The sequence below is a fragment of the Ipomoea nil genome, unplaced genomic scaffold (assembly GCF_001879475.1).
Source record: "Ipomoea nil cultivar Tokyo-kokei standard unplaced genomic scaffold, Asagao_1.1 scaffold1096, whole genome shotgun sequence".
In the NCBI taxonomy this organism is placed as follows: Eukaryota; Viridiplantae; Streptophyta; class Magnoliopsida; order Solanales; family Convolvulaceae; genus Ipomoea; species Ipomoea nil.
The window spans coordinates 1,363,908-1,435,996 of record NW_017617524.1 but is presented as its reverse complement, the minus strand read 5'-3'; the positions used below and the strand labels follow the sequence as shown (position 1 = coordinate 1,435,996).

The window sequence follows — 72,089 nt, the reverse complement described above, 5'->3', positions numbered from 1 at the left end:
GTATCATGCACAATTAACAGATAGTCAAGCACATGCAACCCACATTAACACATAAGGAGGGGGAAATCATATATATAACTTATGTGTGGTCAACCACACTACTCGAGACACGCCTAAGGGTTCATGCACCTTCCTCCTAGGCCAATGGGATACCAATTCGACTAGCATGCAATACACAAGACTCTTTTATCCTACGAATGGTACCCGATATATCAAACTAGACTCAGGCACGACAAACGGGGTCTAATGGGACGCCACGGGACACGGGGAAACATCAAACGGGGAAAACCACCATGATCCACATCGGGATTCCAGCGGGTGGCCGGCGAGTGGAGGGCCACCCGCCGGCGACAAGCTACGAGGCAGCGGGTGCCCGGCGGGCAGTCGCCTCCTTGCCGGCTGCCCGCTGCCAGGCGGTCTCATGGGGCAGCGGGTAGGTGGTGGGTACCCCTGCCCCCACCTACCCCCACTGACTCTTATGTAATAACTCGGTCCCGGGATCCCTCGTGGAACACGAAACCATGTCCAGACACATTTAAACACAACAATGACACCACGTAATCAAGTAATGGATTAAAACCAAGAATCACATTAAATACATCCTAACACGACTCCTAAACATGCCAAGACTCAATACTCGATTATGCAAAATCCCACCAAAACATACCAAGAATACCACAATACGAAATCCACGTTTTAACCCTAGGGCTCTAGTCATAATTATAACATAAGATCATTTATATAATTTATCTTAGAATCAAGAATATCAAGATTATCACATAAGTATCAAGATCAACACATAAACATCAAGATCATCTCATAAACATCAAGATTATCTCATAATCATTATATCAATCTCAGGAAAAACCTTATCAAGACGCAAACACAGAATCACATATCAAAGGAGCCAAAGAAGGAGATTATAGCAAGGAAAATAGATTTTGTTGAGACATGGGTTACCTCTTAGCCTTAATTAGAATCCTTGGCTACTAAGATTCTTTTTCTAAGATCTCCTCTTCGTGATCTCTCCTACGTTTGTTGATAGGGGAATTCTTGGGAATTCTTGTGTGGTGGAATTTATTGTGGTGTGATTTCTAGGTGCCTCCTTGGTCCTTATATATACTTAAGAGTCCTAACTACGGTCTGAATGGTAAGGATTTACTTATCCTATTCCTTATAGGACTAAGGGTTTGGTTTAGGGATAAGGGTCCATGATCCATGGTGGACCCTTCTCAATTAATTAAGGGAATTCAATTCTCTTTTAATGGTAAGTAATTAAATAATTAGTCTGGGTTAGAGACGGTAACACGGGGTGTTACACCCTCCCCCCCTTACAAGAGGCTTTGTCCCCGAAGCCTGTGCATGGTTCCATTCTATCACCCCTTGAACGTCACGCACTTGGACTCCTGGTTTAGGAAATGCGGCTCCACGTGTCATTTTGTTGAGGGTAGAGCGGAGTTTGGTTAGGTTGACGGCAAGTAGTGTTTGGAAAGTTTGGGTCTACCTTGGTTTCCTGCTCCCAAGCTAGATGCCCCGCATGTGCCCAACATGGCCTCGATTGTCGCCACTCTCCGGTTTAATGAGTGTGTTGCGATAATTAGGGATGAGAACCCGTCATCCATAATCCGGTTCTGCCTGGTGAGTTGTGCGAGGATGCGCTCATTGACGGGTCTTTCATCTTGGCCCTCCGTGTTCCCTCTTTCTTGTGCGGGTGCAGGTGGGTTAGGCTCGCTGTCTTCCTCCTGTTCCTCTTGTTCCCCACATTCTTGCATTGCCCGTCTCAGCTTCTTGTTAGAGATCTCCAATTGGTCAACCAACTCTCATCGTTCTTCTGTGGGTTTTAGGCAAACCTCCTCGAGGGTGATGTACTGTCCCTCTCCGACATGGTAGATGTCGTTGCGGCGGAGGTTCTGGGCATTGAAAACCATCCCACTCACGGGTTTGGCTTCCGTGTGGCTTTGGTCCACCCCTTTTTTCTCCATGATCCAATTTAGGATCATCCCGTAGGGTAAGCTAAGTCGGTTGCTAGATTTGCAGAATTCCATGTGCTTCAACATAAGGGCGGGCAAATTGAACTTGACCTTATGCTTAAGGAAATAAGAAAAGGTGCATTCTAAGCTCCCAACGTCCTTGCTCTTGCTGTTAGTGGGTAACAAGATGTCAGACACAATCATAACTAACAACTTCTGTTCTGCGGTTAGCCACTTCCTATTTGGCCGGGTAGACGAAGTGAAGCCATCTTCCTTTACTAGTAAGTACCCGAGGTAATGCTTGTACCCTGTGCCTTGGGTACTGACCCATGCTTTCCGGTCATAGTCTGACACACCCGTGGTGGTCAATTTCAGGAGTTTGGCCAGGCGGCCCTCGGAGAACACTATTTCTTTGCCCCGGACCTTGGAGGTGACTTCCAACTTGCCCCCAGTTTGGTGGCTATCAAGTGGCAATAGAACTCCTTCACCAACTCGGGGTATGTATCTCCTTTAATCGTGAGATAGGTATCCAAAAGGCCTTGGAAATTAAGCATATCGACCAACTTCGGAGAGAATTGGTCGGGTTCGGGGGCTTTACCTCCAATCACCGCGTAGTTGGTATTGTTCCATTCCGGGGTTCGGGTACCAACAGGTTTTTTTTGGCATCGCTTTAGTGTGGTTGCTGTCCGGCGACTTTTCCGGCGAGACTCTGGCGACGCGGCTCGGTTCCGGTGGCGACCTGGGGTCGGTGGCGCGGGTTCGGCTGTCCTTGGGCGAGGCTGGAGGCGGTGTTGAATCAGTGAGGGATGTCCGGGAGGTCGACGGGAGGTGAATGGTGGCTGGGCGGCTCGTCGTGGGCAGCTCGCGGGGCGGCGACGGCAGGCGCGGCCTGGTGGCAGCAGGCGCGGGGTGGCGGCGCTGGCCGGGTGGTCGACGGGCGATCGTTGGTGGCGGGCTGCTGGCGGTGTGGGACTGGGGTGTTTCTCGTGGAGTCGCCGACGGTGTGGAGGGGGAAGAGAGGGGGAGAGAGGGAGTGTGTGGGGGAAAGAAGAAGAAGAAGAAGGGTTTTTGATTTGGGGGTTTTGTGGGTTTTAGGGATTTGGAGCGGTTTAAGAAGGGAGTGCTCTCTTGTGGTTTCAAGAAACACTCATAACTTAGTGGTTAAGGCTTTAGTCTTGAAAGTGAGAGGTTTAAGGTTCCATTTTTATTGGTAGCATTAATTCTTTTTGCTGTGCATCCCTCGGGTTTTTCTATCCTTTCTTTGACCCGATGTGGCAAGTGGCTTGACCGGATCCCCTTGTCGAACTTTTGCCTTCACCGTGTGTTGGGTTTGTGACTCGTGGATCCATGGAGGATGTTAGTCCTCCCCTTTACGTTGATTTAATTGACTTTATCTTTTATTTATAAAAATCTCCAAATAACTAAACTAAACAAGCGATTCTACTAAGAGGGTGGTTTACAGGGGTTCACAGATCAACCTAAGCAGAATTCTTCTCCCTGATTTTCCTCTGATTGATTAGCGGGATCTTCGTCTCCTGGGGCTACGTTTTCCATGTCGATGTTGTCCTCGTTTTCAAGATCAGCCTGGGTGTGGCTAATGACGAATACCTTTCCGGGGGTATCGTAACTCCCTTGGTTGTTTGCGTCTGCTGGTTGGCCCATTACCGTAGGGCGTGTGTTTGGGGGTTGAGTGCACTGGAAGGACTTGTGTCCTTCTCCCCCGCAGTTGAAGCACGGCCAGGGGTTCCCCAGGCAGTCCTTGCCTCTATGGTCCTTGTTGCATCTTCGGCAAAGGAATGGTCTTGTATTTGCTTCGTTGTTTCTCATGGGCGGCCCTTGGCCAGTTGGGTTGACAGTCCTTGTGTTAGAGTCGTTTCTAGTCCTTTTTACAGGTGGCGCCCCGCCTCCTGTGTTTCTTTTACGGATCTGTTCCTGAACTCCCAGTTGTAGTAGTTAGATTCGATAGAGGTCGGCGGCGATGATGTAGGCTTTGTTAAGGGTTCGGGGTCTGCTTACGATTAGGGCCTTTCGGGCTTTGAAGTTGAGGCCTGACACAAACTTCTCTATCTTGGTTGACTCTGTTGGAACTAATTCGGGCGCGAAACGAGCCAGCTCGAGGAATCGTTTGTGGTATTCCATGACAGTGGACATCCCTTATTTTAGGTGTAACAACCGTCAGCGAATAATGCTGGTAACCCACTCCAATGCGTTAAGTACAATATAGGTAGATATAGGAAAATCATTTTGAAACAGAAATACATATATAACCTATGAGACTCTAATTTAAATACAAGATCAAGACTCAAGACACGATAATAGACTCGACAATATAATCATAAAGACTAGCATGCGTCCTAAGAACACGATACAAAACATAATAGACAGATAAGCATATAAATAGCAAATAGAGACAAAAAAGGCATTCAAGACAATCAATTAGCAAGTAGTCATCAAAGCACACAATTCATCCTCCAACCTTATACCAAGTTCCAACCTTGTAGCTCCCCTCCGTCCTTATATAAGTTCCAACCTATACCTCCATGCCACACTTATACCACCACCCCTTATCCCTCCGGGCAACTACATGCCCCCACCGACAAACCACCTATCAACCACAAACATATCAAGATGGTGCCGCAGTGCCATTCACATGATCCGCACCTCTAGTGCCAATATCAAGGGTTTAGCGCATATAGCTCTAACATGACAACGCAACACTTATAACCTGACCCATGCTCAACAGCAAGCTAGTCGAAGGTGGGTGTGTGCCTTCAGCACAATCACCACTAGGGCCAGTACCTTTAGTACAATGACCGGGCACAAGTGGTGCCAACAATTCATTTCCACCAATCACAATCACATCATCATCATCATCATTCTTCAAATCGGCCATTGCGCAATGACCACGATACTCTTCATCATTCAATCAATTAACACATAATCAAATAACAATCAAGACACAACTACAACGACACGTATTACACATAAATTCCTAGAACGATACCCAAAACACCAAACAAAACTCATACACGACAAACGGGGTACAGCGGGACACGGGGAAACAACAAACAGGGAAAACGTCATGCCCAACACCAAGATTTCAGCGGGTGGGCGGCGGGTGGAGGACCACCCGCCGACGGCAATCCACAGTTCCAACGGGTTCCCGGTGGGCAATCGCCTGCCCGCCGCCTGCCCATTGGAAGGTGGGCAACGGGCAGCGGGTAAGTGGCGGGCACCCTGCCCCCACCTACTCCCAACTGACTCACAGGTAATATTTCAGTCCCGGGATCTCTCGTGAAACCTGAAACCATGTCCATACACATTCAAACACATAACAACAACACCACGTATTCAATTAACGCGATTAAACAAAGAATTACACCAAATACGTTCTAACACGATCCCTAAATATGTCAAGACTCAACATAAATCATATAACGGTTCAGGAACATCCGGAACCTCAAGAACATCAAGAAATCTATATGCAAAGTCCTAAATACAAGTCCTAGGCTAGACTCAACACCCGATCATGCATAAACCCACCCAAATATACCAACAACATCATAATACGAAATTCACGATATAAACCCTAGGGCTCTAGATATAAGTAACATACAAGTTCATACATGTAATCAATCACAATATCAAGAACATCAAGATTATCAATAAGCACAATATAAACCCTAAGCAAGGCTCTATCAAGATTCAATCACAGAATTACACATACGATTATCAAAGGAGCCAATGAATAAGATATAGCGAGAAAAATAGGTTTTGTTGAGACATGGGTTACCTCTTAGCCTTAATTAATCTTCCTTTGTCTATTAAGGTTCTTCTCTAAGATTTCCATCCGATTGATCTTCCTAGGTTTGGCAGTGGGGAATCTCTTGGGAATAATTTCGTGTAATATAACTGTGGGTGGTAAGGGTTCTAATTGCCTTCTAATCCCCTATTTATAGAGTTTGGAATCCCAATCAGAGTCTGAATAGTAAAGACCTACTTTCTATTCCTAACAGGTATATAGGTCTAGGATTTCTAATTAGAATCTGAGTAGTAAAAGTTCTACTCTCTTTATTCCTAATAGGCTTAAGACTCAAGTTTAGGCAAGGGTCCACGATCCATGGTGGACCACATTAATTAATTAAAGGGAATCGTAACCAAATTAAATCTTTTTTAATTATTATTAACGGAATTAATTAAATAATTAATTCGGGATTAAAGGCCGTAACACGGGGTGTTACATTAGGCGTCTTCGGGACATAAATACATTGTTTCTTGCCAAAATGGGTTGGCATCATATGAAAGATCCGACAACTCTTTTCGTAGGAACGCTATCTATGAAATACATGCATGTGGCGAATGTTAAACATGGCATTAGGAGCAGACACAATTCTTCAAACCTTTGGAGAGGCATGTGCATAGCTACTCAGACTCTTCATGATGGAATCAGAAAAGCAGTCAGGAATGGAAGTCACACCCTCTTCTGGACGGATAACTGGCTGGGTGAAGAAAATCACCTAGTTGTCTCCTGCAATGCAGAAGAGGATGTGGATTTGAATGCCACTGTAGCTGACTACTGGTGACGGAGCAAGGATGGGACTAGTAAAGGCTTAGATATCCTATTCCGGATACTGTGAGGGCAAAGCTTGAAACAATCAACCTGGATTATTGTGCTGAGGATAATGATGAAATCTATTGGGGAAAATGAGAACTTTAGTCTGCAATGCAGAACTTTCGTTTCTTCAGCTTACGATCTAAGAAGGAAAAAGAATGAGCCTCCTTCAAATGAAGGCTGGAGAACCTCTGGCCAATCTAATCACCCCAGAAAGTGTGTGTGTGTGTGTTTTTTATTTTTTATTTTTTATTTTTTATTTTTATTTTGCTGGCGAAGCACAAGCGCTTCATGATGAATGCTGAACGAAAGCGATGATGTTTTTCTATGGACTCGAGTGCAGCATTTGCTATACAGCGGATGAAAGCATTAATCACATGCTTCGTAAATGTAAACATGCAGAGAGAATTTGGCGTGCTCTCATAACGTTCAAGGAGGCTAGGTGCCTAGAAAGTCTTGACTATGATAAATGGATCACGGTAAATATCAAAAGGGATGTTCAGACTCAATATGGTAGTGATTGGAACATCATGTGTGTCCTCACAACCTGGTGGATTTGGTGTTGGAGAGGTTGTGAAGTCTTTAAAGGCGAGAGTTTGGAGCACTGGAGGAAGATTGATTGGCTGATAAACTACTTTGATGAGGTTAAAATGGCTTTCCAGAAGAGAGCGGCCTCTCTTAAACCCAGGGAAGAGAGCAGAAGATGGACAAGGCTCTTTATAGACATGAGCATTGGAATTTCTTGAATACAGATGCTTCCTTCACTAATGAGCATGAAGTGGTCGTGTTAGGAATAAAGTGTAATGGTTTTGATATGCCAAATTTGTATTTGTAGAACCCCCAATTTTATTTTTATAGGTCTAGTAGAGTCTTAGACCAGGATAGGAAAATTATTTAATTTGTAAAAGAGAAAAACAGAGGAAGATGCATGAAAATAGAAGAAGAAGATATCAAACCTAAAATCAAGAATTTGTCTGGTGAAAATGACAAATTGAAGAAGAAGAAGAATGCTATGAAATTCACGTCGATGCTACTAAAAAGGAATTCCCAGGAGAATTTTCATTGAAGAAAATTAAGATTGGAAGATTGCATTAATTTGACTTGGAGATCAAACATCTATGAAAAAAAAAAAAGTACATAAAAGAAGACTGAAAATGTAACCAATTGACCGTACGGACGAAGTGGAAGATGCCTGATGTATTATATGAAATGGCTCACAGAGAGATACTCCCAATTAGGAGCTTGAATTTGAATACTATACTAGTCACATTGAACACTCAGAGATACTCCCAATTTTGAATACTATACTAGTCACATTGAACACTCAGAGATACTCCCAATTGGGAGCTTGAATTTGAATACTAGTCACACTCAGAGATACTCCCGTAGGATACTCCCAATTGGGAGCTTGAATTTGAATACTATACTAGTCACATTGAACACTCAGAGATACTCCCAATTAGGAGCTTGAATTTGAATACTAGTCACACTCAGAGATGCTCCCAATTGGGAGCTTGAATTTGAATACTATACTAGTCACATTGAACACTCAGAGAGATACTCCCAATTGGGAGCTTGAATTTGAATACTATACTAGTCACATTGAACACTCAGAGATACTCCCAATTAGGAGCTTGAATATGAATACTAGTCACACTCAGAGATACTCCCGTAGGATGCTCCCAATTGGGAGCTTGAATTTGAATACTAGTCACACTCAGAGATACTCCCGTAGGATGCTCCCAATTGGGAGCTTGAATTTGAATACTATACTAGTCACATTGAACACTCAGAGATACTCCCAATTGGGAGCTTGAATTTGAATACTAGTCACATTGAACACTCAGAGATACTCCCAATTGGGAGCTTGAATTTGAATATTAGTCACACTGAAGCACTAAATTGGGAGCTTGAATTACTCCCAATTGGGAGCTTGAATTTGATTACTAGTCACATTGAAGCACTAAATTGGGAGCTTGAATTTGAATACTAGGTCACATTGGGGAGCTTGAATTTGAATACTAGTCTTTACTATTTGAGAATACGCGTCTTTAAAAGTAAAGACGCGTATGGCGCAGACACTGAAAGTTGGCAACTTTACGCGTCTTTACTTGGTAGTCGCGTAAAGTGGACTATACGCGTCTTTTCCTGGCAGGTAAAGACGCCCATACTGTAATATTTTTTTTAATATTTATTTTAATTCAATAGTATCCTGTACTAATCTTTGCTCCAACGGAAAATTCCACTACCAAACAACATTTATATGGTTCAAACCATTCAACACAATATATATAATCCAACATACATAATTGTCTAACACAATATAATCATCCAACATCATAATTGTCTAACGCAAAATAATAATCCAACATTAATATATCATAATATATACAATGTAATTCCATCTAGTGCACCTAATAAACATTTATATGCACTCATTTACAAAATAGTCTATCCATAACCTTCGTATCTCATCTATTTCATCCTTAGAATAAGCATTTGTGTCTTGATATGCCTACAAAATTTTGGATAATTAAAAAAAACAATGAGTATATATACTATAAAATATCTTTCAAAAAAAATATACTATAAAATATTATAATAATTAAAAATATTTAAATTGTATCACTTTGTACTCACCTCATCCAACGAAGTGTAGGCATATAATAATTACTTTGTAATTAACAAATTCAAATATTCAATAATTACACAACTAAAATATAATATAATTAATAATTCAAAACTTCACAAATAAATTATTAACAATAATTAATCTACGAACATAATATAATATAATTAATCCACAACCATAATATAAAATAAATAATTCTTAAATTTAATTTACAATTTAATACTATAATTTATAAATAAAAAAATAGTATTTTTACAAATAATAAATTATAATATTTATATAAAAATAAAAATTTAAAAAATATTAAGTGAACATACCTACACATACGAAGCAGCAGTAGCATTTAATGTTGAAGATCAGATTTACATCTACGAAGCAGAAGCAATACGCTGGAAGCTTTACGTACGCCGCCGAACTTACATCTTCACCCACCGCCAAACGTACATCGTCAGCCACCGCCGGAACTACATCGTCACCCACCGCCGAATGTATATCGTCACCCACCGCCGGAACTACATCGTCACCCAGCGCCAGAACTACATCGTCACCCACTGTCGGAGTTGCGGCTGCTTTTCTGAAGCTGCTACTGCTGCCTTCCCGGAGCTAGCTACGACGAACAAAATATCAAGATGTGGAGCTAACGAAGAAGCAAAAAATGAAGTGGTGGAGTTGCGCTGAAACCTTAAACTATTAGGCTTATCAGGCTTATCAATGTACACAATGAAGCTAAGGAAGCAAGAAGAAGAAGAAAGTAGTGAACGAAAGAGTGGAGCTGCGCTGTAGAAGGCTGTAGAAGTGAAAGATGTATGTGAAAACCTAAGTGTGAAAGTTAAAAAGTAAATGATGTAGATAAAAATAAATTATTTTTTAATGCCCAACTATACAAGTCTTGGCTTGATATATCAAGTAGTGTAAAATAATTGCAATTAAAAAAATAAAAAATCGGCACATTACGCGTCTTTACTAGGTAAGTATAGACGTGTAAAGTTGTCAACATATTTACAAAATTGCCACCGCGTTTTTTTTTTATTATTTTACTAGCCTTTAGTTACCTAGTAAAGACCTGTATTGTTACATTTTTTTTGGTCAATTCTCTACTAGTGTTGGGAGCTTGAATTTGAATATTGAAGCACTAAATTGTCACATTGAACACTCAGAGATCACATTGAAGCACTAAATTGAGCATTAAATTGTCACATTGAACACTCAGAGATCACATTGAAGCACTAAATTGGGAGCTTGAATTAATCCCAATTGGGAGCTTGAATTTGAATACTAGTCACATTGGGGAGCTTGAATTTGAATACTAGTCTATTGAAGCACTAAATTGGGAGCTTGAATTTGAATATTGAAGCACTAAATTGTCACATTGAACACTCAGAGATACTCCCAATTGGGAGCTTGAATTTGAATACTAGTCACATTGAAGCACTAAATTGGGAGCTTGAATTACTCTCAATTGGGAGCTTGAATTTGAATACTAATCACATTGGGGAGCTTGAATTTGAATACTAGTCACATTGAAGCACTAAATTGGGAGCTTGAATTTGAATACTAGTCACATTGGGGAGCTTGAATTTGAATACTAGTCACATTGAAGCACTAAATTGGGAGCTTGAATTTGAATACTAGTCACACTCAGAGATACTCCCGTAGGATACTCCCAATTGGGAGCTTGAATTTGAATACTAGTCACACTCAGAGATACTCCCGTAGGATACTCCCAATTGGGAGCTTGAATTTGAATACTAGTCACATTGAAACACTACATTGGGAACTTGAGTTTGAATACTAGTCACACTCAGAGATACTCCCGTAGGAAGGAAGCAGTAGCACTAAATTGGGAGCTTGGAAGAAAACTTGAATTACATTCAAAGAGAGACACTCAAAGATACTCCCGTAGGACACTAAATTGGGAGCTTGAATTTGAATACTAGTCACATTGAACACTCAGAGATACTCCTGTAGGAAGCAATATCACTAAATTGGGAGATTGAATTTGATACATTCAAAGAGAGAAAAACACTCAGAGATACTCCCGTAAATTGGGAGCTAGTTTCACAAGGGAATCAAGATGAATACTAGTCACATTGGAACAAAACTTGAATTTGATATATTCAAAGAGAGAAAAACACTCAGAGATACTCCCGTAAATTTGGAGCTAGTTTCACATGGGAATCAAGATGAATACCAGTCACATTGGAAGAAAACATGAATTTGATACATTCGAAGAGAGAAAAACACTCAGAGATACTCCCGTAGGAAGCAGCAACACTAAATTGGGAGCTTGAATTTGATACATTCAAGGAGAGAAAAACACTCAGGCAGCAGCACTAAATTGGGAGCTTGAATTTGATACATCCAAAGAGAGAAAAACACTCAGATATACTCCTGTGTAGGAAGCAGCAGCACTAAATTGGGAGCTAATTTCACATGGGAATCAAGATGAATACTAGTCACATTGGAAGAAAACATGAATTTGATACATTCAAAGAGAAAAAAACACTCAGAGATACTCCTGTAGGAAGCAGCAACACTAAATTGGGAGCTTGAATTTGATACATTCAAGGAGAGAAAAACACTCAGGCAGCAGCACTAAATTGGGAGCTTGAATTTGATACATTCAAAGAGAGAAAAACACTCAGATATACTCCCGTGTAGGAAGCAGCAGCACTAAATTGGGAGCTAGTTTCACATGGGAATCAAGATGAATACTAGTCACATTGGAAGAAAACTTGAATTTGATACATTCAAAGAGAGAAAAACACTCAGAGATATTCCCGTAGGAAGCAGCAGCACTAGATAACGGAAGAAGGAGCGTAGAAAGACGGGGGAAAGTAACGCTGAGTCGTGAAATCCTAGGTTTATCACGGAAGCCAGAGCGTTGAAAGACGGGGGGAAAGTAACGCGGAGTCGTGAAATCCTGGGTTTATCACTGGTTTATCACGGAAGCCGGAGCGTAGAAAGACGGGGGGGAAAGAAACGCGGAGTCGTGAAATCCTGGGAAGTGAAAACCCAATCCTTGGTTTATCACGGAGCGTAGAAAGACAAAGTAACGCGGAGTCGTGAAATCCTGGGTTTATCACGGAAGCCGGAGCGTAGAATGACGGGGGGAAAGTAACGCGGAGTCGTGAAATCCTGGGAAGTGAAACCCGAAGCAGCAGTTGGGAATCAAGATGAATACTAGTCACATTGGAAGAAAACTTGAATTTGATACATTCAAAGAGAGAAAAACACTCAGAGATACTCCCGTAGGAAGCAGCAGCACTAGATCAGGGAAGCCGGAGCGTAGAAAGATGGGGGGAAAGTAACGCGGAGTCGTGAAATCCTCGGAAGTGAAACCCGAAGCAGCAGTAGCCAGAGCGTAGAAAGACGTGGGGAAAATAACGCGGAGTCGTGAAATCCTGGGAAAGTAGCACGGCGACGTGAAACCCGAAGCAGCAGTGTGGTGTCACTGGGCGTGATTTCATTGTACCTTGGAACTAAGAAGCAGCAGTGTTGGAGACACTGGGCGTGATTAGTGCGGGCTCTGGATTGCCACACGGAGCTGTGAGATCCCAAGCAGCAGCACGGAGAGCATTTCTACCGGAGCGTAGAAAATAGGGGGAAAGTAATGCGGAGTCGTGAAATCCTGGGAAAGTAGCGCGGCGATCACACGGAGCTGTGAGATCCCAAGCAGCAGCACTTGATCACGGAAGAGTATTTCTACCGGAGCGTAGAAAACGCGGGGAAAGTAACGCGATCACATGGAGCTGTGAGATCCCAAGCAGCAGCACTAGATCACGGAAGAGCATTTCTACCGGAGCGTAGAAAACGGGGGGAAAGTAACGCGGAGTCGTGAAATCCTGGGAAAGTAGCGCGGCGACGTGAAACCAGAAGCAGCAGTGTGGTGTCACTGGGCGTGATTAGTGCGGGCTTGGTGATCAAAGCACTAGATCACGGAATTCATTGTACGTTGGAACCAAGAAGCAGCAGTGTTGGAGACACTGGGCGTGATTAGTGCGGGCTTTGTGATTAAAGCACTAGATCACGGAAGAGCACTTCTACCGGAGCGTAGAAGACGGGGGGAAATTAACGGGAGTTGTGAAATCCTGGGAAAGTAGCGCGGCGACGTGAAACTCGAAGCAGCATTGTGGTGTCACTGGGCGTGATTAGTGCGGGCTTGGTGATCAAAGCACTAGATCACGGAATTCATTGTATCTTGGAACCAAGAAGTGGTGGATATAGTGAATTGCTATTGGAGATAAGAGCAAGTGGAGTAGGAGGATTACACCACCTCCGAACCACTACAATTGTCTTGTGTTCTTTACCACTTTCTTTACTTACTGCTCTTTACTTGCTTCTCACGAGATATACTTGACACAATCTCACACACACTTATCTTTATTTATTTCCGCTGCGTACCGTACTCTAAAAATCTAGTTAAGAGTTTTGGTTTCTCTGTGCCTTAGCATTTGTTGTGCTGTGCGAAAAAGCTTGAAAGTCTATTCACCCCCCCCCCCCCCCCTAGACTTTCATCTTACCTCTTTTGGGACCAACAGGCTGGTTGTGGGGGTGTGCTGAGAAACAAAGAAGGCAGCTGGATTAGTGGTTTCAGTAGCATGGCAAAGGTGAGGAGTGCAGCTGAAGGGGAGGCTTGGGCTTTGTATCCTGGACTTAATTAAATGTGCCTGGAAAAATGGTGTACCAAAATTTGTGCCCGATGCGATTCAAAGGATGTGGTGAACTGGGTGAATAATGATACGATTTTACTTGGTTCGATCGGGGAGATTGTACATGAGTGCAAAAATTGGATGTCAATGAGCTGGGAGGTTATGGTCACCCATGTTCCGAGGGAAAACAACTGTGTTGTTGATTGGATCGCGAAGCTGGACTAGAGAAAACTTTGTGACTAGATTGAGAAGCTTGGGCCGCCTGAAGAGATTCTTGATGTGCAGTTGGCCCTCATGATAAGGAACCATGAGAGCTAGGTCTGTTCTTCCAGCTAGGGACCTTAATTTTTAATGGTTAGTTTTGTGTGAATTCATTGGATAGACTGTAAAGTCTTGTAAGATGCATTTGCCAAGAAAATCTTTATAACATATATCAAGCCTTACTATCGGTGCAAAAGATTTCATCAAAGTCTATCCCTTCTTCTTGACAATAACCCTTAGCTACGAATCGTGAATATTTCTAACTATGACAACATCTTTGTTCGTTTTGTTTTGAAACACCAATTTTGTGCCAATTACAAATCTGACATTGCGGAGTAAATGAGCTAGACCGCTGCCCCTGATCGCTGATAAGGAAAACCAGCCCGACCACCTCCTCTGGAGCCACCATCATAACTCACAACCATGGTAGTGGGCCGCACCAAACCTGCTACAGCAACAAAATCCTAAGCACATATAAACTCTTGTGCGACCAGGAAATCTGAGAGTTCATCAAGCGAGACCGGCTCCGCCTTCATCGTAAGTGAAGCAACCAGCGGACGATACTTCGGTTGAAAATCCCAGAAGACATAGATTCTTGTTATCCGGTCACTGGCCGGCCAGAAAGAGCAAGGATCTCTACCTGTACATGCACACGCTAAGAAAGTCAGCGATGGACTAATCTCCCTGTTGGAGACCTTGAAACTGTCCGAGTAAACGAAGAGCACGAGCAAACGTCGTCGATCCAAACGCTTGTTCGACAGACCACCAAACAGCCTTGGGCGTAGCCCTCTTAACGGAAAGATGCATGACCTCCGCAGAGAGAGAGAGAGAGAGAGAGAGAGGGGGGGGGGGGGGAATAAGCATGGAAAGGATAACTTATCTTGCTGGATCCACACAGCACGAGAGAGAGAAAGAGAGGCCGGCGCTGAAACAGCAGCAACGCTCGAGGAAGACGCACTAGTAGCAGTAGTGGCATGCGACACCTATGGCATGGGTTGGTACTGGTTTGAGCAGGATCGGTGAATTTTGCTGGTACCTTGGTAGAACCGTCAATGTAGCCCAGGAGGTTAAAGCCGACAAGTGTAGTGTGAACTTGGCGTCTCCAAACTAGGAAATTCTTGGTAGTGAGTTTAATAGGAAAGTTTGTAGGGGCATTTAATTGGATGACTTCGTTGGTGGCAGCAGTGGAAGCATGGGTAGGAAAAGGAAAAAAAAAATATTTCGTAGGAAATTTAGGCTCTTGATACCATGTGAAGATAGTGAAACTGAATGTTTATTGAAGAGAACACAGTAAGCTATAAATAAAGTACAGGGAGAGGAAATAGAAGGAAGTTGTAACAAAGCTAAACTACAGGAGTACAACTAGAACAAATAATCATAGTATTAGAAACTGTCAACCACATGTAGTCTTAACAAGAGGTCTTTATATGGCTTTTCAATAGCTTTATCATTTTTAGTCCTTATGGGAATGTGAATTCCTACTTTGACTAGGATTTGTATTCTGAGTTCCTCTTGGTTTTGTGATTTCTACACTTTTGTTTAGGATTGGAATTTTATTTATTTTTGCCAATAATTTATGACAATTATTTTGGGCCACCAAAATTAACAAACGTATAGAGTCGAAGCAACTTCTGAGAATGACATTCAGAATAACATGACTGTGCATACTAGACGAGATAGGTTGTAGACACGGTGGTGTGTGATTCATCAAAATATTGTGTCGGCACCTTTGTAGTACCATACTACCATCAAGGTAACCTGCAAGAGAAAGATCAATCAATGTTGCTTGGATTTTCTTTCTCCATACAGAGTAATTGGAGTTTGTAAGTCAGATTAAAAATTTTGTAGGAGTAGTTAACTAGATGATAGAGGTGGTCAAAGTGACTATGGTGGTAACTAGCTAGTGCTTGTGTTCCGTTCGACATGATCAGGAATGAGAGTAATTGGATTTTGAAAAAAATAATTAGTTAGAATTTTCTGACTCTCCATATCATGTGGAGTTTTAATGAAAGTAGAATTGATCTTTTATTCAAGCTGGCAAATCAATATAAATAGGGGCACAAGTACTGTTACAGGCAGAAGCTTAATTATTCCTACGTAAATAATGATACATAGAATAAGCTAAGCCATGGATCCTGCTAGAATATGGTTCAAATTATGTGGCTCTAATTAATGCATGAAGACTCTTTCCTCAACCTTCCGCATCGCATGCTGTCCACCTCTCTTGCACGTTCGCCGATCTTCATGGAACACTGCAGAACTGCCGCTTTTCTTGCTAATTTGTAATGTTTAAATAGCAGCTTGTTTTTATTTGCTAAGTGCATCAATTCATTAAATTCTTTCTTTCTTATCTTTTAACTATCACACGTGAGCATATATATATGTTTGATTTATATTCTCTTTAAGAGATTAATATATATATATATATATATATATATATATATATATATATATATATATATATATATATATATATATATATATATATATATATATATATATATATTTATATTTATATTTTCTCAATTTCCTACTTTTGTCATTTATATATTCTCCCTATTATTTAACTTCTATAATTCTCAATTTTCGATTCTTCGCTTCCGCATTATTCCGCTATATTCCTAACAAGTGGTATCAGAGCCAGGTTTAATTGAGAATTATTTTTAAAGATGTCGACTGTTACCAAGTTCGATATCGAGAAGTTCGACGGGAAAATTAGCTTCTCTATCTGGAAGGTTCAGATGGAAGCCGTTCTAACCCAGAACGGTTTGAAGAAAGCGCTAGCTGGGAAGAAGAAGAAACCGGCTGCAATGACAGATGAAGATTGGGAAGATTTGGATGACAAGGCACGTTCAACCATTCAATTGTGCCTGTCTAAAGAGGTTCTACGTGAGGTGGTGAGTGAGAAGACTACGTCAGATTTATGGTATGAGCTGGAGTCGCTTTATATGGCCAAATCTCTGGCGAACAAGCTGCGCCTGTACACAATCCGTATGACGGAAGGTACTTCGATTAAATCTCATTTGGATGAATTTAATTCTATTTTATTGGACTTGGAAAATATTGATGTCGTAATTGACGATGAGGATCGTGCTGTTTTATTGCTTGTCTCTCTCCCTAAATCGTACAAGCATTTCAAAGAAATTATGTTGTATGGTAATAGTAGTGATACCCTTACTTTTGACAGTGTTAAGTCAAACCTATTGTCCAAAGAAAAGTTTGACTTTGAAATTAAGTCTGAGGACAAAGGTGAAGGCTTGACTGTAAGGGGTCGTTCACTTGAAACAGAGAGTAGCAATAAAAAATCTAGATCCAAGTCCAAATGACGTAAGTCCAACAAATCCTGTAAGTACTGCAAGAAGCAGGGTCACGATGTGACTCAATGCTTCAAGTTGAAAAACAAGCAAGAGAGAGAAAAGAAGTCTGTTGAAGCTAGTGTTGTTGAAAGTGATTCAGAAGGCGATGTTATGTTATCTGTTAGCTCCGGTGACAAACGGAGCAAGACTGAGTGGATTTTGGACTCTAGTTGTACATTCCACATGTGTCCTCACAAAGACTGGTTCGTCTCTCTGGAACCGGTTGATGGTGGAGTTGTCTTGAGGGTAATGATACCCAATGCAAGGTTAGTGGAATTGGAAGTGTTCATATTAAAACTCATGATAATGTTGTCAAGACTCTTACCAATGTTCGGTATATTCCTAATTTGAAACGCAATCTGATATCATTGGGCACCTTGGAATCTCTGGGGTGCAAGTACATAGCTGAAGGTGGAGTTATGAAAGTCATAAAAGGCTCTCTTGTTCTCATGAAAGCTTCTCGATCTGGAATCTTGTACGTGTTGCATGGCAGTACTGTGACAGGTTCAGTAGCGGTATCCTCATCGATGTCTGATGCAGATCTCACTCAACTATGGCATATGCGTCTGGGGCATATGAGTGAGAAAGACATGCATCTCCTGAGCAAGAAAGGTCTCCTTGGTGATTCAGGTACGGGTAAATTACAACTTTGTGAGCATTGTGTTTTTGGGAAACAAAAGAGGGTTAGTTTCTCTACTGCTACACACCGTACCAAAGATGTATTGGAATATATACATTCCGATTTATGGGGACCGACTAAATTCCAGTCTATGGGAGGCTGTAGATATTTCTTAAAACACAAAAATCAGGCTTTTCCTATTTTCAAAAAGTGGAAAATACTTGTTGAGACTCAGACAGGGAAAAAGGTCAAGAAGCTCAAGACAGACAATGGCTTGGAATTCTGTGAGTCAGATTGCAATGACTTCTGTTCGGCAAATGGAATCGCCAGGCACAAGACCTTGCCTGGTAAACCCCAGCAAAATGGTGTTGCCGAACGTCTAAACAGGACATTATTGGAAAGAGCTCGTTGTATGCTCTCTAATGCTGGGTTATGGAAACGGTGTGATTTTTGGGCCGAGGCCGTTTCTACTGCTTGCTATTTGGTAAATAGATCTCCACACTCATCCCTTGATTTCAAAATTCCATAGGAAGTTTGGTCAGGTAATCCTGTTGACTACTCTATCTTAAGAGTTTTTGGATGTCCTGCTTATGCTCATTCCAGTACGGGTAAATTAAACCCGAGAGCTGTCAAATGCATTTTCCTTGGTTATGCCTCTGAGTCAAAAGGGTATCGTCTATGGTCTCCTGATTCTCAAAAAATCATTCTGAGTCGAGATATCACTTTTGACGAAAATGCACTACTTTCTTCTGGAAAAGATTCCAGTACAGGTGAGACGCAGGGTACTGGTGATAAGGTGGAGTATGAGTTCAGGCCTAATGATAGTATTACTACCACTAATGGCAATATTAAAGATGATGCATCTATTAGGGATTATGTTATCCTATGTCATATTGTGGTTATAAGTCTATGTTGCATAAGACTCTATCCTATATATCCTGTACTCTTGTATATCGTTATCATTCACTGAATCATATACGCAGAACCATACATTCATCTGGTATCAGATTCCAGGGATTATGGTCAACGATAATGTCTCCGTTTCTGATAGTCGTACCGTCTCTGCGTTGTCTTCTCCGGCGGCGGCTCCAATCTCTCTCCAATCTGCTCACCATTTTGTTTCTCTGAAGCTTACGTCCAAGAACTATCTTTTTTGGCGTACGCAGTTGGTGCCCTTTCTACGCGGTCAGAATCTCATCGGTTACGTCGACGGCTCGTTTCCATGTCCACCTGCGTTCCTCCCTGATGCGGCCGGTTCGACTGCTGTTGCCAACCCCGCGCATGCTCTCTAGATGCAGCAGGGTCAATCTATCCTATCCATGCTCATCTCTTCTCTCTCTGATGAATGCATATACCTAGCAGTTGGCCGTGACTCTTCCCGGGCAGTTTGGACTGCTGTTGAAGCTGCACTCGGGTCGTCGACGAGGGCTCGTTCTCTAAGCCTGCTCAGCCAGCTTCAGGGCCTCCGCCAGGGTGACTCCACCACCGCGGAATATCTCGGCCGTGCCCAAGTGATTCTTGAAGAATTGGCTCTCGCCGGACGCCCATTGTCTTTGGATGAACAAAACCTCTATGTGTTTAGAGGTCTCCGGCCGGAGTATCGTGCTTTGGCGTCTTCTCTTGCCGTCAAAGGTGCAGCTGTTACAATTGGGCAGCTTTCCGACTACTTGACGGCGCATCAATTTATTTGCGCTGATGATGTTGATGAGGCAGCGCGTGGGCTGCTTCCTACTCCGTCTGCCATGGTGGCGTCTCGGACTAGGCGAGGCAGTGGCAGCGGTTCTGGTCAGAACGGTGGTCGTGGGCGGTGGCAGCCTGCGCGAGGTGGAGGGCGACGTGGTGGTCAAAGGGGGCGTGGCGGTGGTAACAGGAATTATGCACCTAAATGTCAGTTATGCAATGTTATTGGACACACTGCTTTGTCTTGTTTTAAACACTACAGTGACGCCCCTCAAGCTAATTTGGTACAGACAGCTGCTTTGGATGATAGTGCTTTTTCGCACACATAGCTCCCAGATACGGGAGCGAGTGATCACGTGACTCCGGACATCAATGCCTTGTCTAATGTTGATCCGTATCACGGTGGTGATACACTTCGTGTTGGGGATGGCACAGGTTTGCCCATCTCTGGAGTTGGTCGTTCTGTTGTTCCTTCTCCTTCTCGTTCTTTGTCTTTACCTCGTGTTTTTCTTGTGCCTGGTTTATCGCATTCTTTACTGTCTGTTCAGCGTTTTGCCGCTGACAATAATGTCTACTTTGAGTTTCACCCCTCCTCTTTTTTTGTGAAGGATCGCGAAACCAAGGCCGTCTTGCTTAAAGGTGAGAGTTCCGGTGGTCTATACACTCTTCCAGGTTCCAGTCCCGTGGCTTTCCTGTCTGCTAGAGCTTCCTCGCGTGCGTGGCATTGTCGTCTCGGCCATCCGCATTCTCGGGTTCTTCGTTCTATTCTGCGTAGTTGTCCTGTTAATGATTCTAGTTTAGCTCGCTCTGAGTCATTGTGTTCAGCTTGTCAGTTGGGAAAATCTTCCCGTTTTCCCCTTCCTCGTGTTAGCAATAATAGTACCAATGTTCTTGATCTTGTGTACACTGACATTTGGGGCCCTGCTCCGGTTTTGTCTAATGATGGTTTTCGTTATTTTGTTTTGTTTGTTGACGATTTTTTCTCGTTATATGTGGATTTACCCGATGCATTTAAAAACAGACATTTATGATATTTTTCCCAAATTTAGTGCTCGTGTTGAGCGTTAGTTTTCGCGTTCTATAATCTCTATTCAGTCGGATCTTGGGGGGAATATAAAAAGCTTGGCAAGTTGTTCTCTAGTCTGGGTATTATACACCGTCAATCCTGTGCTTACACGCACGAGCAGAATGGGCGGGTTGAGCGTCGGCACCGTCATGTTGTCGAGACTGGCCTTGCTCTTCTTGCTCAGGCATCTGTTCCGTCGTGTTTCTGGTTTTTTGCGTTTGAGGCTGCCACGATTCTGATTAATCGGTTGCCTTCCTCTGTGTTGGCTAATGTCAGTCCATATCCTCTTGTGTTTGGTCGGTCTCCTGATTATACGTTTTTGCGTGTTTTCGGGTGCCTGTGTTTTCCGTATCTTCGTCCCTATAATCGTCACAAGATGGAGTTTCGTTCCTCTCGTTGTGTTTTCCTGGGGTATCCTGAGTCGTTTCGGGGGTATCGGTGTCTTGATTTACAATCTAATCGTGTTTTCATATGTAGACATGTTAGGTTTGATGAGGGTTCTTTCCCTTTTGCTGCTCCTGTTGAGTCCTATGCCGCTGCGGTTTCTACGCCCGTGCCTTGGGGTGTTTCGGCCTTGGCACCTTTGGCCAATAATGTGCCTGTTTTGTCCGATTCTGTGGCTACTGAGATGGCTCCTGTGACACTCCAATCCATGAATTAATTGAGTAATTAGTTCTATTTCTTTGAGGAATTGATTCCTAAAATCCTGATTTTTAATACTCAAGGACTAGTATTTGACTAGTCAATCTTTAAGTTGTGTTGTACCTTGTGCTTTAAGAGGAGTTCCCTTGTTTCTTACACTTTCTAAGAGTTAGTAAGGTTATCCTTGTCTTTTCACCAAGAGCTAGTATTGTAACTTAAACCTAGAAGACTTCTTCATTTCATCCCTTGCAATTCCTAGAAAATATCTCTACCTTCTCTCTAGAAAAGAAGAGTAGCTTGTTCTTCAAGCCAAGTGAGACCTTTGTCAAGATTCCAAGTTTTGCTTCCAAGATTCAATCTTTCATCTATTTGAGCATCTAGAAGGGTAAGATCTAAGCTTGTCTAGTCTTTTTGGTTCCATCTTAGTTGTTTTTTTCTTAAAGGTGGGATCTTTATGATCTTTTGGTTTGATCTTGAAGTGGGTTTGGCTAGTGAGCTTAGTGGAGAGTTTGTTGTGGTGTAAGAGAAGTCTTTTGGTCTTCAAGAGGTAACCCATGCTCTACAAAACCTATTTTGCTTACCTATATGTGATTTCTTGGATTCTACTTGTGTTTTACTATGAAATGCGAGAGTTTATGCATTTATCTTGTGATATTGCATATCTAGAGCTTGTGTTTAGGATTCCTTTGTGCCATTGCTTGGCATTTTCCTTGGTTCAAGTCATTTTGTTGCATTTTGTGAGATTTGGCATGTTTTGGACTTGAATTTGTGTTTGGAGAAGAAAATCCCCGAAGGGATTTGTTGTGGAACAGGTATGTTCCCGCGGGCGGAACGGCGGGCGGGGCACCACCCGTTGGCCTACCCACGGGTACACAGCCTCGTGGGATATTGTTCCCGCGGGCGGGACCACGGGTGGGGCACTACCCGTGGGTCCACCCGCGGGTACATGGTTGTGGTGATGTTGGGATTTGTTCCCCGTGATTTGGTTGTCTTGGTGTTTGATCTTTTGGCTTCCCGATGTTTTTTTTTGTGGAACTATTTGAGTGTCTTCTTGATGTTTCGTAGGTCTAGAACTATATGGTAGGTATCCATGTAGGATCTTTGGTGTCTTGATTCGTGGTAAGTGTTCAACATTGTGTTTCGTTGGACCAAGAGGTGTCTTGTGTGTTCCTCGGAACTATCTTGAGTTTCCCCGTTGTTAAGCATGCTAGTTCGTTGTCTTAATACTAGCGTGTGTGTGGTTTGTACCTTCCGTTTGGTTGATGATAACTTGTGTTATGCATCGTTGTTGTTGTGGGCTGTGACCCGTTCCTTGATTGAGTGTGTTTCATACCTTCCTTGCAATCCGTTGATTGATTCGTGTGAGTGGTGGTGCGTGTGTGGCTCTACCAGGATTGCACGATTAGTGGTATGGGACACTAGTCACCAAGGTATTGCAGCGGTCCTCGTGGTGGCCGTGACGTGAATATGGAGTTGTGGCCTGAGTGATGGATCCACGTGATTGGGGGATAACATTGTGTTATCCGGGCATGTGTTGCCATGATTGGTGGTGGTTCGTTGGTGGTTATAGGTGGGGGACGACGGTCCCGGCGGAACAAGGTTGGACTTGGCTGTACAGGGGATCTTGGAGGTAATGGTTGGCTTGAAGGTACAAGGTTGGGGTTAGCCATAAGGTTGGAACAGGGCATAAGGAAGGCATACCAAACTCGTGATGGGTGATGTTGCGAGGGCTTTTAAAGCCGGTGTTGTGTGATCTTCTCTCGTGACGTGTGTAGTCACGGAGACTTGTGGTGTTTTGGCATGTGTTACCGTTGGGTGAGTCTTTATTCTTGTGTGTGATTAACCTTTGTGGTTGGGATGTGTTCCCGGTGTTATCCTTGTGAGTGGTGAGTCTTGTGTTGTCTTTTGATCTTGGCTTTTGACTTATATATATGTATTCCGTTTCGAAAATGGTTTTTATATCATATATCTACCTATTTATGATACTTAACGGTATTGGTGGGTTTCCAGCATTATTCGCTGACCGGGCGTCGCCCCGATGTTTACTTTGTATCTTTCAGGTGTTGAGTAGTCGAGCGCGATGTCTAGAGCCTGGTAGCTTAGCACCTGTATCTTTAGACTGTGTTTTTGTGGCCTGTGCGCCAATGGTTTTAGATTGTCTTAGATTGATGTTTTTGGGATAGTTGTATACACTTGCAGATTGTCGCCTTAGCGTTACCTAGTGTGGTATACGTGGCATAACACCCCTTTTTGGATTTCTTTTATCCAGTTTCCGTTTATCTTCCGCTGTGCTAGTTTTGTTGTTAATCTGCATGTGTTAAGACTTGTTTTTAGGTCTTGTTTTGGGGGTGTTACAGCTCCTGTCCAGTCCATTTTTGGTGGTTTGGTGGCACCGGCTTCGGTTGCGCCTCGCAGGAAGAGGGCCCGTACTCGTTCTCAGATCCGTGATCATCCTATGGAGCTCAGACACACTACTCGGGCCGCTCGGGCTGGACGGGCTTTTGCTGCGGTGGTTAGCTCGGAGCCCACATGTTACTCCCAGGCCGTGGCGTTTCCCGAGTGGCGTGCGGCTATGTATTCGGAGTTCAACGCCTTGTTGCAAAATGATACTTGGCGTTTGGTTCCTCCTCGCCCAGGTCAGAATGTTGTCGGTTGTAAATGGGTTTTCCGTGTTAAACGGACAGCTGATGGGTCTGTTGAGCGTCACAAAGCTCGTTTAGTGGCGAAGGGCTTCAGTCAGGTGGCTGGAGAGGACTTCTTCGACACTTTTAGTCCTGTTGTGAAGCCTACTACGGTTCGCTTGTTGCTTGCATTGGCTGTGTCCCGGGGGTGGGCTGTGCGTCAGTTGGATGTGCACAACGCCTTTCTCAATGGGCGTTTAGCTGAGACGGTTTACATGCGGCAGCCACCCGGGTATGTTGATAAGCAGTATCCTGATCACGTGTGTCTCTTGCAACGGTCTTTATATGGTTTGAAACAGGCTCCCCGTGCCTGGTTTCGGCAGTTGCATGATTTTCTCCTCAGTGTTGGTTTTCAATCGTCTAAAACTGATGTTTCCCTGTTTGTCTATGCTGAGTCTGATTGCCGTGTCTATGCTGGTGTACGTGGATGACATCCTTATTATGGGGAGTGACTTGAATCTTGTGTCAACTCTTTTCAATCGTCTTGCCGAGGCGTTCAAGATTCGTGACTTGGGTACTCCGCATTTTTTCTTGGGAATTGAGACTGTGGATGTTGATGGCGCGCTGGTGTTGTCCCAGCGTTGTTATATGACTGATATTCTGCGGCGTGCAGGGATGGTGGACTGTAAGCCTATTCTTACTCCTGTAACTACTTCGAAGTTTGTGTCTACCGGTTCATCTGATTTGTTGTCCGATCCCACTACTTATCGTCGGCTCGCAGGTGCGTTGCAATATCTTACCATTACTCGACCGGACTTATCCTATGCGGTAAACAGGTTGTGTCAGTTCATGCATGCTCCGACAGATGCTCATTGGGTCGCTCTGAAGCATGTGCTCCGCTATGTGAAGGGCACTCTCCATTTTGGGCTTCGGATCGCCAAGTCTGATTCTTTGGATGTTCATGTCTATTCTGACTCTGATTGGGCTGGTTGTCCAGTTGACAGGAAGTCTACGAGTGGCTTTGCGGTTTATCTAGGTGGTAATCTGGTTTCTTGGGCCTGCCGGAAGCAGAAAACTGTGGCACGGTCGTCTACGGAGGCTGAATACAAGGGGCTTGTAGATGCCTCTGCTGAGGTCACGTGGTTGGTTTCCTTGCTTAACGAGTTGGGTATACAGCTCCCTTCTTCACCTCGTCTGTGGTGTGACAATTTGGGGGCGACATATCTCTGTTCTAATCCTGTTTTTCACGCTAGGACCAAGCACGTGGAGATAGACTATCACTTCGTCCGTGACAAGGTTGCTTCTGGGGAGCTTGTGGTTCAGTTTATTTCTACCAAGGATCAGATCGTGGATATATTCACGAAGGCTCTTGGTTCTGAGCGGTTCTCTGTCTTGCGTGACAAACTCAATGTTATCTCTCTCCCAACATGAGTATGCGGGGGCGTATTAGGGATTATGTTATCATATGTCATATTGTGGTTATAAGTCTATGTTGCATAGGACTCTATCCTATATATCCTGTACTCTTGTATATCGTTATCATTCATTGAATCATATACGCAGAACCATACATTCATCGCATCTACAAGTACCGCACCTCTCGTCGAGCCACAGCGAGAGTACTCTATTGCCCAAGATCGGCCTAGGGGGACAATTAAAAAACCTGCTAGGTACGCTAGTGACGATGAAATCCACTTGGTTGCTTATGCGCTTTCAGTTGCACAGGAGGTTGATGGTGATCCATCCTGCTATTCTGAGGCTATTTCCTGTGCCAACTCGTCCAAGTGGTTGATTACTATGCAAGAAGAGATGGAAAGTCTCCATAAGAATGAGACTTGGGAGCTGGTAGAGTTGCCGAAAGGTAAACGCCCATTGAGCTGTAAGTGGATTTACAAAAAGAAAGAAGGCATTCCTGGGGTTGAGAAAGCACGGTGGAAGGCACGGTTAGTTGTTCGAGGTTTTGATCAACGTGAAGGTATTGACTTTAACGAGATTTTTTCTCCAGTTGTTCGTCATACTTCTATACGTGTTCTACTTGCTTTTGTTGCTCTTTTTGATTTGGAGCTGGAGCAACTTGATGTAAAGACTGCTTTCTTACATGGAGAGCTTGGTGAAGAACTTTACATGTACCAACCTGAGGGATTTGAAGTTCCTGGGAAGGAACATTGTGTCTGCCATCTACAAAAGTCTCTTTATGGGCTAAAGCAAGCTCCGAGGCAATGGTATAAGCGGTTTGATGCGTGTATGTTGGGGCAAGGATTCTCAAGAAGCCAGTATGATAGCTGTGTCTATTTTAAAGAATTTTCTAATGGGTCTTTTGTCTATTTACTTCTTTATGTTGATGATATGCTCATTGCTTCCCCTGATATGTCCCTGGTTGATGACTTGAAGTCTCAACTAAGCAATGAGTTTGAGATGAAAGACCTTGGTGCAGCAAAGAAGATTCTTGGCATGGAGATACACAAGGATCGTCAAGCGGGTAAACTTTATCTATCCCAGAAAAAGTATGTTGAGAAGGTGCTTGATCGATTCAATATGTCTAATTGTAAACCTGTGTCTACTCCACTTGGTGCACACTTTAAGGTATCCTCTGGTTCATGCCCTAAGTCTGATGTTGATGTGGCTTATATGTCAAAAGTTCCTTACTCTAGTGTTGTTGGAAGTCTTATGTATGCTATGGTATGCACTATACCTGATTTGGCTCATGCTGTAAGTATTGTGAGTCGTTACATGCATAACCCTGGTAAGGAACATTGGAACGCTGTTAAATGGATTCTACGGTACCTAAAGGGTACTTCGCCGTTGGGCTTGGTTTTTGATCGAAATTCTTCTACATCTACTGATATTGTGGGCTTTGTAGATTCTGATTATGGTGGTGATCTTGACAGACGTCGGTCGCTTTCCAGTTATATTTTCACTCTTTGTAATTGTGCTATCAGTTGGAAAGCTACGCTTCAGTCTATTGCTGTGTTATCTACGAATGAGGCGGAATATATTGCAGCAACAGAAGGTGTCAAAGAAGCTACTTGGCTACGGGGTTTGGTTATGGAACTTGGTGTCTCACAAGGTCACACTATTGTGCTCTCTGATAGTCAAAGTGTTATCCATCTCACCAAGAATGATACCTATCATGCCAAAACCAAACACATTGATGTCAGATATCATTTTATTCGAGATGTTGTAGCTGCGGGAGATATAATCGTTCAGAAGATTCACACATTAAAGAATCCAGCAGATATGCTCACCAAGCCTCTACCTATTACTAAGTTCAAACAGTGTTTGAGTTTAGTTGGATGTTTCAATTGTTAATTTTCATCGTGAATTTGATCCAAGGTGGAGATTGTTAGAATATGGTTCAAATTATGTGGCTCTAATTAATGCATGAAGACTCTTTCCTCAACCTTCCGCATCGCATGCTGTCCACCTCTCTTGCACGTTCGCCGATCTTCATGGAACACTGCAGAACTGCCGCTTTTCTTGCTAATTTGTAATGTTTAAATAGCAGCTTGTTTTTATTTGCTAAGTGCATCAATTCATTAAATTCTTTCTTTCTTATCTTTTAACTATCACACGTGAGCATATATATATGTTTGATTTATATTCTCTTTAAGAGATTAATATATATATATATATATATATATATATATATATATATATATATATATATATATATATATATATATATATATATTTATTTATTTATTTATTTATATATTTATATTTTCTCAATTTCCTACTTTTGTCATTTATATATTCTCCCTATTATTTAACTTTTATAATTCTCAATTTTCGATTCTTCGCTTCCGTATTATTCCGTTATATTCCTAACAGATCCAAATTATGATTGAAATACAAGCAAACCTAAACGGCAAAGCATGAATATATAATTAGGATCCCATAATACATAATGCATTTGATCAAGGGAACAGTTGAATGAGAGACCTTATCCCTAGAGTAGAAGAAATTTTGTAATCACTAAAACCAGCTTCCCAGAACAGCTTCTCCCACTGCTTCTTGTTTCTCTCTTTGCTACCCAAGAGAACCATCATTAACATGTCCATGTAGAGTTGCGCCTTGCTACCACAAGCATCTTGTTTTCGATCTTCCATCACCATATCTATTATGATCACCTTCCCTCCTAATTCCCTACTTGGAATTGCCTCTTTGCACTTCTTCAGTATTTTCAGGCACTCTTCATCGTTCCAGTTGTGCATAATCCACTGTAAATTAAACAATATAACCAAAGGATTTTACTCCAATTATCAAGTCAAATTAAAATACATAAATCATAATTTTTTTTTTTTTGATAATGAGAAAAACTCACAACCATTACTCGATTGACTAAGCTGTTTCCAAAAAGACTAATAAGCAACTCCCGTTAGAGTCAAACTTGTAATAACCTTATGGTCACTAAGTAAATAACCCAACAAACTTGTCAGGGATTGCCCCTTACCTAAACCATAAATGGTTCAATAATATCATATAATTATTGTGAGGGCCGAGCAATATCATTATGCTCCACACAGCTGTGTGGACCGTATTATCAAATTATGTATATTTATTGCACAAATAATGTACTTTTAGTATATTAAAAAATTATATTGTATTTAAAAAAATTAAATTATTTGAGTACTAAATATATATTATTTTGTATAATGTACATTTAATACACAAATAATGTATTTTTAATATATTAAAAATGCACTTTTTACCATGGTCCACATAGTATTGTGTGGAGAATAATTTGCCTACAATATATACCTTGAGTAATACGGCGTTAGCGGTGGGGATGCTTTCAAACATATCTCCGCCCACAAACTCCACATTCTCAATACTACTTCCACAAGCTATAACGTGTGGGAGATCAAGTACGGTGCATTTCATGGCCGGAAAGCATTTGGCTATGGCGGAGGCAACGGTACCCTTCCCACCTGCGACGTCCACCAGCGATGTAACACCATCAAAAACATCTTTAGACGACTCACCGCTCAACAGCGCTTCCACAATCAACTCCGAGTCCTTAGCCATGGCTTCATTGAAAAGGTCATTGTACCCCGACTCATGGGAGAAGTAATCCCAGATTTTCTGTCCGTGGGCAGTGCAAAACGGGCTTGGATCATCGTTTCGGAACCAATCACCCAAGGAATAACAAGACTTTTGGTAAACATATCCAATGCATAAGTGAACGAATGCCCTTAAATTTATAGACTCATCATCTCCGATCACAAGACGGCCTGCTGGCGTGAGCGAATAATACTCTTCTTGCTTATCATCATCGTCTCGTGCTGGTTTCGTGACCAAAAGCAGACCGCTGTGGACTAAAAAGCGGGTGAGGCGGTGGATGTAGGGAGCCTTGGAAGGGTGGATGGGAAGGGCAGAGATAAGATGGGAAAGCGGCATGGGTTTGCCATGGTTATGGATCATATCTGGGATTCCTATATCAACTGCACATTTTAGAGTTGCAGAATCTATATAGTTTAGAATGTGGTTCCATGTTTGAGCTTCGGCTTGCACAACCTCATTCTCATTACAAAGTTTCCCTATCTCACCCATCACGTACTTCTCCCGCCCCACTCGATTAGCTATTATAATACTTAACAAACAAGCTGCTTATTAAGTACTGATCGAATTGATCCAGGAATGCCATTTTATACTACTTACTCGATCTGCACGACCTTCACACTTCCCTCATATTTTTAGTATCACTGCACAACATACAAGTAAATAAAAAATGATAGATATTGCTACAAACAAACCAGCAATTAAAGAAAGAAAATATTGGTTAAAAAACTAAATTACAGTAAATCTTGTCTTGTGGTAAACTGGTTTTGGTTGTCAATAGTTAATCAATTCAGACTAGAAGTGGATTAACTATTTTATTATTATTATTATTATTATTATTATTATTATTATAAGTCATCAAATCATTGCATGGGAGTACAAAGGTGGATTAGAACATGGTATTATAAAATAGAGTTAGTGGGATAATGGCAGATTATTAGAAAGTTAAATTTTGTTATTTTAAAGTCACTATAAATAGTATGCTTAGTTTCCATTTTCAAATTAATAACCATCCCAATCACTACCGTAAAAAGAAAAATAATATTGCATTAAATTAATAATCATTCTAGTAATTAACGTCAAAGGAAAAAATGTTGCATTAAATTGCTAATTTTTCTTTAACCTTTTAAACAAATTTTAAGGAAATAGATTTAACTTCGTTCTAAGTTAATAAAGTATCAGAATCAATTTTTGACGTTAAAATTCCTGAAAATATCTAATGACTAACTGTGTTATTTCGTTAAAATTTTAATATATTCACATTGTAAATATTTATAGATTATAACTTGTTGGTGATTAAAAGTACAAAAAATATTATCTTATTTTCACTCATTATTAAAATGACACACTTTAATTTATTTTTCTAAAGTTCATTTTTTATTTTTTATTCAATAAAATAAGACAATACTTTTTTTTTGAATAATGAAAAAAAATTTTACCATCATTGGTATATACTAAGTAAATCTTATCATGTAATTCTAATTGCTAAATAACAACCACAAAATTTAAAAATAAATAAATTTAAATTAAATATAATTTAATAACTTAACAAAATGACAAATTAACTATTTAAATTTAAAAATTTGTGATTATCAAACTCATTACAGGTACACTTCACTGGATTGAGTTGCCAATTACGACAAAACTTTGATGATATCAAGATGGATATATATAGTAACAAAATTGGCACATACAGCGACACTAATCTCCATGAAGCAGTGCAGGTGTGAAAGGTGGTGTCTTCAAGTATAGATTAGTGTCCATCAGTCCATGGCTTTGCATGCAAATGCACTCGTGGCATCATTTCAGTTGCCTCTCTATCGGCATCTAATCCATCAAATATATCAAAGCACTGATACCCAATAATTCTAGCACTTTCATTCACATATAATTTTAACGGTGTATTTGATTTAAATATTAAAATCAGAACTGGAATGAGAATTAAATAGTTGGCAATAATTTTATGAGTTCAACTATGTAGATTCTTAAAATTCTACTCCCTCATTTATACTCTATGAAGTGGCAAATCAGGATTGGTTATTTTCATCATGTGGGTCCACTGAAAAGTGTCTACATCAAAGTCACGTGAGAAGGAGTACAAGTTGGAAGTTAAATGGGAGTACATCAAGTATTTTCCTAATTTTATATAGAATGAATTATTTTGTTTTGTAGTAAATAAGGATTGAAATTAAAATAAATAAATAATTAAAATAGAAATAATTAAATATAAAAATATATAATAAAGATATATACACATACATGCATATATGTGTATATAATTTTTTTTTAATTGTGTATAAAATAATGTGTATATAAATAAAAATTTCATATTTAACTTGGGAGGGCTCTCCTCCGATTTGCCTTATTTCGTTCTTACATTAATGCATTCATTTACATTTTTCAAAAGAAAAAAAATATCAAAACCCTGGCCGCCCAGTCCAGTTCATAATAACGTCTTTGAAAGTACAATAGGGTTTGTTGAAAGCGTTGGCAACTCGGCTGAAGGGGAATTCATCTTCTTCTGCCTCATACCTTAATTAGCTCATAACTGTGACACTCTTTAATTTATAAGATCTTTCTTGTTTTGAGATTGATTTTGTTTGTTTAATTTATTTGTTTTTTTCTACTTAAAAATGTATGTCCGGATAATGTGTTTGGGCAAGAATGGTTTAATTGCGACATCAAAAGAAATGTTTTAAAAAGAACTTTGTTATTCTGATCAATTCAATTTTTTATTTGTAAGTGTAAAATGTTACACATTTAAAATTCACTTAAGTTGGCTTAAATTAGTTATCAAAATAGTCCAGTGTCAGCGCCAGGATGCAGCTCCAGGAAGTAATATTCCAGAAGAAGTGAAACTCCATTCAAACATTTATTTTGGTCAAGACCCTACTTCCATGACTTTTTAAATTAGGAGATGCAGCTTAATTGAGGAATTGAAGACTGCATTTTTTCAGACCAAAGAGGTTTCATATCATCACTATAAAATGCTACTTTGTTAAGCATTAATTTGAAGATTCAAGGATTAAAATTATACATATCATTCCTCAAATCCTCCACTGGTTTTTCTATTAATATATTCGTGTGTTGAAGGTTTCTCAACTGGTTCAAGTTGTGATGAAGATAGCTTGCACGTCAAGTCCATGGTGATGCTGGAGTAGTCGCTGGATCAGAGTAGTGCGCTGCGCTGGAGTAGTGTAGTTTATGCTTTAGTGTGTAATGTACTCCCCCTTGTACTCCTAGTTGATCATCTAGTGGATTGGGCTGACGTGAGTGGCCCCACAGACGTAGGGGTGAGGCTCTGAACTGCGTGAACATTTCCTGGTGCACGGTTCCATTTATTGTTTTTATATTTAATTTCTTTATTCTGGCTGGAGTAGATCCTGGAGATAGTCTAACTTAATAATTGAATTAAAATTTAGTAAGAACCTTTAGGTTATATCTTGCATTCAAGATCCACGAGCCTTTTTCAATTAGTATCAGAGCCCGGGGACTTAAAATATTAGTCTAATCGATCTGGCTTACTCGTGTTTCTTGAACTCAAGATCTCGGTTTTTGTTCTTGATTCTTCTTTTCTGGTCAATCTTCTTTAGCTTACTGTGCATTGAGTTTTGTAGAATGGAACGACATAGAGCACCTCCTGAATTAACAGGTGACAACTATGCGTACTGGAAGGCTCATACCAAAATGCACCTACGAGCTCATGGGGAGATGATCTGGAGGGCAGTTCTCACTGGGTGGACTCATCCTACCAAAGATGCAGCCACTTCAGGAGCCCCTCCAGTTCTCAAACCAAAAACAAAATGGACAATTACTGAGATGACTACTGCGACCTACAACAATAAAGCCTTAGATATTATTTATTCCTTAATGCATGAGAGTCAGTTTACCCTTATTACAAGTTGTGACTCTGCCAAAGATGCTTGGGAGATTTTGGAAACTACCTATAAAGGAACTAACTCAGTCAAGCAGTCCAAACTCCAAATGGTTCAATCTGACTTTGAAGATCTAAAAATGGCAGAAGACGAATCAATAGTTGATTTCCATGCCCGTGTTCAGGAACTAGCAAATCGTGCAACCGTTCTACGCGAGCCTTTCTCCCAACCTAAACTAGTCAAGAAGATTCTTCGTTCACTCCCTCAACGTTTCAGGATGAAGGTAACGACGATTCAAGAACATGACGGGTGGGAGAACAAAACTGTATCGCAATTAATGGGAAACTTGCAAACCTATGAGATGGAAATACTCTCTAACCACACTAAAAAGAAGAAAATCATTCCTTTATAGCTGAAGAACATGAGTCAGTATCTAATCCAGACGAGTTAAATGATGATCCAGTTAAATTTTTTATTAACCAACTTTCGAAGCCTTTGAAACAGGTGAAACAGATGAACAACTTTCGAAATGGAAAGTTTCAAAACCATAAGGGATCAACATCAAATGCATCACGTAACAGCCAAAAGACTGGATCATCTAATTTTTGTCCATCACGGAACTCTCAATCCAGGGATAAATCAAGTGCAAAAGGCATTAGGTGTTATGAATGTGATGGTTTCGGCCATGTTCGAGCAAAATGCACAACATACCTAAGGCGTAAGAAGTCGATGAAGGCAGCTCTAACCTGGAGTGATGATGACGAACTTGAACCTGATCCTGATCCAAGATCTGATCCTGGAGAGATCTCCGGAAACCTTGTGGCATTCGCTGCAATACCCAACATGGAGTCTGACCTAGAAGCTGAAGTAGACTCAGAAGCTAGAGAATATGTGTCGGCTGAAGACCATGATTTACCAGTTCCCTCATTTGATGTTCAATATAAAAAGTTGTATGCAAAATGGGAAATTCTTGTAAAAGTAAATAGATCTCTGTCGAGTCAAGTCAGTAATCTAGAGAATGCTAGGAAACTGTATAAAAATCAAATTACTGACAGGGACAACATCATCAAAGACAGACTCAAACGCGAAGAAAAACTCAAACAAGAGTTGGACATGCTCAAAAGGAGAATTAAAATGATGAACAACACTTCCACAATCGACCAAATCTTGGATTCTAGAAGGACATCATCTACCAAGTATGGTTTAGGGTTTTCTGGCGGAAAAGACAAGGTTGTGACAGTTTTTGTAAAAGCTTCTGACTCTGACTCAACACTTGGACCAGTTTCGGATACTCCAGAAACTAGTACAGCGTGGGAAAGGTTTGGTAATGTAAGTCGTGACAATCCAAAATTTAAATTCTATAACCCTATTTGTCATTATTGCAGGGTTCGTGGCCATACCAGACCTGAGTGTTTTTACTTTTATAAAAACCAAAGGCATGAGAAGTACACCCATATACACATTACACTGTTTGTAAAACAAGCTAAGTGGGTGTGGGTTAGGAAAGAAAACTTTATATCCCAGTTAACTCCAATCGTATCTCAAGGGAAACTAGCAGAAGACCTAGTTGGACTAGAGAATCTTCAAATACAAGATTGAAGGGTCATCATCAAAATAAAACCAGGTATTTTATAATTCAATAATTTATGTTTTTTTAAATGTTTTTTTTTACTGTTTCAGATCCAGAAGAATTGTTGGCCTAGTCCAGAAAATATTAATCCTAATTCTCCGATTGCTGACTTGGAGAGTTCAAAAAATCTAAAATTATGGTACCTTTTTCTACTCTCTCCTCTACTAGTGGTGGTATTTGCTCAATACCATTTTCAATTCCTATCTTTTTGTCTTTCTCGTTGCCTTTTGCACTGTGCAGTTCTATTTTGCCTGGATTATCTTGTTTTGACTTCTTTGACTAGTTCTATGTGTTCATTAAATGTCCATCTATGATTTGTTAATATTGTGTGATTGTACCTTCGAATTTTTTTTCCTCCAATTATGATTGTTGCTAATCCTGTCCAGTCTGGTTTTGTGTCAGATTTTAAAGTTTAACAGAATTACATATTCCATTGATTCAACAAACCTCATTATATGTGATTCTTCCCTTTCTTTCCAACTTTTCACACACTAGAAAGGCAAGGAAAGATATTAACCTTCATGAAGCTGTTAATCAAAGTCATTTTTCTAGATAAATCCTAAAATAGATAAAACAAAATATTGGCAATCTACAGAAAGCACTAATGAGAACAAATACCCTTCAAGCTAAACTGTCTGATTCCTCTACCACTCTTATCCCCACCAGATGCTCGTTGTCCTCTTTTCTTCTTCCTGTTACGACCAGGAATCATGCTTAGTTGTGGCCAAAGTCAAAATACAATAAACATGATACCAAAAGAGCACAAAAAGAAGGAAAGTAAAAAAAAACAAAAAACAAAAAAAAAAAACAAAAAAACTGAGCAGCTTTGTAGGCAATGAGAGTGCTCTCGGCAGCTTCCTTACGCTCGGTGCCGGTCTTGAACTCAATGAGGTAGCGGTGGTAGTCGCCCTTCATCTTGAGATAGAAGACCTTGGAGTCACTAGCGCCGGTGGAGGGGATGAGCTTGGATTCAAGGAGCTTAAGGATGCCATCGTAGATTTTGGAGAGCTCATTCTCGATCTTGGATCTGTAGTCGCAGATAGCGTTGATGTGGTCCTAGTTTCCCCTCATTGAGAGGCACTAAAAAAAGTTAAAGGACGTACCTTGCGGCGACCAAGGAGAATGGTAGTGACCGGCGAGCTTGCGGCAATGGGCGACAGGCGAATGAATGGACTTGAATGAATGTGTCATAACCTTGAATAAGCCGAGTACTACGCATTGATGGGGTCTATTTTGAGAGGCTATGAACTCCTGAGGATATCATTTAGTATAAAGGTATGAGAATCTCTATCACATTAAATAACACACATAAAATTAACTAAGAAGGGCATAAAACAGATTTTCTACCTCGGCAGCTTAAATAGCAGATTTCCTCTCATTCACTTGTGTTACACGGCCAACCCAAACAAATACCTTTTCACCACAATATAATAAATAGCATATGTTGAAATGTAAAATCATTTTAATAATAAAAAATATTCAAAGATTTCCAATTTTTGGAGATTCTTTGCAGGTGCTAGTCCAAGTCCATGGTAAAATACATGATCACTTAGCCTAAGAGTTAATAGTACATTACACACTTGACATAAAGCCAGTTTCAGTTTCCAGTACACTAGAGTCTAAGAGATGCTTTGTGGATAAGATACAAAATACCAAGAACACAATTCAATTTCACAAGTGGAGGATATATTACTAGCAAGGAAGGGAAGGTTGCAGAACATGACCAAAAAATTATGAAGGAAACATAACCTGGAAAAGCATCATCTTTGGGGCAAATTTATCCTGATGAGCTTCCTTGATCCTTTCATTTACCACACCTGCAGGGAAGAATATAGTAGAAGTGGAAGCAGAAAAGCATAAATCTAATTGTAAAGCTACTTAGGGGGCGTTTGGTTCTGGTTATATAACATAACCAAGGGAATGTGACATTCCAAAGGTCACATTCTTATGTTTGGTTCATAGTATCTTAGAGAATATAACATTCCCAAGGAATGTCACATTCCCTCCACATAGGATTTTGAAGGGAATGTGATTCCCTTCAGGGATCGTTTGGTTCACGGAATGTCAAATTACCTTAGGGATTGTTACACTAGTACAGAAATGCACATTCGCTACCCTTGTAAAGGGTCATCCGCTACCCTTGTACAAGGGTAGCGGATGTGGGGGACGCTGAAAGTCGTGAGCTTTCCGCTACCCTTGTATAGAAGGGTAGCGAATATTATTATATTTTTAAAGCATCCGCTACCCTTCTTTCAAAAGAAGGGTAGCAGATTTTTTTTTATTTAAAAAAAAAACATTTTATTTTTAAATCCCCTAATTTTTTAAAAATCCTATGCGAAATTCTTACACTACATATCAACACAATATTATCAACAAACTATCAAAACACAATATTATCAACAAACTATCAAAACACAATATTATCAACACACTATATATTAACACAATATTATCAACACACTACATATTAACACAATATTATCAACACACTACATATTAACACAATATTATCAACACACTATATCAAATACTAAAGTAAAAGTAAAGGTGCAAGATCACTTATTTCTAATGTAATAATTTGTTATTCAAAGTGATGAGCATGCAACCAAAACTAAAACTTACATAATAAATTTGCATATGATAATAGATACTTTATACTTTTAAGTATATATGCATGTATAAAAAGAAGGAATATAATAAAGCACATGATCTTTAAATATGATTAGCATGCTACATTCATCACATAGATCGATCATAAATAAATACAGTGTATAGTGTACTTTTTTTTTTTTTGAATACTATTGTACTTAAAAGGTCGTAATGAAACGTTGACAAACCTCTCCACTGCCGTCTTCCTCATCATCATTCACTTCAGACTTGGACTTATCAAACTCTTCCTCATCACCTCCCTCCTATTTGTCAATCACAAGAAAGACTCAAACTTCAAACATAAAACAAATAAACATAAAACCCAACTGCAAATATACCAAATAGCAAACAAATATACCAAATAGCAAACAATCTACCATTTTCAGATGTGAATTTCCAAGTAGCCATTCCATTGATTTATACTTCCAAAAGCAAAGTGGCATAGCAACACATAGAATTCCCAATATTAAAATAAAAATAAAAATAAAAAGCAAAGTATATTACATTATTTTGGTGCACTGACAAGAGAAACTAACTCAGCACTATTGATCATACTCAAACATATTAAATATGCTTGTGTAGCAATCAAATTATTGTTGAACCTTAGTTCATCACTTTATCATGTAAATTGTGGCCTAGTTCTCTCAATTATTCTCCTTTCTCTTTTTCTCTTTTTCCTTTCTGTTTTCATCATTCTGTTTGTTTTCTTTTTCTTTTCCCTACTATTCCATCATTTCCTTTTTGCCAAGGCACTCCCAAATCAGTGTGAGTGTTGTACAAGGACCACACCAAGCCTCCAGCCCCAAACAAAGCACAAACAAACATACACAGCAAAGAAACAAAACTAAAAAGACATGAGATACCAAAACTAATCCTTTCTAGCATGCTAAAAAGAGATGACCATGGTGTTCCATTGCCAGCCCCAAGCTTGTTCCTTGCTTGCCACTTTACCTCTCTGCTGACCACCCTCATACACTGCCCAGCTAAGCAATAAATCATCAGGTTATGCCCGCAGCTCCATCCCTGCTTCTAGCTTCCCTTCTAGAGACCTTGCTGTATCCTCAGCTGCTGATTACTTAGCAGCCTCATCAGGATGGGGTAGTCCTTTACCTCTGCAAAAACAAACAAAAATCAACAGGCTGCAGCCCTCTTAATCTTGCTCCCTTCTGTTTTGGCCTGCAGATCAGTAGAAGACTGGGATTAGGTTCCCAATTCTCCACCTGTTTGTGTTAGCCTTGCCCTTTCTCCTGCTGCCCCCCCTCAGAAGTTGCCCAACTAAGCATCCCATCATTAGGTTGAGACCAGCTGTATCAAACCTGTTGTTGAAAAGAAACCAAGGAAAAGATCAGAAAAGAAACCAAAGAAACAAAAGATTCAGGAGGGTACTGAACACAGAGCAACCCCATAAGCTTAATTTCTTCAGGAGGGTACTCTCCATCCTACTTCAAATCCAAGTTAAAATAACACATACTCTGTATTTCATTTCATCTATTTTTGGACCTTATGGCAAGAAGGCATTTCTGTTGTCACCATTATACTTTATTGCAAGCTAACAATTTCATAACTTATTGGTGCTAGTCCAAGTTTTCAATTACATTGGTTTCAGTTTTTTCTGCACGAACCATGTGAAACTTCAATAAACTGCAATATCTCCTACTATCATAAGAGTTTATAATCTAACCATCTGTCAGTCAGTCCTAAAACCTAGTAACATCTAATCAGGATGGAGGATTGGGTACGGGATTATGATTAGATGTTACTAGCTTACCCAGCTCTATCTCACCTCTGATCTGCTCGCTGCACATCCACATATACATATAACAAAATGCGAATTGCATAACAAAACACACACTAGCAGATCACATTCAAACACAACCAAAACTAGTCAAGAATTTAGCAGAATTTAATGTCTAACCATTTTAAGCAGAAGAAGAAGCATAAGAAGGCAGCCAACAAATGATAGTTAAGGTGTAATGTATTAAATGATAGATTGATTACTCATAGTTGTCTACATACACCTGCACAAACAGAAATAAAATCAATAAACATATTATATTGCATTTGAAATAAAATAAAATACTCTAAAAAAAGTTAATGAAATACTTTATTAATCTTACAACGTAACAAAAAATTATAATAGTTTATGCATATTATGCACTCTATTGTCGAGATTAACTAACATGAATAAATGATGTTCTTCAAATAATTTCTATCCTTTTTAACTAGTTAAAATGCAGTAAATTATTTACCCAGTTTTAAGAAACAGAAAGAAGCATTATATATATGTATGTTGTTTGTTGTTGGAATGAAATATTTGACTGTTGCATGCGGACAAAGCCTAAAGGAATCACTGAAGCATAGAGAGGGGCAACCGCCATAGAAACACCCAAATCTCTCTACACCCTCATTCTTGTGTGGTAACAGGGGTCAGAAACGAATTATGATTAATAACCTGTTTTAGCCGAATAATTCTACTGTAATTATATCAAAAATAACAACAAAAAACAAATTAACCAAAAAAAAAAAAACCTTACCTGATGGACGAAGCAGCGGCTGGAGCGGTGGATCGAAGGAGCGGCGGCGACCCTGTGGCGGTGGAGACGGCGGATGAGGGCGTGGGGCGGTGAATCGATGATGAGACGGTGGCAGTGAGGAGAACGCGCGTACTATAGCGACGGCTGAGGGAGTCGATGGTGAGGTCAGGCGTCGCCGTGTCCTCGCCGGGAGTCGAGGCCGGAGATGCGGTGAGGTGATTGCCGTGTCCTACGGAGATGCCGGCCGTGAGGTGAGGGTACGGTTGTGAGATGTGAGCGGTGAGGATGGAGTTAGAACGCGGCCGTGAGGTGAGGGTTAGGTTTTTTTTAATTTAATTTCGTTTTTTTTTATTTTTTATAATATCTTTTCCGCTGCCCTTTGCTACGCGAAAGGGCAGCGGAAACTATTTCCGTCTTCTTTTTTTTTTTTTAAACCGCTACCCTTCTTTTAGAAAGGGTAGCGGTTTCTTATTCATTTAATTACAATTATGCCACCGTCCTTTTTTTTTTTAAATAATACACTACCCTTGTTTAAAGAAGGGTAGCTTAAAGTAGAATTTCTTTGCTCCATTCTGTAGTAGTGTTAGATTGCTGGGAATGTTAGATTACTGAGAATGTTAGATTACTGTGTTTGGTAAAAACAGGGTTATGTAATATAAACCTGTTTGGTTGATGAATTATTGGTTATGTTATAATGGTTATTTTACCTTAATACCCTCTTATTGCAAATCACATTACAAACAAGAAAATGTTGGAGGTGATACAAAGGGCAAACAATGTAAAATGGCCAAGGGAATCCAAGATAACCTAAGATTGACAAGGGAATCACATTCCCTCATAAAAAGAAAAAAATCTGATGTGGAGGTGATATTGGATTCCAAGGGTATATTGTATAACCTCAACCAAACAAAGGCATGTTATATAACTAACCTAATAAAACCCTAGTTATCTAATATAACCCCAACCAAACACCCCCTCAATTTCTTAGGTTATGTAAGATAACCTTGGTTATGTTAGCTTATTATATATATATATATATATATATATATATATATATATATATATATATATATATATATATATATATATATATATATATAACAATTTGGGGCGTCAAATGTTAGCAACATTGGACTCAGATTATATTATCGCTTTAATTATTTGTGTCTAAAGTGCGAGAGCTTAGGACGCGGATAATCTTTCTAAAATCGCAGCATGACAATCGGCGTCCAAAGTTCTCAAACTTTGGACTCCGATTGTCTTTAATTTTAAAAAATAAATAAAATAAATTGTGACATTTTAATTATAAAAATGCCACTGCCCTCTACTTTAGGCATTCAATATTTAAACTTTTGATGCAAATTATTCAATTTTATTGATGATTTTTGTACTAGTGGAACATAAGAGTGCATGCGTTTTGTCAGTAAACAGAAGGAACTCCGGTTCATTTTACGTTCGAATTCCTTCGTCGGCACAAAGAAGTACGTTGTGCCGAAAGTTGTAAGAGGAGACAACCATGAGTTCTCCATCGACTGATGGGCTATCGGAGTGCTCTGTTAAGAACAGAAAACGAAGAAGAAGGGCGAAGGAAGAGCTGAAATGACCAATTTGCCTCTATAATTAAATAATTAAAAATAGTTTAAATTTTTCCAGTCAAATTTCGCAGGTGATTTGGCGGGGAGGACCAAATGTATTAAAAATTGCATAGTTATGGGATTAAATTATTAATTTTTAAAGTCAAGTACTGAAATTAACACGCTACGTATAGTCATAGGACCAAATATGTAATTTGCTCTGAGCTTAAAGGTGCCTCTTACAGTTAGGGTCTGCTCAGCACACCTCATGGTCTGACAAAAAAACAAAAAAAAAACAAAAAAAAAAACAAAGCTATTGAGATATAATCTTCAGTTTATTGGGCGATCGGAATCAGGTATGATGTGTCTATTAAATCATACATTAAATTTATTTATGATTGGTAATCAATAAAAGTGAATGAGCAAAATATGTCAAAACATCAATATGTTATTTATATGAAGATATTGTAGATATTGCAAACATGAATGAAAATCACACTGATTGAAATGAATTTGACATAGATATTGCTCCAGTTTTGTACTAAATGAATATGAGATGCATATCTCTATATATATTAAAGCAAAATGAAGTAGGGAAAAAGTTTATTGTGTTCAAATATATTGGTAAAGTTTTATATTTAATATAATTTGTATATATATATATATATATATATATATATATATATATATATATATATATATATATATATATATATATATATATATATATATATATATATATATATATATATCGGAACCAACAGTTATATATACATATATATCTATGAAAAAGATATACCAATATATATCAATCGAAATTAGAACTAATAATCCTCAGATTATAAATCCAATCCACAACAAAATCAAATAGATAGAAGGATTTTGCTTAGAAGCATAATCCAAAACCGTGAGAAGAAGAAGTTTGGCTCGTGTTTGGGTAAGGGTTTTTAGCGTGAGTCAAGAGACCACTCTTTCCTTAAAACTTTATTTGTCACCTCCCAAAAGTGCTAAGAGCGTCGTGGCGTAGGTTTCCAAGGATAAAAAAACGCGCTTCGGTTCTACGTTTGAGCACCCAAACAAACGAACCCGGCGAACTAGAGCAAAGCCTTGAACACAGTTAGGCTTAAGAAAGGAGTAGAAGCAATTTTGAAGCTTGAAAAACAAAATTTTATGCTTGAGCTCATGTACTTGTGTTGTTGTCTTAAAGCTTCTGCCCTCTAACCCTTCTTATATAGGGGAGGAGTACTTAATAGCATTGATCATGGCCATTACATTTGGCTATGTAACATCTGAAACAGAAAGCCATTAAAATTGAAATTAATTGAGAATTTAATCCCACTTTTGTCTAACCATACTGCTCCAGTTTCGGCCTGCAAGGCCAGCCAATTTTCGGACGACATTCGTGCCCGTAGGGGCCGGGGCCGGCGCACACGAGCTTGGGCTTGAATCAACCCTTTTTGAAATCATCTCTAGGTTAGGCTTACGAAAGGAGTAGAAGCAGAAGTATTTTGAAGCTCGAAAAACAAAATTTCATGTGTGAGCTCATGTACTTGTGTTGTTGTCTTAAAGCTTCTGCCCTCTACCCCTTCTTATATACGGGAGGAGTACTTAATAGCATTGATCATGGTCATTACATTTGGCTATGTAACATCTGAAACAGCAAGCCATTTAAATTCAAAAATAAAATTGAAATTAATTGAGAATTTAATCCCACTTTTGTCTGTTGGCATTCAGCCACCCCAGACTGGCTAAGTTTCGGCCCCAGGCCGAAACCATACTGCTCCAGTTGTTTCGGCCTCTCTGGCCGAAACTAACCAAGTTTCGGCCTGGAAAAATGATACTGAAAGTTGACATAACTTAGCCTGCAAGGCCAACCAATTTCCGAACGACAATCGTGCCCGTGCACACGAGCTCGGGCTTGAATCAAGCCTTTTTGAGCGTACAATATATCAATCTCTTCGTCTCACTACGAAGGACCCGAATCCACTTTGACCCGATCCAAATTGGAAGTGGACCTCACTGATAATTGTACCACAAAATAACCACTTAAAATGTCATTTTAATGCTATTTTTCCAACAATATATATATATATATATATATATATATATATATATATATATATATATATATATATATATATAAACCTCAATTCTATTTAATTTGACTCTGCATATATAAAAAGGAAAAATTACATACAAAATAAACATAATTCTTACATAATTTTTTTTTCAAATGAATAAATTTTTGGTGGAGATTTTTGACAAATATTGCCTGTTATTTTATTTACAAATTTTATTTAAATACGTTAGTTATATAATTAAAGTAGTTATTTCAAATTAAAATTCAAATAATAATACAAGTAACAATAAACTTTAAAATCAACATAATTAAACTTTTAAAAATATTAAATATTAAATTGTATAGTTATACTTACATTTTTAATACAACTAATTCTTAGCTGAAGAACTCAGGTACGTTTTTCTATTTCCACAACCATTACTTTATTTGCTAATTTAGAGGATATCAAAAATTTTATTGGTAAATTTGTTAAATGAATAATAGTCCGTGCATCGCACGGGATAGTTACTAGTATATATTAAAGCAAAATGATGGCCACAAAATTTTCACTCCAAAGTGTGAATGCATCAAGATTAGCAAGTATGAATGCATTAATTGTGTGGGTAGATGTATTTATACATATTTTTTTTGAAGTTATTATGTGTATTTATATTTTATAAATTATATTTTATTATATCTCAATCTCTATATATATTAAAGCAAAATGAAGTAGGAAAAAGTTTATTGTGTTCAAATTTATTGGTAAAGTTTTATATTTAATATAATTTGTGTATATATTCATTTAAACCTCAATTATAATTAATTTGGCTCCATATATATATATATATATATATATATATATATATATATATATATATATATATATATATATATATATATATATATATATATATATATATATATATATATATATATATATATATATATATATATATATATATATATATATATATATATATTGACGGTAAATATGTTACCGGAAATATATTATTAGAATAACGCAGTGTAAAAGAGTGACAATAGTTGTATTGCCAAGTGTTTTAGTACAAAATAGTCAACGTGTCCCTCCAAGCTGAGGGGAGCCCCTACTTATACAAAAGCTGCTAACGGTAACAACATGAGACATAAATGGGGAGATAAGCCTTTAATTCTCTCTCATCAATGGTGACATCAATGGTGGCTTCAATGGTGACTTCAATGGCAGTAAAGGTGACACCCGTTGTAATTCTGCCCGTTGGGTTTCCATGTGGTGACCCGGGTCGGGTGCCAGCACCATTATCCTGTAACCAGTCCCCCTACTCCTGAGTCTACGGATGTGTTTGAGTTGACTAGGGAGTAAGACTGGATTTGCTTGATATCGTGCAGAATCCCGGTTAATCCTGAGTATGTGATTTTATTTTATTTTTTATGCTGGCCGAGACGGGCTTCGGCCTAGGTTGGCAGGCCGAGGCGCGTGCCTCCGGCCGATCGCGGCCGAGGCGGACTCCGGCCTATTGTTTTGTTTTTTTGTTTTTTGTTTTTTTTGTTTGAAGGCCGAGACGGGCTTCGGCCGGCAGAGACGTGCGCCTCGGCCGAACTGTGGTCGAGGCGTGCGCCTCGGCCAATCTGTGGCCAAGGCGTGCGCCTCGGCCAATCTGTGGCCGAGGCGTGCACCTTGGCCACTTTCTGGCAGAGGCGCGCGCCTCGGCCTTGCCCGCTTTTCCTCTGTTTTTTTTTTCAAAGGCGTTCGGTGGATGACGAAAACGAACCTGCTTCAATAAAAAACATGGGCGGACCATTTTTCCGAAGACGCTTCGTAAATGATGATTATGCTTCAATAAACATCATGGGTGGACCATGAATACAAGATATTATTTCAAAAGATTTCATAATATAAAGCGGGCGGATCGCGATTACCAAACACTAGTCCCAAATGACTAACAGAATATTAAGGAAAATACTTAATCAAATGTTCCTAGTTCCATACCCGATCGATCATCCTTCCAGATGGTGTGGACTTGTAGATCCTTTCTGCCAATCTTTTTACATGCTCTTACGTAACAACTACGGGCTGCTCGCTGGTCTCCTCTAACGACTCCTATCCCATTCGGAGTAGGGAACTTCATACACAAGTGTTCCACCGACACTATGGCCTTGAGGTTCTCCAGTGCCGGCCTCCCCAATATGATGTTGTGCGCACAAGTGAGTCTTATCACAATGAATTCCACGTCAAGTTTGCGAATGTTAGGGCTCATGCCTATCTCCACTAGTAAAACCACTGACCCCTCCGTCTCCACTGAATCACCCGTAAATCCAGAGAGTGGGGTATTTGAGCTGGTTCCTAGCTATCCCTAACTTGGTGAAGGCATCGTAATGCATTACATTGACTGAGCTTCCCGTGTCGACTAAGATGCGGCGGACAATGACATCGTTGGCGTCCATCTCAATCACCAGGGGGTCATGATGGGGTAACGGGCCCTTTGGGAGGTCATCATTAGAGAAGGTGATGGCCTCTTGTCTCTATTTCTTTTCTCGGGGAAGACTCACCACTTCTCCCACGTATAGCTGCCGGCTCCACTTCTTTCTTTCCGCGAGTGTGTCGCCCCCCCCCCCCCCCCCCCACCCCCCGGTCCACCATAGATAAAGTGTATGGTGTGCTTCTTTTGTCGTCTAGGCGCCACCTCGGTTTCTTTCTCGCTATCATTCTGCTCATATATTTGGTCGTGTTCTCTTTTTTTGGCGTTCGAGGTGGACGGCTCTGTGCCATCCTCATTCCTCCAGACATTTTTTGGTGGATTGTGTTGCGGCTGTTGCTGCTGCTTGGATCGCTTGACGAAATGTCGAAAGTAGCCCTGCTGGATGAGTTCTTCTATTTGTCTCTTCAGAACGTGACACTCATCCGTATCGTGGCCGGCTTGCCTATGAAACCTACAGTACTTTGTTTGGTCTGCCTTTGGGGAGACCTTCATGCACTTCTCGGGGAATTCTACCATTCCCATTTCCTCAGCTTGCTTTAGAATGACACTGACGGGATGGATAAGAGGAGTTAAATTACACAAGGGGACCAGGTGAGGTCGTTCGTGGTCTCGGCCTTTCCCTGCGACCAGGTGGTTCGAGAGTGGTGCCTGGCTGGGCGGACCAGCTTTCCCAGGCTTCCCACCTTTCCTACCATCCTCTTTGTCCTTCTTCTTCCTGTCGACGTCCTCTGCTTCAGCATAGCGGCTAGCCGTTCTTATCAGATCTTCGTAAGAGCGGGGGTGGTGGGCGTTCAGCTGCTTGTGGAAATACCCTGATCTTAAGGCATGGATAAATATCGGGATCGCCGCCTTAGAGTCGAAGTCGTAGACATTATTGACTTCCCTTTTCCATTTTATCAGGAAGTCTTTGAGGCTCTCGCCTCTATCTTGCTTCACTACACAGATGTGAGAGAAGGGTTTCTTACGCTGTATGCTACCAGAGAAGTATGTCAGGAAGCTCTTAGACAAATCCCAAAGTTTTGGATCGACCCATCCGGGATGGTGTTGAACCAGTCTTGGGCCGCTCCATCCAGGGTGGACAAGAACGCTCGGCACATGATGGCGTCCCCTGCCCCGATCATTACCATAGAAGCCTTGTAACTCATCATGTGGACATGTGGGTCAGTGGCCCCCGTGTACTCCTTGATGGCGGGAAACCTAAAGTCCCTCGGCAAAGGTACATCCATGATGCTTGGGGAGAATGGTGCTGCCATCCGTACCTCGGGTTCCGACGACCGCTCCCGTGCCTCCACCCTTCTTGCTAACTCCTCGATTCTTCTCTGCAGCCTCTCGACCAGGGCCGACTCGTCAGGGTGCCGGCGCGGGGTTGGCTGCCTCTCCTCCATGTGTCAGCGTGGAGCTAGTTCATCGACGTGCCGTCTATCTGAGTGTCGACGCGGAGCTGGTTCCTCGACGTTCTGTCCATCCAAGTGTCTGTGTGGAACCCGCTCATCAGTGCGTCGCTTCTCCAAGTGTCGACGTAGGGCCGACTTATCAACGTGTCGGCGTGGGGTCGGCTACCGAGACTCGCCCACCTCCTCTGTGGGTGGTCTCTCGGCTTCTCTGTTTTCGTGTTGGCGAGGGCCTCTAGTAGAGGACCCCTCGGCCTGTGATCCTAATCTTTGCCACACGGGCGCCCTCCGTCCCAATCGTTCTGCTGCAGATTGGGAAGGGCCTGGTTGTTGTCTGGCCGGTCCACTTCTTTGGGTCTCTACCCCTATTTCCTGGGGCCGCGGCGGGGGCACTTGGCCTTGCAGTCCCACCGCCACCTGATTTAGCGCCGCCATCACTACTTGCTGGATGACATCGGCGGTCGCCTGGAGGTTCACGGCTTGGTTCGCCCCTCCATTGTTGAGTTGTTCTCGAAAGTCCTCGGGCCTCCCATTGTTGAGCTGTTCTCGAAGGTCCCCTCCGCAATTGTTGGTGAGTTGGTCTCGGAGGTCACCTGAGGCATTGTCATTATTCACGTTGCGGGAACCGTGGGAGCTGTGGGACACCATTCTTTCAAGCTTGCTGTTGAAAAAGGAATGAGTTGTGTGTGTCGTCACCTGCTTGAGTGTGGGACTCAGGCTCTCAATGAAATCACCAATGACGGTAAATATGTTATCGGAAATATATTATTAGAATAACGCAGTGTAAAAGAGTGACAATAGTTGTATTGCCAAGTGTTTTAGTACAAAATAGTCAACGTGTCCCTCCAAGCTGAGGGGAGCCCCTACTTATACAAAAGCTGCTAACGGTAACAACATGAGACATAAATGGGGAGCTAAGCCTTTAATTCTCTCTCATCAATGGTGACATCAATGGTGGCTTCAATGGTGACTTCAATGGCAGTAAAGGTGACACCCATTGCAATTCTGCCCGTTGGAGTTTTGCCCGTTGGGTTTCCATGTGGTGCCGGGTCAGATGCTGCTTATGACCCAGGTCGGGTACCAGCACCATTATCCTGTCATATATATATATGGAAGGGATCAGGTGCATTTGTGGCTTCCCGTGCGGATGTGCGGTGGATTAATGTGCGTGAGATTTATACTTAATGTGCATGAGATTTGTACACAATGTGCCTGAGATTTGTACTTAATGTGCGTCATGTTAATATGCGTGAGTTTTGTACTTAATGTGCCTGAGCATTGTGTTTAATGTGCGTGAGATTTGTGCTTAATGTGCGTGAGTATTTCAGAATTACGAGCTCAGAAGGAAGCAGAACAGAAACTCACGCACATTAACGCCCAAGATTCTTGTTACTTCTTCCTTCAATTTGGCCATGGATTCTGGATTATCAGTTACCTTCAGTGCAGTTGAATGTTTATATAAATGACGCACGCACAGTAAATTTTGCACAGCAGCTAAGTGTGGATTTCTGTTGTATTATTCCCATAATTCTTAACCACCATAGCCCTTATCCGCATCATCATCAGGAAGGGGGCAAATGGCTACTGGGGATGGGGAAGAAGCTGACATCAATATTTTCTGCTGCATTTTACACATTCACGCACATTAAGTACAAATCTCAGGCACATTAAGCACAACACTCACGCACATTGAGTACAAATCTCACGCACATTAATCCACCGCACATCCGCACGGGAAGCATTCAACCGCACGGGAACCTTTTAAAAGAGGACAATCTTGAAATAAGAGGCTAAGAAGTGAAAAAATAATGTTGTGAAATTGGTTTTGATAGAAGAAGGTGAATAAAATGTGAATTTTCTACTTTATCCCTCAAATTTTAAATATTTTTTAATTTTTCTGTCAGTTTTTGTTGGTCCCGGTAGGGTCGAAAGAGAGTCTAGAGGGGGGTGGGGTGAATAGACTCTACTCGAATTTTGAAAACAATTACTTTCCGAAGTTATACGCAGCGGAAAAATGTGAGTTTGTTTTAGATTAAACTTTGCACAATTTAGTTATAGGAAATCTTAGGGTTTGGTCAATATGAATGCAATGCCAGATAGATAGATATACAAAAGTAATGAGAGAGTAAGAGATTTTTGTAGTGGTTCGGCTATTAACAAAGCCTACTCCACTCTTCTTCCACAACTTGTGGAAGGGTTTGTGACAAACCAAAATTTAATTTTATAAATCCAATTTTAAGAAATTCTGAAATAGCCATATTTCACTCCGTAAAAATTTTTGCGATGAAATTGGTGTTGAATAAATTATTTTGCGCCACTTTTAAGTAAATTCAACACTAAGACTTATTTTAAATCTAAAATCCTAGATTTTCGAGTACATTGCGTACCAAGTTTTCTATCCAAAAGTCAATAGTAAAACCGGAAAGGAACCTGTGAAACCTGAACCAAGTATTTTAATTAGAACTATCTTTTAGAAAATCTATTTTGACCCCAAGTTACTCAAAAATCATCTTTCTAGACTATGGTTCATGATGCAAGGTGAACCCTACAATTTTATTTTACATTTTTACCCCCAAACCCTAAGTATAAGAGATAGCATTTTTCCCTTGTTGCACTATTCATTCAAAAAGAAATCGGTAGCTCTCATCTCTCATTTCTCTCGTGTCTCTCTCCCTCTCCATCATCTTCTTCATTTTAGAGCTTCTTCTAGCAAAGTCTAAGTTCAAGATTTGAGATTCAAGCTTGGGTAAGCTTCTCTCTTCTTCCTCCCTTTTCTATTTCTCTTAGCTTGTCTTTGAGATAGATTTTCTAAGCTTAGATGTGTTTTTGGGTATTGTGTTGGTTGTTGCTTGAGAAATGGAGATGGTAAAGAAGAAGACCTAGCTTGAGGTTGGAGATGGAAGGACTCTTGAGGTTGAAGCTTGAGGTATAACCCATGGAAACCTAAAACTTAACTTTTCCACCCATAAAATCTATGGATGTTTGTGTACAGTTAAATGTTGATGTTTGATGCTTAAAATTGTTGAAGTGTTTGGAGTTTAAATGTTTATATGATGTGGTTTTGATGCAATTTGATGTTACGAAGCTATTTGATCTTCTGTGGAGTTTTTGGAGTGTCTGTTGTGTTGTTGTCGAGAAGGCAGAGTGCACCAGAGTGCACCAAAGAGCAAGTCACAGAACTAGGAGTAGTTCTGTGACAAGCTCCGTGACCCACGGACCGTAGTAATGGAACTAGACGAGTTTTGTTAGTATGATTTGTGATAGCTCATTGGTTCAAGCTTTGATCTTTAAATGAGAGGTCTTGAGTCCAGCGTTGGTGGTTAGTTTTGGACTTTAGTGTTTATTTGATGTGTTAAGCTTTTATAAAATTGTTTAAAGTGGGATTTGAATCCCTAACCCTTTGTTTAATAAACCAAACTTCTTCCACCAAAGCAACTTCACTCTTTGAGAACTATCTTAGTTTATTTAATATATTACTTAGGCTTGAAGGTTTATTTATATTTAAAAGTATTTTTATAGAAAATCATAAATATGTTTGAGAAGGGTTTAAACTACCAAAAGCTAAGATTTGACAAGAAAGCTCTATTTCAAGAATTATATATATGAGCATATATGTTTTGGGGAAATATCATACTTGATTTTGAGTATATATACTTATATAATTATGTATGTGGTATATATTTGCTTATAAAGATATTTGAAGCTTACTCTATTATTTCCCTAAAATTTCTTAGCTATTAACATTGTATATTTTGGAAAATACTATGTATCCCTAGAAAGGTTTAACCTAAGAGCTTTTGATCTATAAAGTGTATAACCCCATGGTCTGTGTGTTGCTTCATGTATAGTGGTCGGGCCCTTGTGGCTTAGCTACATGTCGTTTCGGACCAGGTGTCATGGGCCCTTGTGGCTCGGTACCTCGGGGCCGTCTCGACACACGTTTTGGTTTGATTTCGTTGGTTTTGGATTAGAAATGAGCATGTTATGATGGATTTAGTGATGAAATTGCTTCACAGTAATATGGTTTGAGTTCTCTGCCTTTGGAAATTTCTTTGTCTTATTCCCCTGATGCTATTTGTGTAATGAATAGAGAAACATAATCACCATGTGAATAAAAATTGTTGGAAAAGCATGACTAGAATGTGTTGTATGTTCAATGGAATTTGAGGTCTATTTTGATAGTTGAGATATATAGAGTTTGATATGTTGCAAACCAAGCATGTTGTATAGTAAATTGCGTTCCAAGCATATCATGTTTTAAAAGTGCATAAGTGGCCAACGCGAGCCTAAGTATTATTTGAGATATATGTTTGATATGTTGCAAACCAAGCATGTTGTATAGTAAATTGCGTTCCAAGCATATCATGTTTTAAAAGTGCATAAGTGGCCAACGCGAGCCTAAGTATTATTTTCCAAAACTCATGAGCATATGGAAAGTCTTTACCTTGTTGCATTGAGAATTTGTTGAGAAGTGACATGCATAAGTTTGCATAAGTAGGAGAGTTGCCTGAGATATATATAATATCTATGGAAGTGAGGTTTTGGAGGACCCGTTGGGACTATGTCCTTTCGGAGTAAAAGAGAAAGTAACAGATATTGCAATCCGATAGATTTATCATTTAATGCGGTGTATTCTCACGTTACGAGGTTTGAGACTGCCCTCCAGGCTTGGAATCCTGGTTAGGGGGTGTGCACACTAAAAGTACGATACCTGATTCCATAGAGTTTGAGCATAGAACCAAGAGAGTGGTTCGGTGGGCGAGTTGAGTATGTGGCCGGCTAGATTGCCGAACCGGTTAGATCCATTCACGATTCGTGAAGACCTACCTCCCCACGACTTAGAGGTTCTGTAGTTACGGATGTGGCGAATGCACGAGATTGCACCGTACGCTAGGGCTTCGCTGCGGCGGAGTACCTGCCTCGCACAAGAAGAGAAATGAGAAGTATGAGAAAGTTTGAGCAAGAAAGATATCGAGTCAAGAGACTCAAGAAAAGAAAGCGAGTCATCGTGAATCTAAGAAACCTCTAAAGAAAAGTATTCTATTTTTCAAACGAGTGTATGAGTATACTTACAGTATTGCACGAGATTGCATAATGAGAATGTCGTACGAGATTGCATAATGAGTATGTGTTCGTAAGGTTGCATTTGAGTATAGTATTACACTAGATTGCATATGAGAATGATTAATCGAGATTGTATGTTGAGCATGTTTGCTTTAGTTGCATTTTGACGTCTTATATATCTAGTTTGCATGATGAGAACTTGAGAGCATGATGATAATTTCATATTGGTTGTTAGTATGAAATTGATTGATAACATGAGTTCGTTATGATGAGTTTTTTATGAGAAATATGTGTTGAAATAATCATGTTGATGAGTTATTTATATTTGAAGCATGCCTGTTGATATTATAGGTTGCAAGCATATAGAAAGTCTGTGATGTATCTTAAAGTTGTCTAATGTTGAGATTGCTTGATTAGAGTTTTTGAACAAATGTTTTTCCAAAGTATATATTGTAGTACTTTACAGGGTTGAGTGTGGTTATACTTAGCTTCGTGCTAATGAGTGTTTTCCTACTTGTCTATGTGTTGTTTTGCAAAACCCTTTCAGGTGGGCCAGTGTTTAAGAGATGATCGAGTTAGACTAGCTTAGTATATCTATTAGTCTAAACTCTTAGTATTATTATCATGATGTTTATTTTGATGGATTTGTAGACTTATGATGTTCAAGTTTGATGATTAGACATCGGGGTGTTTTTCCCCCAAATGACTCTTAATTAAGTAATATGAATGTTAGTTTGGTTTATTGTTTTAGTTTCATCCTTAGCCTGTGCAATCACCATGGAGTGGTGGTTGTGGCGGTGACATTCCCACTAGTTTATTTAGTAAGTTGATTATCCGCTGCTTAGTTTATGTAGTTTTTAGTTTTAGAATTGTAATTAAGATTAAGAAAAGTGGGGCGTTACAGGGGTTGCACTATCACTCCTAGTACAAACTAAACAAGCTAGCTTCATTGATCACTAAGCCGGACAGCTACTTGTGTAGATTTTTCAACTCCTCGAGTTTACTCCGCCTCTATCAACTTCTTCTTTATAGTTGAGTGTTGGAAAGAATTGATGTTGTTCTCCAACTCGTGAAATCTTGACTTGATGGGCTTGAATCTTCGATTATAAAATGCAAGATTTCTTTGTGTTGTGAAGCTTGAAGTCTATATGATCTCTCTTTCAAAATACTTCACAACAGCACACTGGTTTGAAAGCTTTTAGATGACACTTGTTAACAAAGCTTTTGTAGATAGAGATTGAGTGAAAAACCAGCACCTTCTTCAGTGGTGAAGATGGGTATTCATAGGTGAGGAAAAATTCATCCGTTGGAGGGAGATGAAATTTCAAACCTATTATCCAGTGTGCAATAACCACTGGGCATGAAGCATTTAATTCGGCTGTACTATGTAGTCGTTGGTGGCAACAGTGGTTTGTCCTTTTGTCCTTTTTCGCTGACAAAGGTACTAATCATTTAATGCTTCTTGGTTTTTGTGAATATCATTCCTAGGACTCCTTTTGTCTAGGATGATTGCCCAGCTGTGAGACATAGACAAACATTCTTCTTGTTCACGTGTAGAAATTGTCTATTCAAGTCTGACTTAGACTTTTTGTCTCGGGATCGAAAGATTATCCTTATCTTTCTTCTTCCTTCTAGTCAAGTGATCTTTCTTATCATTTGACATTTACAAGAAAGTTAGACCCTTCCATGTTTCAGTCTAAGTTGCTCTCTCGGCCTTCTCTTGATCTTCTTTTCTTCACGTAGACCTAATTTACTAAACATAACTCAAATTCGTGTAAATGTGCTGCTGAGAACGAATCACATGGTGAGTTGTGACTGCTTTCGTTTAACTCGAAAGATGCAGTATAACGAAAGTGAAAAGAGGGGTCTACTTTTCCTAGTAAATTTGGTATCATCAAAATCTAAATACTTCTGTTCCTAACAGTTTTAACGGTCCACTACGATCATAATTGAGGGACTAAAAATGGATACTGTCATAACTCAATGACTGAGTTGGAACTTGGATATAACTCAGGGACCAAAGATGCAATTTTCCCTTTCCTTTATAAGTGCAACATTACTTATAAGGAAAAATATAATACTTTTGATGAAAACAAATAGTACTTTTACATCAAAATATATGAAAATTACATGAGTCCTCAAAAAGTATTATATATATTTTTCCTTATAAGTAACAAATATTTTATTCCTGATTTAATATTATATTTGCTGGTATAAGTATTACATTTACTAGTATAAATATTATATTTGTATATTGACTCAACTCGACTTGATCTGACCTGTCTCACGATAAAAATTTGTGAGCGGCCTCACACGACCCTAAATATTTATAAATTAAATTTACAATAGCATTATGACTTGGTGATTAAAATTACAAACAATACTATCATATTTTCAATTTTTACCATCTTTTTACTCACTATTAAATCACATACTTTAATTTATATTTCGAAAGTTCATTTCTTTTTTTAGTTTTTATCTGAATAAAATATGACAATACTTTTTTCCTGAATGATTAGAGGAAATTTGCAAGCACTACTGTAGGTATACACCAAATGAATCTGTACTTTTTGAGTCTAGTCAATATAACATCACACAGAAATTAATAAGTCTAAGTTAAGCAATAGCCCATTAATTGAAATCAAGAAGACAAATTACGGTTCAAATTTATAATTTTATAATATTACTAAGCCAATCGCATTATGAACGGCAAATTATGCTGTGCAACTGTGTGCACCATTCTATGTTCATAATTTTAAAGTTATATATTCATAATTTTTAAACTTCATATTCATAATTATTGAACTCTGATCTATATTCACAATTACATAATTTTATATTCATAATTTTTTATGTTCATATTCTCAATTGTTGAGCTCTGTATTCACAAATCGCAGAACTATATGTTCACAATTTGATAACTATACAGTTTAGAAATTATGAATCTACAGTACAGAAATTATGAATCTACAATACAAATATTATAAATCTGCAGTATAAAAATTATGAATCTACTGTATAGAAATTATGAATCTACTATATTTAAATTATGAATCTACAATTTAAAAATTATGAATTTACAGTATAAATTTTATGAATTTATCATATAAAAATTATGAATCCATAATATAGAAATTATGAATTAAAATGGGCACACGGTTGCACAGTATTACGTTCCATTATGAAATTCACTGGATGGAGTTGCCAATTACTACAAAACTTTGATGATATCAAGATGGATATATATAGTAACAAAATTGGCACATACAGCGACACTAATCTCCATGAAGCAGTGCAGGTGTGACAAGTGGTGTCTTCAAGTATAGATTAGTGTCCATGGCTTTGCATGCCAATGCACTCGTGGCATCATCTCAGTTGCCTCTCTATCTGCACCCAATCCATCAGATATATCAAAGCACTCATACCCAATAGTTCTATCACTTTCATTCAGAAATAATTTTAAGTCTTCTCATTTATCTTTCATTTCTTGCATTATTTGTCTGCTTAATTTCCATACTGATCCCCAGACCAGATATAGTACAGTTCATAATAATGTCTTTGAAAGCACAAAAGGGTTTCTTGAAAGCGTTGGCAACTCGGCTGAAAGGGAATTCATCTTCTTCTGCCTCTTACGCCACGGCAGCAACAGATCCCCACGGCCACGCCAAATCTGGGTCGTCGGTGCTGAAGGGAGAGTTTTTCCCGGTGTACGTGGCGGTGGGGATGATAGCTTTGTCGGCGGGATTCGGCATCCACACCGCCAGGCACCAGCTGAGCCGGTCGCCCAATGTGTACGTGAAGAAGTCGAGGAGGGAGACGGTGCCGGAAGTGGAGGAGCCGGAGCAGGTGGTGGAGGACGCCGATAACTTCATCAACAAGTCTTTCTTCCGGAAGGTTGCTCATGTCCAGGACTCCGATCGTCAAGAAGTCATGTCTGATCCCATCCGAGGAGATGTTTTCGTTAGGTATATATCTACATACATGCATTAATTCTTGAATTTAATCATTACTATTTTTTTTTTTTTTGTTGACCTAAAAGGTTGGATCCTCATTATCCAACATAAGACTAAGGCACCATTAGGTAAAATGGCTGTTAGTTGATAGCTGTTAGCGGTTAGCTAATTGTGTTAATTAGAGGGTATAAATAGTTGATAACATTAGTTTATTGTAGAAAAGTGTTTGTTAAATTAGCTGTTAGCTGTTAGCTGATAGTTGTTTGATATAATTTCTTTTCTCAAAAAGTTAATTAAAAATGTTGTTTGGGGTAGCTTTTTGAATTTTAGCCTTTTGGAGTTGCAAAAAGTTAATTAACCAAACATTTATATTGATATTTTAACTAAATCAAACAATTAATAGTGGTCAAGTAAATCAAAATTGGCATATAGGCCAATTTTTTACCAAACACGGCTTAAACAAACATTTTAGGAGGATGTAGATCACAGTAATCTTTTGGCTCTACAAATATGGTTAAATGTTCATTTTTGGCATAATTCACACATTGTCCACATAATTCACATCTTGTCGTTGTTGAGTTTCGAATCTTAGTTTCTTAGTTCACTGTTTATTGATTCAGTAGCTAGTGAGCTAAGTCTGCATGAATTATTTTGTTTTTTGTTTTTTATATTTATTTTTTGTTGACTCTAGGAGAGTTAAGTCTAGTATGTTATCATCATCCACGTGCTATCACCAATATCTGACAGTTAGTATAACACTGCAGGAAACCCAAGGCGGAGACACTGAAATCAGTGGGAGTAGAGTGAATCCGATCCGGATCGGAACATGCATGCATTGTAACTATGACTCAAAAAATATTTCCAACTACCTTAATTAGCTTATAACTCTTGACACTCTTTATCAGATCGTTCTTGTTTTGGGATTGGTACGTTTTTGTGCTTTTCTACCTAAAAATGTATGTCTGAATACTACTAGAATGTTTTAATTGCACGTCAAGTGAAATGTTTCATAAGTAATTATTCAATTCATCCTTTTTTTTATTGATTTTTTAATATTTCTGTTACTGATTTAATGATTTAATAGTGATCATAAATTTTTTTTCTGAGAGGTCGCGAATCCCTCGTGTAGAAAAATTAAAATTAATTTGGCAGTACTTCGTTCTTAACCGGAATGATCCGGTACGAATGGAGATTAGTCTGATTATAGTACAGGTTTAAAGTTGCTTAAGTCCAATTTAGGACATCTCGTGGACTTACAAAAAAATAAAATAAAAAATATTTTTGGAGTAAAAAATAATTTCTTTTTGTAAATTCACTACTGGAAATTATGGAATTTTCAACCACCTGAAACTCTGAAAGTGATATTAAATCAAGTTGATACCAGAAAGTCCAAAAAGTGGCCGAAAATAGTAATAAAGGTTTTTTTGATACCAAAAGTGATCGGAACAAGACTTTTGACTTGATTTAAGATCACTTTTAGGTGATCGGAAATTATGACAGCAGTGATTTAAGAATATATACAAAATTAAATATGTAAAACTACGCTACTAAACAATTTAAAATTGCTCAAACTATGTTAAAAGGAAAGTATTGTATATTTGACCACCAAAACTAGAAATATATTACGGAGTATAATTTTAAAAAAAATAATAATAAGGAACTCTGAATCATTGTCCACTAGGCCGGGTTTACTATGAGTGCTTTGAGTATTCTAGAATCTAGGTGTACATTATATATATATATATATATATATATATATATATATATAAATCGCTAGCCTGGGTGTTCGAGGAGCGTTTAGTGTCTAAGTGTCAATTAATTAATTGGTGTTTAAGCGAGTTAAGACTGAATAATTATAAATTATTTAATACTTTAATAGTTAATACTAAAATATTAAATATTAACTTAAAAAATTTAGTATTTGAACAATTTAGAATTTTTTTGTTAAAAACGATGTTGTTTTAAGTGAAATAACACGTTTAAAAAAGACAGAAACGATACTTAATCGGTTGACTAGGGAATCCCAATTAATTAATTGGCGTTTAAGCGAGCTAAGACTGGATAATTATAAATTATTTAATACTTTAATAGTTAATACTAAAATATTAAATATTAACTTACAAAAATTTAGTATTTGAACAATTTAGGATTATTTTGTTCAAAACGATGTCGTTTTAAGTGAAATAACATGTTTAAAAAAGACAGAAACGATACTTAATCGGTTGACTAGGGAACTTAGTCGGTACGTAGGTAGCCTAGTCGGTGCCTAGAAAGCTTAGGCTGTAGCCGCCTAGGTGGTGCTTAAACGATCTAGTCTGTCGCCTATCCGGTCAGCAACTTAAACCACTAATAATTATGGTTATATACTACATAGCCAGTCAAAACCTACTCGCCGATTAATCGATGTTGATGGAATGTTCGTACTTAACACCTTTCTTATATAAATTAATGAGTAAGTTAAGAATAATAAATAGTTAACGAATATTGAGTTACTAAAGTTTATAGTTACAGAATTTAGGGTTATTTAAGGGAAGAAAATTATTGAAAAAAAAATACTAAAATCAAAATAATATAAACCATTCATTTTAAAAAATAATTACTATCAATATTATATTTTTTTATTCTAGTTAATGGCTTGACATTATTGACTCTTATTAGATTTGTAGATATATCAAAACTACTTTCTACCACACTTTTAAATTAAAATAAAGGTGTAATGTATTCTTATTTGTGTCATATTTTCACTACACTTTCATTAAGAGATGTAATGTAAAGTTGTAATTATAAGTTCATTTTTGTAGTAATGAAAAGTACTACCGTTGAAAACATCCCCAACCCTAAATACAAAAAACGCATCCCCCCACCCCAAACGAACTCAAAAACACAATTAAAAACATCACACACACACAAAAAAAAAAAAAAAAAAAAAAAAAAAAAAAAAAAGGAAACAAAAATTACCTTACATGTATAGGAGCCTCTAAGCCTCTTCGATCGCCTAAGAGAAGAGCCTTCCATGGATGCTATTAGCACCTGCGCACACGTATAGGAGAGAGACATACGACAGTGATGGGTTGCGTGAAGTGGAAGATCAACAGATTAGATGGAAAAAAAATTATGATCTAGCTGCACCACTATTAACGCAGAAGGAAAATCGTAGAAACTCACGCAAATTGAAAATAAGTAATCTCACGTAACAAAATGACTAAATAACCCCTCTAATAACAAACGTAGCAACAAAAAAAAAAAAAAAATCATGGCCGTTAAATGAAAATAAAGAATGATTGGAATTTGATCTCATATAAATAGGGTGATCTGTGTATAGTATAAAGGCTCAAGTTGTAAAGGCTCAGACTCATATATATATATATATGTGTGTGTGCGCGCGTGCGTGCGTGTGTGCGCGCGTGCGTGCGTGTGTGCGCGCGTGCGTGCGTGTGTGCGCGTGCGTGCGTGCTTACTTAGTTTATTTTTGCCTACAGACTTTTTCAAGTGGAATTTTTAGTACATTGTGTTTCGATTGTTGTACCTCGACAAAAGTCTGTCAATTTTGCCATTGTCGATGTGTTGGTCGTAGTTGTAACACTTCCAAAACTAGGCAAACATTAAGCAATTAAACTTAAGAGATAAAGGCAACATCTAACCATAAATCATATTAAAATTCAGCGGAAGCTAATCATAGTAAAAGGAATGTTATGTCACATCTAGATGTCCAACCTAGATGCACAGGCTTACAAAACTGATATCCATAAATTCAAAAAGTTCAAGGCTCACAGGCCAAAACAACTAAGTTACAGGAAGGGAAAATAGTCTAAATCGGGCTCCACTATCGCGCTCTCGGATCGACTATTCACCTGAAAACATAAGGTATAACAACCGTTAGCGAAAAATGCTAAGCAACCCAACTCCAACGCGTTGAAATACATAATCATATACTTTATAGGTAAAACCATTTTGAGACTTGGGAATACATAAGTATAGTCTTAAACAACTCTAGAGTAATAGAAGTAATACTCCGACCATACAAGAAATCACGAGGAATAGAAGTAATACTCCGACCATACAAGAAATGTACTCCACAATACCACTCAATACCACAAGACAACGATATGGATCAATTCAATGAATAGAGATAACAAATCAAGAGATAACCAACGATATAGATCAATTCAAGGAATAGAGATAACGAATCAAGAGATAATAAGTACAATCATATCCAAAAGGTGGTTCTCAACAAGTAGCACAATCAATCAATCGTCGACAAGGTTCCAAATCCACAAAGGACATAGCCAAACCATGTCATTCACCGCGGAGTCACCAAACGACTCGAATCACCATGGAACAGCATGAGGGCGTATAACTAATATGTATTGCGGGGTCAAAGGACCCTAGTATGGATTCCTTGGGGTCGTAGACCCGATTAGAGATTTCCGCGGGGACACTAAGTCCCGATTCATGGTTTCCGCGGGGTCAGAGGACCCGAGTCGTTCTTTCCGCGGGGATCTAGTCCCGATTCAAATATACCATTATGTCGAATCCCGGTAAAAGTAAAGCCCCCACTGTTATCACACCAACTCAATCATCACAACAAAAGTTCAATACACAAGGAATCTAGAGATACAAAGCAAAGGTATAGATTCCACAAGAAGTGTGTACAACAACGGATAAGCTCAAACAATAGCTTAATCGAAGAATCATCAAGGATAAAGTACAACGAATGTACAAACTCACAACGATAGATCACAATGAAAGGAATTCATGAAAGAGATACGAATAAGATATTCCAAAGGCTACACAACGATATCAAAGGATTCCAATCAAAGGATTACAACGAATAGATGGGCTCATGTATCAATCCAATCAAGAATCAAGGAAGTTAACACAAGGAAATCACACACTAGTACCAATAAGCAATGTAACTAGCATGCAAGCCAACAAGGTAATCACAAAGGCTCATACGAATAACATAAACTTCACTCGAATCCAACGAATTACAATATTGGATTACAACCACGATTCAAGACTCATAACCTAACTATAAGGTTCACAACACATTGCTCTAGACTTACAAGACATCAATAAAGACACACAAATACTCAGGGATCAACAAATCAAGAAGCCAACAACATACGTACCAGTGGGTGGTTTGGACGGGTGGCAAAGTACCCGCCGAAAACCCCACACCGTACCAGCGAGTGGTTCCGGCGGGTATCAAACCACCCGCCGAACCCCTACTATCCAACCTTGTACCGACGGGTTGTGACACCCCAAAAATCAAAATTCAATTCATGGATTAATTGAGTAATTAATCCTATTTCAATTGAGGAATTAATTTCTAAAATCCTGAAATTTAATAGTTGGGGACTAGTATTTGACTAGTCAACTCCAAAGTCAAGTTGTACCTTGAGCTTTGAAGAGAGTTCCCTTGTTCCTTACACTTTTCTAATGTTAGTAAGGGCATTCTTGACCTTTTACCTAGTGTTAGTATTGTAACCTAACCTAGTAGACATCTTCATTCTACCCCTTACACTTTCTAAAATTTAGCTCTACCTTCTCTCTAGAAAGGTGAGTAGCTTTTCCTCCAAGCTAAGTTGAGACCTTGCCAAGACTTCAAGAGTTGCTTCCAAGATTCAACCTTTCACCTATTTGGGCATCTAGGAGGGTAAGATCTAAGCCTATCTTGTGTTTTTGGTTCCATCTTAGGTGTCTTTTCTTAAAGATAGGATCTTTATGATCTTTTGGTTTGTTCTTGAAGTGGGTTTGGAAAGTGAGCCTTGTAAGGAGCTTGTTGAGGTGTGAAGTGAATTCTTTTAGTCTACAACAGGTAACCCATGCTCTACAAAATCTATTTTGCTTACCTATATGTGATTTCTTGAATTCTACATGTGTTTTGCTATGAAATGTGAGTGTTGATGCATGATCTTGTGAAAATGCATATCTAGAGCTTATGTTTAGGGTTCTTGTGTGCCATTGCTTGGCATTTCCTTTGATTCAAGTCATTTTGTTGTATTTGGTGAGATTTGGCATGTTTTGGACTTGAATTTGAGTTTGGAGAAGAAAATCCCCGAAGGGATTATTTGTACAGGTATATTTACCCGCGGGCGGAACGACGGGTAAAGCTCCAACCCGCCGCCCACCCGCGGGGAACGTAGGCCGGTGGGTAGTGTACCCGCGGGCGGAACCACGGGTGGGAGCCTACCCGTCGGTCCACCCGCGGGGAACACTTCGGTGTTGTGATGGGATTTGTTCCCCGTGATTCCTTTGACTCGGTATTTGCTCTTTTGACTTCCCGATGTTCTTTTGTGGAACTATTTGAGTGTCTTCTTGATGTTTCGTATGTCTAGAACTATATGGTTGGTATCCATGTAGGATTTGGTGTCTTGAATCGTGCTAAGTGTTCAACATTGTGTTTCGTTGAACCGTGGTGAGTCTTGTGTGTTCTTCGGAACTACGTTTGGTTTACCCGTTTGTTAAGCATGCTAGTTCGGTGTTTAAATGCTAGCGTGTGTGTTGTTTGTACCTTCCGATTGGTTGATGATAACTTGTGTTATTCATCGTTGTTGTTGTGGGCTGTGACCCATTCCTTGATTGAGTATGTTTCATATCTTCGTTGTAATCCGTTGATTGATTCATGTTAAAGTGTGATGCGTGTGTGGCTTTACCTGGATTGCACGATTAGTGGTACGGGACACTAGTCACCAAGGTATTGCAGCGGTCCTCGTGGTGGCCGTGACGTGATTATGGAGTTGTGGCCTGAGTGATGGGTCCACGTGATTCTTGGGTGGCATGTGTTGCCGTGTGTGTGTACGGTACCTTGTGTACTATGAAATTGGTGGTCTCATTGGTGGTCGTTGGTGGGGGACGACGGTCCCGAAGGGAAAAGGTTGGACTAAGAAGTACATGGGTCCTGGAGGTAATGGTTGGAAAGAAGAAACAAGGTTGGGGGTAGCCATAAGGTTGGAACCGGGCATAAGGCAGGCATATCAACTCGTGATGGGTGATGTCACGAGGGCTATTGTAGCCGGTGTTGTGTGTTCTTCTCTTGTGACGTGTGTAGTCACAGAGGCATGTGTTTCCGGTTGTGTAAGTCTTATTCTTTTGCGTTGTACTTGTCGGGTTTTGATCTATTGAGTGATGATAGATCATGCCTTAACTCTTTTGTGAGTCGTGCTGTTCTTGTGGTCTTGGGATGTGTTCCCGTGTTGTTTGTTGAGAGTGTTGAGTCTTATGTTGGCTTTGACTCTTGGTTTTACACTTATATATATGTATTTCGTTTTGAAAATGGTTTTACAACTTATATCTTACCTATGTATGTTATTTCACATGTATTGGTGGGTTACCAGCATTATTCGCTGACCGGGCATCGTCCCATGTTTATTTGTGATCTTTCAGGTGATGTCTAGCCGAGAGCGGAGTCTAGTGCCCGATAGTATAGTACCTTTTGTTGGTTTTACGGCCTGTGATCCGATGTAGTGATAGACTTATGAGTTTGGGATAATTGTATACCATGCAGATTTGGCCGTAGCGTTTATCATTGTTGGTAAACGTGGCATAACACCTCTATTTTGGATTTACTTTTATCTAGTTACCTTTTATCTTCCGCTGTGCTAGTGTTTTATTGTGATATCTGCATGTGTTAAGACTTTTTATATAGCATGTTTTGGGGGGGTGTTACAGTTGGTATCAGAGCCTAGGTTTGAGCCTAGGAAGAGTTAAGTCTAGACTTTCTAAGTGGCTAAGGGTGGTTTGAGACCTCTAAGCGACCTTAAGAAGCTAAGTGTTAGGCATAGGACTCTAGGTTGCGCGGTGAGCTGTGTGTTGCTTTCTGTTCTTGCTTGTTTGCTATCTTTTGGTAACCGTGTTGTTGTTGTAGAAGTTGCGCCCTCGTCCCCGAGCACGCACCCCGGAGACCCCGACCAACGAGCAGCTCGCTCAGAACCTTCACCAGCTGACTCAGACCATGCAGACGCTCAGTGAAGCTTTGTTGAACAACAATCACGCTGTGCCGCCTTCTCCCCCTGCAGGGCACCGTGATGTAGGTCGTTTGGTGTCGGGACATAGGCCGCCAACCTTTGCCGGCGAGGAAGACCCGGTAGTATTGGAAGAGTGGCTACGGGTGTTTGACAAGATCTTCACCGTTGTGGGTTGCCCCGAAGAGAGAAGAGTAGAATTGGCAACGTTCTACTTTTGCCATGAAGCGGATTTGTGGTGGGTCCATGAAGGTCCGGCTCTTCTTGAAGAACCCGAGTTCGACTGGACCGCGCTCAAGGACAGAATGCGCGAGAGGTTCTACCCAGCACATGTGCGCGCCGCCATGTATGAAGAGTTTCTTCGCCTGCAGCAAGGATCCATGTCTGTGGTTGAATACCACAAGAAGTTCTTGGAGTTGGCACGTATTGCGAAGATGCTTGTGCCTACAGAGCTCGCTAAAGTCGAGAAATTTGTGGCTGGTCTGAACTATGAGGCGCGAAAAGCTTTGACTGTGACTAGGCCGAGCTCTCTTAAGGACGCTTACGTGTGTGCCGCCGATCTGTATCGCGTGCAGTAGCTTCAGAGAGGATCGTTCGAGCAAGCTAGGAAGAGGACCGAGGGCGGAGGTTCTTCTACCTTTAAGAAGCCAAGACCGAGTTTTCAGGCCAAGAACGTGTCATCTTCTTCTCAAGGACCTATCAGAATGGAGCATCGGGATCAAGCTAAGACGGTTGTTTGCCGTAGATGTGGGAAGGTGCACGCGGGCCAAGATTGTCATGGCCAGGCGTTTAGGTGTTTCCGATGCGGGGATCGTGGTCACAAAGTCGCGGAGTGTCCCCAGCTTGCCGGTCAGAGAGCGTTGCCGCCACCCCGGGAGTCGGAGGAGCCTCGGGAGGGAGTTCGGGTCGCGGAGCAGTCGGAGTTAGGCCACCTGGAAGGGTCTTTGTGATGGCGCGTTCACAGGCTGAGTCGGAGGGCTTGATGGAGGATGAGTTGGCAGGTAACCCCTTTTCTCTAGCCTATCCTTGTTTTCCGCGATCACCGTGTTCTTTGTTGCCTTGAGTGTTACCTTGTGTTTCGTAGTTGTCTATTTGAGCTACTTGGCAATCCTTGGCATGTTTCCCTAATAAGTGATTCTTTTGGGGCTTAGTGTAAACTCTTCTTGCTAAGTGATTTCTTTAGTTTGGTATATAAGTTTCGTTGTGAAGTTAGCAATCCATCTTTGTAATGTTTTGTGATTTGGGCCAATTCTACAATCCTTATACTTGATTGTTCTTACAACAATTCCTTGTGAGCTCCCTAAATTTTCCAAGTAATCTTTGAATTTGGAAATAGCAAAATTCATACCAAAAACCTTTCCTTGTGTAGCTTAAAAGCTAAGCTTAATGTTTAATCACTACTACAAACTTGACAATAAATATTAGACTATAGGCATCCGTTCTTAGAGAAATAGTGCATAAAACGCGTGCGGTGGCATTTTAGTAATATTATAAACAACAACTAGCAACTGTTGCACGAAAAGAACAGTTCCTAAAAGTAAAATTCTAAAAAGGAAAATACTTGGTGTACTCCCATTTTATACTCCCAATTTGTACTCCCTCTCACATGTTCTTGATGTAGACACTTTTCTGTGGACCCACATGTTAAAAACAACCAATCCTGATTTGCCACCTAAGGGAGTACAAATGAGGGAGTAGAATTTGGGAGTTCATGTAGTAGAACTCTTCTAAAAAATCTATACCTTATAGCTACTGTTATAAACACAACAGTCGCTAGTGTCCTGAAACTTGTGCGAAACGCGCCTATTTTTTTTTTTTTTTTTTTAATTCGTTAATAATTACGAACTGATGTGCTGAGAGCCTTTAGTCTCTATGAAATAAAAAAAATTACGAACACAGCTAGCGCCGCAGCAGCCTCCATTGCCATCTCCTTAACCCTAATCACCATCTCCTTACCTAAATCTTTAAGCGACGACAGCGGAGGCCGGAGGGCTTGAGCTGCGACGGTCATGACAAAGAAAGACCTGCGCCGACGTCGACCAGGCATGAGCAACAGGTGGCGAACTCCAGCAATGGCAACGTTGACCTTTGGAAATTCTCCCTTCGACAACGAGGAGGTTGCAACGGCGTGAGTAGACAGGCGGCGACCTCCTTTCAATGGCAACGTCCTCCCTCCAGTGACGCGGCCTCAGTGTGAGTCAATCCCAAGCAGCGGAAGAAGAGTGGTCTCTGGAAGTCCACCGCTCTCCGAGATTCACTTTCGAGTACCGCCCATCAGACCCCCAAAATCCCCTACACTCAGGTTCTTACCCTATTCGAAGAGTGTTATTGCACGTACCTGATCAGTTTTGTGAGCACTGAGATTTCCCTTAAAACGGAGTGTCTTTTATAGTTTTTGCAATTTATAGTCTTTTTAGACATCATATACTCTATGCATATTCTCAATGAGAAGAGTCCAGCTAAATAACATGATTTGTATTAATTTAAACTGCTTGTATCTCAGTCATTAACTTAGTATTCATTTCTACAAGTATTATAATTTGCATGTATATGAGCATTGAGGAGATTGTGCTTCTCTTTGTATTCATTGCTGAATTCTGGAGATGAGAAATTGCCTGACACTTGTTTCAATATAGTAAGGGCAAATGAAATGGAAAAAGGTATCAATTCTATTGGTGATATTGATGGAGATGGAGACTTTTAAGTAGCAAAATTACTTCTGGTAACAAGATCTCTCAGAAGTTTTATAGCTGCTAGCAACATGATGTGAGTTACTTATGAAAGTAACTTTTCCGGTATGTAATTGCGCCTGAAGATGAATCAGGGTTTGATTCACAAGTTTTTGAGGTTTTTAGACAGATTTGAGATGGAATTTTGAGTATTTTTCCCAATTTCAATAAAGATGGGCATTCTTTATGTTCTGTAGTTGTAAAGTTTTGATGTTTTTCATTGGATTCTTACTTTGTTTACTAATGGATTCTATAAAACACCATGAGCTCACTCTCATGCCTTTTCTATAAATCTGCAGATTTCAAACCTCCCAAAAAGAGACTTTAATCATAATTGTTGCAGAGGCACGACATCTCAGGCTGTGTTTGCGTTCCCAGTTACGGTCCGTTTTCTTGCTTCGATCTTATGATTTGGTGATTTGTTAGCTGACAATTTAACGTCTTTCATATTTGTTGGGTTTTCTTCTTCCAGAATGACTTTCACAGTTTTTTTATGTTAAAAAAATGTTTTTGCTTAAATTATAGTGTAACATCCTTTCTCCTCTTTTTACACACCGACATAGAACTTGTCAAATAGCTACTACCACCCTTTCTGGCTAAAATGTCACCGGAAATTGGCCAATTACAGTCGAAAAATTGTGAAGTTTGAGCCTGTAGAGGTTGCTCTTTGTTACTCATCTAAGTTTGGGTAATTTGTAGATGTGGTGAAAGTATAGGTTCGAAACTGTAATCTAGTAGTGAGTTGTAGAAACTATTTTCGTTCGTAATAAGAACTTAGTCTAGTTTACTAAATAGACATTTCAGTAATGGATGAATATAAGTTTATAGCATAATTTATGTAATGAAAACATCTTTGAAAATATTAGGCTTTTGGAACAACTCAGAAGGTATATTATTCAACATAGTATGATTTTCTGCTAGTTTTTTTTTTCCCTCTCAATCTTTTTTCTTGCAACGTTTAGATTTCAAGACTTTAATGCGAGAAATATGTCGTTAATGGGATCAGGAAGCCCAGAAAACTCAGTGGAAAGCCACTTGGTCGCCCAAGAAAGGTAAAAATAATTTCTTTTGGAATTCCTTAAGTCAGTATGCAGCATTCATTACATTTTTTGCTAGAGTTCATGTGAAAGTTATGGCCTTGATAAGATGCTTGTTTTAGGTGCAGTTTACTTTTGAATATTCTACATTTCTACTAGAAACACTAGTACAAAACTGAACACTCACTTTTACCTCTCTTGAATTTAAAAGGATTGACTGATAAAATATTGGCTAAAATGTCAATTTGACCCTTATGTTAAAAATACATACATGATAATTGATCCACTTGAACTCAACATTTTTGTGGCATTGCCTGACTATGAGAGTTTTCTGTGAATTTTTCATGAATTATTGTTAGTGTAAGAGGCACTGGACCAAGCTATCATTCAAGATAGTAAAGGAGCTTAATGGAGAAATATACTCTAATGTATATTCAGAATAGCCTAAGTACTCTGTGGTTTGAAATTTACTTACACAGATACAAAGGAGGGAAAACAGTGCTCAATCATTTGAAAAGCTTCGCCAGGTGAACTTATGGACCATTTATCCTATCTGTTTGTGTTTGGTCTCCCTTCTTTCACTTGATATTACTTGTAGAAGTTGAATATGTATTAGTACTTACCCATTTACTGCAATATTCAGCTCTCATGAACTTCACTTTACCTGCTATGTTGATGTTTTGTCCCCAGCGGTCATACTTGCCTTCATAAATGGTTTGCTTCATGAATTCCTTCACTTGTCACACGAGTTAGAACACGTGCCGTTAAGTAAGTTGTTCTTTTATCTTTGGTGTATTTAGGGCTTTTAGATTCCATTCATGAGGATGGTGCAAATCTTCTTTATATGATGTGGATTTTAAATAAACATTGGATTCAAATACAGCAACTTGAGCAGGCCGCACAATCAGTAGATGTATGTTCTTGTGTAGTACTTTTGTTTCATATTTATCAATTAGAAACTAAACTAACCTTGCTGAAGGTCCTAAATGAATCTTGCATTGCAGATTAGAGTATTGTAGGTGAAAGAACTACATCAATGTAGATTCTGTTATATGGTGGTGACAAATTTATGGTTCCTGAAATTTGGTTTCTTTTAACCATTTATTTTTAATGTCATTCATGTTTTATTCGTGTATAAAACATGTATGTTGCAAAGAATATGGAAGCAGACAAAATGAGTGAATTAATTATCAGTGAATTGAATTTGTAGGATGCAGAAGATGACAAGGTAATAGCAATAATGTGTGTTGATGACCCTGAGTTTTATCATTACAAGACTTTGGAAAACTAACTCAACACTGTTTTGGTGATATATATATATATATATATATATATATATATATATATATATATATATGCTAGAAGTTTGCATATTTCATTGCATGTTTCATCTTTAATTGTCTGATGATGATGATTTTGCTTATGTTTAGTTCTTTATTGCCCAACCTTCACTATCTGTGAATAGACAAGAAGAATGAGAAAAAAATAAGTGAAAGTGAGACTTTAAGCCTGCAAAAGAGGCTGTTGCTGCTATCCAAAAATTCATGTAAGTTGATCCAACTACTTCTACATCTACATGGCATATATATGAACATTTGTAGTTTAATTTATTTATACGTAGTGTAGGCAGAGGAAAAGAAAAATAGTGAAGGAAGGATATTTGATTATATAATATATTTACATGTTTACTATATATATATATATATATATATATATATATATATATATATATATATATATAACTTCTTAGTTCCAGTTATTATTAATATTATTTTTTTGTTTATTTTACAATTTGTTCTTAAGAAGGGAGGATAATATAACATTATTGATTGATGGATTAAATGAAATAGTATTATATTATTGTTGGATGTTGGATTAAATGGTTTATTGTGAATGATTAAATTAATTGGATTATCTTTTCATAAAAAAAAATAAAAAAATTGGATTATGTTGAATAGGGTTGGAAAGGGACTGCAGTGTAATTTATTTTTTTATAAAAAGTATATATAGGCGTCTTTTCCTTTTAAAGAACTGATGCCTAAGTATAATTTTTTTCATAAAAAGGAAGAATAGGCGTCTGTTCTTTACAAGAGACAGACGCCTATAGTTAACTTTAGGCGTCAAAGAACAACAGACGCCTAAAGTGATGACTTAGCGTCTAGTTGATAGGCGTCTGTTGTACTACAAACGCTAATTGCCTTCTACAACTGACGCAAATAAACAGTTTTGTACTAGTGAATTGTAACCTTTGAGTTTTGAACCCAGGCCTTTTCTTTGTCAACCCAACCTCTAACCCATTTAAGCTAATTATCTTTCTTAAAACCTATCCAATTTTAATCCCATCTAAACCATAAATTTTCACTTTACCCAAAATCTCCAAATTAAATAATCTTTTTCTCCAATTTCCCTCAAATCCCAAAAATTCCCTTTCTCTTCTCCTTCCTTTCTTTCTACCCGTGAGATCACCTAAACCCCACCCCCAACCCGTAGCTTCACCGCCACCACCACCTGCCCGTCGCCCCACCATCGCCGAGCCACCGCCACGCCGTCGGAGCCGCCGTACCGCCGCCGACCTGCTGTCGCCGGGAGAGAACCGCGAGCGAGAGAGAGAGAGAGAGAGAGAGAGAGGAGAACAACGAGAGTGAAGAGGAAAGAAGAGGAAGTTGTAGGCACCTCTTTGTTGAGCTTTGGGTCATCTCCTACCATGCCTAGAAGATCAAGTTTGGCTAGAAAAGCGGAATGGGTGGATGCCCACTACCTTGTTCTTGAATGTAAAGCTTTTGACCCGGAATCTTTTCCTAGTTCCTTGTTGGATATGCTTAGATTTCAGGGTTTGTTGGATGGGTTTCTCGCCATAAGGGCCGAGACTTACCCGAGTCTGGTTAAAGAGTTTTATCGTCACATGGTTGTGACAAGGGATGGTGATAAGCTTGAGATCACTTCTAAAGTGAGAGGTGTAAAGTTGGTGCTTTCTGAGAAGAGGCTGGCTCAGCTTTTGAATTTGTCTGCTACCGGAATGGCTCAGTACAGTGGTCATGCTTGGATTAGTACGGATACCATGGGATACCGTGACTACTTGAGTTATTTGTTGGGCCGTACGAGTGGTTTCACTCAAGCCTCTAGACCGGAGAAGAAGTGGTTGTCTGCAGAGCAAAGGATTTTGGTAATGTTGGTATCAGATTGTTTGTTGCCTAATAACAACAAAAGCAGTTTGTTGGGAAAGTTGTAGTGCACCTTTGCCTTTTGTCTCAAGAATATGGTTAAGTTCAACTTGCCAGCTTTGATGTTGCAACACATGGTGTTTTGCCGGGATCACAATCGGAAGAGCTTACCGTACGGGATGGTGTTGAGTTGGATCTTGGTTAGGAAGGGTGTCAGTGTGGATGGTTGTCTCCCGAAGGCTGTGGGAAAGATGGTGTTGGATGCCGCCAACCTTCGGAGTTGTAATCTGTTTCATATGGATGATGGTGAGTACATCACGCTGGAGGAAGTTGCAAGGAAAGCACCTGAAGAACGGGCCGAGTTGGCAGCTGAGCTTGGAATCCATGCCGGGAAGTTGAGCCTCGCTGTTCAAAGCTTGGGAGGTGATGAGGAAGCCGAGAATGAAGCCGATCGTGAGGTTGTGGTGGGAACACCGGAAGCTGCCGAAGCTGAAGAAAGCGACTCGGAGAGCGAAGAGAACCGGCGAAGAAAGGAAGCTCGCACTAAGAGGGAGCATGATGCCATGGCACACGAGGAGCGCGTTGTCGCCGTGCTTCACCAGCAGAACCGTTTGATCGAGGAGGGTTTCGCCTTTATGAAGACGCAGTTCGTTGCCGTGCATCAGAGGCTAGACCAGGTTGAGGCCAGTTCGAGCCGTAGAGACGAAGATGAAGAGGAGTCTGAGGAGGTCGAGGAGTCTGAAGAGGCCGAGGAGTCGGAGAGTGAGGAGTTCTAGCTAGTGTTGTGGTAATCCCGTTCGCCTTTTTCCTTGTTGTT

General features: G+C 39.7%; 2 protein-coding genes and 2 long non-coding RNA genes across 4 annotated transcripts; 1 reads left to right on the top strand and 3 right to left on the bottom strand.

Annotated features, from left to right (window-relative positions):
* Positions 1-23,237: 23,237 nt before the first annotated feature.
* LOC109183019 lies at positions 23,238-37,609 on the bottom strand. The gene is made up of 3 exons (XR_002054476.1): positions 37,523-37,609; positions 33,820-33,825; positions 23,238-23,247 (listed from the first exon to the last, which is right to left on the bottom strand). It is a non-coding gene; the product is annotated as an uncharacterized LOC109183019 (long non-coding RNA).
* Positions 28,002-29,786, bottom strand: LOC109183017 (trans-resveratrol di-O-methyltransferase-like). Its single transcript, XM_019333235.1, has 2 exons — positions 28,873-29,786; positions 28,002-28,331 (listed from the first exon to the last, which is right to left on the bottom strand). Exons 1-2 carry the CDS (start codon positions 29,662-29,664, stop codon positions 28,029-28,031), a joined length of 1,095 nt encoding a protein of 364 aa, XP_019188780.1. The 5' UTR covers positions 29,665-29,786; the 3' UTR covers positions 28,002-28,028.
* A 1,144-nt stretch (positions 37,610-38,753) lies between the features above and the next one.
* Positions 38,754-40,161, bottom strand: LOC109183020. The gene is made up of 3 exons (XR_002054477.1): positions 39,861-40,161; positions 39,242-39,344; positions 38,754-38,765 (listed from the first exon to the last, which is right to left on the bottom strand). It is a non-coding gene; the product is annotated as an uncharacterized LOC109183020 (long non-coding RNA).
* Positions 40,162-55,866: 15,705 nt separating this feature from the next.
* LOC109183018 lies at positions 55,867-57,307 on the top strand. Its single transcript, XM_019333236.1, has 2 exons — positions 55,867-56,390; positions 57,143-57,307. Exons 1-2 carry the CDS (start codon positions 55,978-55,980, stop codon positions 57,183-57,185), a joined length of 456 nt encoding a protein of 151 aa, XP_019188781.1. The 5' UTR covers positions 55,867-55,977; the 3' UTR covers positions 57,186-57,307.
* The last annotated feature ends 14,782 nt before the right edge of the window (positions 57,308-72,089 follow it).

Bases quoted from the DNA above. Each gene is read 5' to 3' on its own strand.
- LOC109183017 (XM_019333235.1), bottom strand. From the start codon at position 29,664: ATGGGTGAGATAGGGAAACTTTGTAATGAGAATGAGGTTGTGCAAGCC. The intron at 28,332-28,872 runs GTATATATTGTA...TTTAATTTACAG, and splicing joins CTAACGCCGTATTACTCAAG to TGGATTATGCACAACTGGAA.
- LOC109183018 (XM_019333236.1), top strand. From the start codon at position 55,978: ATGTCTTTGAAAGCACAAAAGGGTTTCTTGAAAGCGTTGGCAACTCGG. The intron at 56,391-57,142 runs GTATATATCTAC...ATAACACTGCAG, and splicing joins CGAGGAGATGTTTTCGTTAG to GAAACCCAAGGCGGAGACAC.